Source organism: Lactuca saligna, chromosome 8 (genome assembly GCF_052625555.1).
Source record: "Lactuca saligna cultivar CGN05327 chromosome 8, ASM5262555v1, whole genome shotgun sequence".
NCBI lineage: Eukaryota > Viridiplantae > Streptophyta > Magnoliopsida > Asterales > Asteraceae > Lactuca > Lactuca saligna.
In genome coordinates this window covers 188,487,668-188,559,756 of record NC_136424.1, presented here as the reverse complement: position 1 = coordinate 188,559,756, position 72,089 = coordinate 188,487,668, and positions in this window count along the sequence as shown.

Here is a 72,089-nt window from a genome sequence, read left to right as displayed (position 1 = left end):
AACATTCATCAAATGTGGAAAGTTGTGATGTCTTGGATAAGACAAAGACCAACTAGGACCAATTTATGAAGTGTTTTGATACAAGCTACACTAACTCTTGAAAATTTGTTTGTCAAGAAATGTTTATTGACAAAAGAATCTTATATGTCGAGGAGTCAGTGGGAGTCTTAATGGTCTCAAAAAGGTTCAAGAACAAATCAAATAAACCTTATCGATCATCACTAGCACACGAGTTGAGTTTTACAACCTATCGTGTTAACATTATTTTGTTTCTGTGTTGTTTCCAATTGAGTTAATTATGCATGCGAGTTCTTTGATTTCTCATTTTGAATGCGTAAAAGGCAAGGCACCTTGATCAATGAAAGGTACATTGATAGGAAAAGGTGAGTTGCTTAACTACTTGGAAGACGTGGTGGGCAGCTGTGCTACCATAAGGCAAGAAATCAAGATTAAAAGAGTTTGGTCCATATGACTGTGAATTTGTCGTAAACTCTGGTTTTAACAAATTCACATGGATAGGAACATATACACCATTAAAATCTAAGTGTCATAAGATTTCCTCCTTCATGAAAATGATTGTGAGGAAATGCTTTCACTAAGAAAGATTTTAAGAAGATAGTGATTGTTAAGTTGCATTCTCGAATTCAATCATGGTTACAGTATCCCTTTCCATAATTTGAATTGTGAGGTTTGGCAATTAGTCTTAATTGTTAAGACACACATATGCACTATCTAAGGCAAAAGTGTATAAGTTCAAGAAGCCTTGATAAAAGATTTTCAAAGCACTAAGTATTAGAAACATGGACTTAAGAAATTCAATAGGTATTGTCTTTCTGAAAGTTAAGATGTTTATGAATACATGTCAAAGCTAGTGGGAGCATAAGTGTTATGTTTTATAGTAATCATCATAATAGTGGGAGCATAAAAGTTATGATTGTATGATTATTATGGAAAGTATTGCAAGTTGGCAATATTAATTATAGAAAAACAAGAGTTATACCTTGCAAAGTCGTAAGGGTTGTAAAGTTGTTTTGCTATAATTAAGGGAGAGAATATTATGCTTCATTTCAAATCTAAAGGCTTAGGTTGAGAAATGTTAATAAATTTAGTCAAAGGTACATAGTGTGTTCTTAAAATTTCGATTATGATTACGGCATTCCTTTTCACAATTCGAATTTTAAGAACATAGCAAATAAAACATTGTGCATCGTGTCCCATACGCTTCGGGTATAGGATCGATTGCAAATGCTTTAATGTTTGACCATTCTAAAATTTTCCAAATGTCTAGCGCATTTAGAGGGAAAAGGGACTAGAATCGGTTTTGACTAAAATAATTAAACAACTATCAAAGGACAATCCAAAGTTCGGCGAGGATTGGTCGCTTGTGAGTAGTTTGAAGTATAGTATTGGAAAATATGGAAATGTTTCCATATTAGATGGACCATATCGACATTATTGTGAATAGATAAGATTCTATTAAGAAATGAGTCGTCATATGAAACATATGGAAGCGTGTCCATACTGGGAAGTAAATATTGAAAAATTTATGACTAGATTAGAAACCTTTATGCAAAAGGATGTTCAAAGGAATGTACTTTGAGTGAGAGACATCGTATCTAAGGAATTGTCTTGTAACAATCTCCGATAGAGGACTTAGTAATATCATTGGCAATAGTCTTTGTGACTTTGGTGCAGTGACATTACGAAAGAATCATTGCATGGGATGTTAGAATCTAGCATATTCTATAAGTAGCAAGAATTTGATATTCTTTCACTTATGAAAAAGGATTTGGAGTTGTGAAATGAGAATGATTGTAAATGCATTCAATTTGGTCTATTTCACAAAGTAAGAACCATAGGTAAACATTGTGTGCATGCTAGGAGCATGGGACAAGTGTTGGAATTCAAGTAAGAAGTTGATTACCCGAAACGACAAATAATGAGTAATTGGTATGGTGATAAATAAAAGGAGTTTCATTTATACTCAAAGGTTTGAGGCCATATGGTATTAGTATTATTCTTGTGTTTCACCTTGCATGTTTTGACTTCCAGAATAATTGAGTTTATTAAGAATAATCGAATTATTCGAACGGGCCACAGTCGCTCATATGTTGGAAGTAGATATGAATGAAGACTATCATGAATTGGTGTGTGGATTGTCTAGAAAAGTATTAGACATAAGCAAATGTTTGCTGCAACGTTCATGAGTGCTTACGAATATGATTTGAGCATTGGATTAAACCCACGCTCACTTGGATCACTCCATGAATTGAATCACGAGTGATTAGTGAGACGATAACATCTTATATTCTTGAAACTGAGATGTGTGAGTTGTATCTTGCTAATCGTTTGCACATTGATAATATGTAAACGCACTAGTAACTTGGTGTTATAAAACATATTGTTGTGTGTGATTTGGTTAGTGAGTGCAAGCAAGCACTGTATCAAAGTTTATCCTTTCCTTTTATTCAAAGAATAAAAGTGATATCTTATGGGCCCCTCGATGGTTTAGTGATGACAAACGTAAATGCTCGGCCGGGTTAGGGCTAATTTGATTTGTTCAATTAGTCTGTCATCATAAATCGGAAATCCAGATATAGTACAAAGAGAATGGTTTGAAATCATATGTCATATGATATCTAGAATGGAGGAATATATGATCCCTTATTGTAACGCCCGTGTTTCTAGGCTTGCCATTTTTAACAATGTAATAGTCTAGGTTAACCTTTGTAACTAAATTTGAAATAATAAAAATGTATTATTTGTGAATTATATGAATTATGTGATTTATGTGTTTATTTTCTTGATTTTTATACTTTAATGAATTAAGAATAAAATAAGCGTCAAAATTAAAGTGTGAGATAAGCCCGATATCTTTGCATAAAGTTGTAGTGGTCGAAACAAGCATTCCGGAGATATAAGGAATGCCAAAATCCGAGTTATAACGAAGAAGTTATGACCTGTCGAAGTTTCACGATAGAACCGACACGACGCCGAGTGACGTAAAATATGAATTTAAGATAGAGAGATATTTAGCCTTAGCGATCTAAACGAAAGTCGTAGATTTCGTTAAACTGAGAGCGTGCATAAAAGGAACGCCCAAATCTGACTTCGTATGAGGAAGTTATGATTTTTCTAAGTTTCGATTTAGCAGTATGCAGCACGAATACTCGATTTAAGATCGAGCGGTTTTTAGCCGAAACAATCTAAATGAGAATCGAAGATCTTGTTGTTAGTAGCGAAACGATGAAAAGTTAGGCGAGAACGGACGTTAGACGAAGAAGTTATGAATTTATAACGAAGTTTTTCTGTCCCGGCCTTCTAAAAATAAATAATAAAAATGAAAGTCAAAATTAGCCGACGGAGTCTAAATGAAAGTTGTAGAGTATAGTCTGACCTTCGCGTAGATATAAAGAACGTCGAAAACGGAGCTCGTATGTGAAAGTTACGCAATTTAGAAGTTCGATGAGTCAATTACGCCCAGCATAATTTGAGTACGCCCAGCGTACTCAGTCGGATGCAACTTGTCTGACCAATACTCGAGTGCCACCAGTCGACGCACGTAGTGACGTCAAAGTACGCCCCTCGTAACTCGAGTACGCCCTGCGTAATTTTAGGTTACGCCCCGCGTAATCCCAGACCCTCAGCCTATAAATAGAACTCGAGATCAGCCATTTTCCTTGCGATTTTTCTTACTTTCTCTCTAAGTTTTGCCTCGTTTTGCGTGCCGTTTATACCCCGAACCCTCGGTAATATTCCTGACCCCCGAAGTAAGATCCGAAGCCCCGAGGATCCCGAAGAGCGTTATTCCCGAGCTGAAACGCTGCCCGCGAGGAGCCCGGTTTTGTGAAGATCTTCCAGATCTACGAAGAAACACCTCTTCTGCAAGCCGTAGTGATGCCCGATCATCTTCTGATCAAGTGAGTGTGTAGTTATTTTCATTCCAACGTAATATTATGAACTATTTCATATAAAATACGTGTTAGGTGTATATATTTGGTTGTTATACGTGTGAGTGTATATTCACTCTCTTCTATCTTATAGATCTGATGTATTCTCTATGAAATACGTGTTATGTGTGTATGTCTCATCTGTTATGTGGAATATGTATTGATTAAAGCATGTTATACAGGTTTTTAAACTATGTATAAAAATTTATATTTTTATCTACTAATATGTTGGGTAGAACATGGGTAGATAATTGGTGTGTAATAAACAGATGAGAGGCCTCGGTGTTATTGGTGTTATTCTAGTCATTCAGCAGAGTATGGATGATGACCACGAACTATTGTAGACTATCCTGTGGAACACTAGCAGGCTCATTACCTGTAGGTGTTGTGAACGACGTGTTCACCGGTGTACTCTATCCCCCACATGGTTGCCTTTAGGACACTTAATGTTGAGGAAGCCCCTCTGCAGTAATGTCCGTCCCGATGAAAAATCCTGAAATAGGTTCCTTATAATAGACGTTATTTTTAGGAACGTAAAGTGAGGATAACGGGAATGGGTAATCGGGTTTATTGTTGATTGTTGAATTAAATATAATTATTTATTGTGGGTTGAAAACCCTATATGCTCACTAGGCTCCCAAGCCTGACCCACTCAGTTTAATTGTATTACAGGAAGTGGCGCAAGAGCTTAAGATAGGCGAATCATCAAGTTGTTTTTGTTTACAAGTTTGTATATGTATATATTTGTTGAACGACTTGTAATGTTATCGTTTATGCTTTATGATCTGTATCGGAACATGACATCCCGACTTTTGATTATGAAATCATATTTCTTTATGAAATGTTTTGATAAATATCTATTTTATCATGTTCTGTTTTTGGGAACGAATTCCGCATCTCTTTTAAAATTAAAAGGATTTACTCTGAAAATGTTTAAAAAGCATAAATGAAATCGGTCTTTTCTGGCCATGAAATTGGGGATGTCACAGTTGGTATCAGAGCATTAGTTTAAGCGAACTAGGAATTTGTAGGATTTCTAGACTTAAACTTAGGATGCTAAGTGGAGATTATTAGATGTGTGTCTGATAAATTTTAGACACGAGCACTAGTTTATTTTAGGAAAGTTGCCTAAAATGCTTTTATGTGCTAAATGTTATATGTTGCCATATATGATATTATTTGTTCGGATCTACGGTTTGTTGCCAACCGGATCTGAAGGTTTATGTGTTTAGGATTCTAAGCGTATGTATACGATATTAGAACTAGCATGTAATCGTTCAGAGTAATAAGGTGAAATTATTCGGTGTGTAGATCAAAAATGGTGAGAACAAGAAGCGGAGTTGGAAATGTTGATGAAAACAGGAATCAACCGCCTGTAAATCAACAAGTACCTGTCGTAGCTGCTGCACCTGAGCCGATAACAATGGCTGGTGTACAATTGATGATTCAAATGATGTTGGATCGTCAAATGGAAGAAACAAGACGCCTGCTTAGGCAGAATCGTGAAGAACCATCAATTCAAGCGGAAGAGCCCGAGGAGAATGGAGGGCAGTCTGAAGGAGAAAACATTAGTGGGATCATTGGTCAAGACAAACAACCAGTGGTTAGACGCAATAACCAGTATGGAGGAAATGATGGTCGTGGGTGCAAGTATAAGGATTTCATGGCATCCAAACCACCATGCCTATCCGGAAGCTCAACGCCGGTACAAGTTATGGACTGGGTCTCCGAAATGGAGACTATGTTTGAAAGTTGCGAATGCAGCAACATGCAGAAGACCGCTCTTGCGATCCCTCTGCTAAAATCTGGCGTGTTGAGTTGGTGGAAGCTGTTAGCTGACTCTATGCCCAAGGGAGAAGCAAGCAAAATGTCTTGGGAAGACTTTGTGGAACAACTAAAGCTACAATACTGCTCCGAACAGGACCTTCTGGACATCAGTAATGAGTTTCAGAATTTGAAGAAAGGGAAATTGAGCGTTACTGAATACGCTACAATTTTCACGGAAAAGATGAAGTTTATCCCATATTTGGTGCCTACAAAACTCTCTAAGGTCAACAAGTTTGCCCTTGGACTACCAGCGGACTATGGTCCAATGGTTAAGCAAGCAACCACATTGAAAGCCGCCATCTGGGCTGCTAGAAATGTTGAGACCTAGATCAGGGAAAAAGGTCTAGAAAGGTCAGAGGTTGGTGAGAAAAGGAAAATCGATGGATTTTCAGGGTCCAGCAAGAAAAGTAAATTCTCGAAGTCTAGTTCGAGAGGAAGTGGAGGAAAGGTAGAGGAGAAATGGTGCAACAAGTGCAAGAAGAAGCATTATGGGAAGTGTGGCGGGGAAACCACATGCTTCAAATGTGGAAAGCCAGGGCATTATGCCAACGACTGCACTTTCACTAAAGAATGTTTGTTATGGTTGTGGTGAGGAGGGGCACATCTCAAGGGATTGTCCGAAAAAGAAGGAAGCATCAAGACCCAACATTCCGCCAAAGCCAAAGGCGAGAGCATTCCAGATGACACTGGAAGCTGCTAAAGATGAAGCTGATGTCGCTTCAGGTACCTTTCTCGTTAACAAATTGCCTACCCAAATTTTATTTGATTCTGGAGCCAACTACTCCTTTATATCGCATGAATTTGGTAGAAAACTAGCTTTGCCTATTGTGAGACTAGATAATGCTTTATTAGTTTAAGTTGCTAGTGGCAAGTTTGTACCTATTAGCCATCGTATGAAAAACATTTTAATTGATTTGAATGGGAATAAGTTCCACGAGGAATTATTACCTATAGAACTTAATGGTTCCGACATTGTTTTGGGAATGGATTGGCTTAGTGTCAATGATGCCGAAATTTTATGCAAGAAGAAAATAGTGAAAGTGAATCCGCCTGGAAAGGAATCGTTTAGGGTGTATGGAGATAAACGCATAGTAAATTCTGGAATCATTTCTCTAATGAAAGCCAGAAAATGTTTGACCAAGGGGTGTACATCATACTTAGCATTCGTGATCGATGCTAAGAAGGAAAAGAAGGTGATGCAAAATATTCTTGTTGTGTGTGATTATCCGGAAGTATTTCCCGAAGATCTTCCTGGATTACCGCCCAATCGACAAGTAGAATTTCGTATTGACTTGTTGCCCGGAACAACGCCAATTGCAAAAGCACTTTATCGATTAGCACCGAAGGAGATGAAGGAGCTAATGATGCAACTTCAGGAGTTATTGGACAAAGGTTTCATTAGACCTAGTTCATCACCCTAGGGAGCTCCGATGTTATTCGTAAAGAAGAAAGATGGAAGCATGAGGATGTGCATTGATTACCGAGAGCTGAATAAGGCAACAATAAAGAATAGATATCCGTTGCCAAGGATTGATGACCTATTCGATCAACTACAAGGTTCAAATTATTTCTCAAAGATCGACTTGAGGTCAGGATATCATCAGCTGAAAGTAAGGGAGCAGGATATAAAGAAGAACGCATTCAGAACGTGATATGGACACTATGAGTTTTTGGTTATGTCGTTTGGACTAACCAATGCTCCAGCAGCATTCATGGATTTAATGAACAGAGTTTGTAATCCGTTCCTTGATAAATCTATGATAGTGTTCATAGATGACATTTTTATTTATTCAAAAATCCTAGAGGAGCATGGCAGACACTTGCGAGAAGTGTTAGAAGTCTTGAAGAAGGAGAAGCTGTATGCAAAGTTCTCCAAATGTGATTTTTGGATTCGAGAAGTCCAATTCATGGGTCACGTGGTCAACCAAGAAGGTATAATGGTTGATCCAGCAAAGATTGAAGCTGTAGTGAAGTGGGAACAACCAAAAAGTCCCATGGAGATCCGAAGCTTTTTAGAATTAGCCGGATATTACTGAAGATTTATCCAAGGTTTTTCTTCGATCGCTAGTCCATTAACAGCTTTGACCCACAAAGGAGCTACTTATGCTTGGAGTGATAAGCATAATGAAGCATTCGAGAAGCTAAAGAAGAAACTATGGGAGGCACCGATACTTTCTTTACCCGATGGAGTTGAAGACTTTGCTGTTTATAGCGATGCATCTGGTGTTGGATTGGGTTGTTTCTTGACCCAAAGAGATAAGGTGATCGCATATGCATCTCGACAGCTGAAAGAGCATGAAAAGAACTACCCGACTCATGATTTGGAGTTGGCAGCGGTAGTTTTCGCTCTAAAAATATGGAGGCATTACCTCTATGGCATGAAGTGCAAACTTTTCACTGATCATAAGAGTCTCCAATATCTCTTTGGTCAGAAAGAATTGAATATGAGGCAACGATGCTGGCTAGAATTACTTAAAGACTACGACTGTGAGATACTTTACCACCCTGGTAAAGCCAATGTTGTCGCTGATGCTCTCAGTTGGAAAGTCAATCTTGAAAGGAGAAGGCCAAGAGCGTTGAGAATTGAAGTTGTCTCGACTATTTTGGAAAGTATAAAGAAAGCTCAAAGCGAAGCTTCTGAGAAGAATGACTGAAAGGAGGAACGTTTGGGAAAAACGTTGGTGTTCGGTGTAAACAGTCACGGACTGAAGGTGTTCCAAGATCGGATTTGGATACCTAAGACAGAAGGAGTCAGAGATCTTCTGATGGAAGAATCTCACAAGACCATGTACTCGATTCATCCCGGTAGCACTAAAATGTATAGGGACCTGAAACCCTACTACTGGTGGCCGACGATGAAGCTTGACATTGCGAAGTATGTGGCGGAGTGTGTGACTTGTGCGAGAGTCAAGACACAACATCAGAAACCGTACGGGAGTTTAGAACCATTGCATGTGCCTATGGGTAAGTGGGAAGACATTACTATGGATTTTGTCACTAAACTGCCCAGAACAAAGAATGGTCACGACATGATTTGGGTGGTCGTCGATCGATTCACTAAGAGTGCGCATTTCATAGCAGCCAGGGAGAAATGGTCTATGGAAAAGCTTGCGAATTCTTATGTGAAGGAAATTGTGAGACTTCACGGTGTTCCGCTAACAATTGTGTCGGATCGTGATAGTCGTTTCACCTCAAGATTTTGGAAAAGTCTACAAAAGGAATTGGGTACCAAGTTGTGTTTAAGTACAGCTTACCATCCGCAGACTGATGGTCAGAGCGAACGGACAATACAAACACTTGAAGATATGTTGAGAGCGTGTACCTTGGAATTCCTAGGTAATTGGGATGAACATTTACCTTTGGTAGAATTTTCCTATAATAATAGTTTTCACTCGAGCATAAAGATGGCACCTTATCAAGCTTTGTATGGACAGAAGTGTCGTACGCCGTCTTGTTGGCTTGAGGCTGGGGAAAAGCAGTTTATGGGGCCGGAGATAGTCCATCAAACTGCTGAAAAGTTGAAAATAATTAGGGAGAGAATGTTAGCAGCTCAGGACCGTCAAAAGAGCTATGCTGACAAAAAGCGAAGACCGATGACTTTTAAAGTTGGAGATACAGTTTTGCTTAAAGTCTCGCCGTGGAAGGGACTTATAAGATTTGGAAAAAGGGTAAAGTTAAGTCCAAGGTTTATTAGACCGTTTAAAGTTCTTCAGAGGATTGGGAACCAAGCTTACAAGCTCGAACTACCAGAAGAACTGAATGGAATTCATAACACTTTCCATGTGTGTTATTTGAGGAAGTTCACGGGAGAAGTTCCCGACATAATTCCACTTTCGGAGTTGAGGATCGATGAGAACAAAAGGTTGATTGAGGAACCGAAGGCAATTGTTGACCGAAAGACTAAGAAATTGCGACGTAAGATGGTGGAGTTAGTTCTTGTCTGATGGAAACACACGAATGGGCCAAATCTCACCTGGGACACGGAGAGTGACATGATGAGTCGCTATCCGCATTTGTTTGTTGATGTGTGATTCCGGGGACGGAATAATTCTAAGGTGGAGAGAATTGTACCGCCTGTGTTTCTAGGCTTTCCATTTTTAGCAATGTAATAGTCTAGGTTAACCTTTGTAACTAAATTTGAAATAATAAAAATGTATTATTTGTGAATTATGTGAATTATGTGATTTATGTGTTTATTTTCTTGATTTTTATAATTTAATGAATTAAGAATAAAATAAGCGTCAAAATTAAAGTGTGAGATAATCCCAATATCTTTGCATAAAGTTGTAGTGGTCGAAACAAGGATTCCGGAGATATAAGGAATGCCAAAATCCGAGTTATAACGAAGAAGTTATGACTTGTCGAAGTTTCGCGACAGAACCGACACGACGCCGAGTGACGTAAAATATGAATTTAAGATACAGCGATATTTAGCCTTAGCGATCTAAACGAAACTCGTAGATTTCGTTAAACCGAGAGCGTGCATAAAAGGAACGCCCAAATCTAACTTCGTATGAGGAAGTTATGATTTTTCTAAGTTTCGACATAGCAGTATGCAGCCCGAATACTCGATTTGAGATCGAGCGGTTTTTATCCGAAACAATCTAAATGAGAATCAAAGATCTTGTTGTTAGTATCGAAACGATGAAAAGTTAGGCGAGAATGGACGTCAGACGAAGAAGTTGTGAATTTATAACGAAGTTTTTCTGTCTCGGCCTTCTAAAAATAAATAATAAAAATAAAAGTCAAAATTAGCCGACGGAGTCTAAATGAAAGTTGTAGAGTATGGTCTGACCTTCGTGTGGATATAAAGAACATCGAAAACAGAGCTCGTATGTCAAAGTTACGCAATTTAGAAGTTCGATGAGTCAATTACGCCCAGCGTTATTTGAGTACGCCCAGCGTACTCAGTCGGATGCAACTTGTCTGACCAATACTCGAGTGCCACCAGTCGACGCACGCAGTGACGTCAAAGTACGCCCCGCGTAACTCGAGTACGCCCCGCGTACTGAGTACGCCTTGCGTAATTTTAGATTACGCCCCGCGTAATCCCAGACCCTCAGCCTATAAATAGAACTCGAGATCAGCTATTTTCCTTGTGATTTTTCTTACTTTCTCTGTAAGTTTTGCCTCGTTTTGCGTGCCGTTTATACCCCGAAGCCCCGGTAATATTCCCGAGCCCCGAAGTAAGATCCGAAGCCCCGAGGATCCCGAAGAGCATTATTCCCGAGCCGAAACGCTACCCGCGAGGAGCCCGATTTTGTGAAGATCTTCCAGATCTACGGAGAAACACCTCTTCTGCAAGCCGTAGTGCTGCCCGATCATCTTCTGATCAAGTGAGTGTGTAGTTATTTTCATTCCAACGTAATATTATGAACTATTTCATATAAAATACGTGTTAGGTGTATATATTTGGTTGTTATACGTGTGAGTGTATATTCACTCTCTTCTATCTTATAGATCTGATGTATTCTCTATGAAATACGTGTTATGTGTGTATGCCTCATCGGTTATGTGGAATATGTATTGATTAAAGCATGTTATACAGGTTTTTAAACTATGTATAAAAATGTATATTTTTATCTACTAATATGTTGGGTAGAACATGGGTAGATAATTGGTGTGTAATAAACAGATGAGATGCCTCGGTGTTATTGGTGTTATTCTAGTCATTCAGCAGAGTATGGATGACGACCACAGACTATTCTAGACTGTCCTGTGGAACACTAGCAGGCTCATTACTTGTAGGTGTTGTGAACGACGTGTTCACCGGTGTACTCTATCCCCCACATGGTTGCCTTTAGGACACTTAATGTTGAGGAAGCCCCTCTGCAGTAATGTCCGTCCCGATGAAAAATCCTGAAATAGGTTCCTTATAATAGACGTTATTTTTAGGAACGTAAAGTGAGGATAACGGGAATGGGTAATCGGGTTTATTGTTGATTGTTGAATTAAATATAATTATTTATTGTGGGTTGAAAACCCTATATGCTCACCAGGCTCCCAAGCCTGACCCACTCAGTTTATTTGTATTACAGGAAGTGGCGCAAGAGCTTAAGATGGGCGAATCATCAAGTTGTTTTTGTTTACAAGTCTGTATATGTATATATGTGTTGAACGACTTGTAATGTTATCGTTTATGCTTTATGATCTGTATCGGAACATGACATCCCGACTTTTGATTATGAAATCATATTTCTTTATGAAACGTTTTGATAAATATCTATTTTATCATGTTTTGTTTTTGGGAACGAATTCAGCATCTCTTTTAAAATTAAAAGGATTTACTCTGAAAATGTTTAAAAAGCATAAATGAAATCGGTCTTTTCTAGCCATGAAATTGGGGATGTCACACTTATCTAAGGACACGCGTATCTGATAGGATTAGAGTTGACAGCGGCTTTGGAAAGCTATGATTGCAGATCAGGATCTGAAGTCATACGCAGAATAGTTATTAGACTTATCCAAGTGGGAGACTGTTGGATTAGTGTCTAAGTCCATCACTATTTTGGTATGTACTTGACCCGATGGTGCATGGTCCTTTTGGATTGCCTTCACCAAAGCAACTTGATTGGAGAAATAAATAAAGAGAGAGAGGTTATTATGATTTATTAATATGTTATAAGAATAATATATTAAAGGAGAAATCATATTTGTTTAGTTAATATTGGTCAATAATTAATTAGGAATTAATTTTGTGATCAAGTGTAATTAATTAAACTAGAGGGGCTGATTTGTAATTATGTGATAGTTACAAAATAAGGTAAGGATTATCTTAAATATATGGTGAATGAATTTTGAGGTGATAAGGCCTTAGAATTCGACTATAATAAGGATTCAAAGGATTATCTTATGGGTTGCTTTGTGGATAAGCAACTAGATAAGGATAATGACTGAAACCCTATCTCTACACCTATATAAACACCCCTTGGCTCATGAATTCGTGTATCCCTTCCCAAGAAGTCCTAAGGAAGAATTCTAACCTCTCTCCTCTCTCTTTATACCTTCTCCATTTGCTCTTGGTGTTTGTAAACCATTAGAGGAGTGACACTTGTGACTCTAAGCATTCCAAAGTCAATTCAAGGAGGAATTAGGATTGTTATTACTCTATAACAATCAAGGTATGTTCTTAAACCCATTCATATGTTAATATCGATTCCATATGCTAGAATTAGGGTTTATAGTCTTGGATTCAAAGCATGTACAATAGAGAAACCTAGATCCAAGTATTAGGGTTTGTATGAGCACATAGGATGTCTTATGACCAAAACCCATCACTTTTTACCTCCAAACTGAAGCTATCAAAAAAAAAAAAAACACTTGATCCAAAAGCCTCTTTTCGTTCCAAGGCCTGATGCTCTTAAATCGCCTTCCAAAATGCACTAGAAAATACAAATCTTAGCCTCTTCTTCTCTCACAAGTGACTTCAAGTCGATTAGGGGTTCTCTCAGAAGGTTATGGTGACAAGGGTGGCGGAAATGAGGGCTTAAGGTCCTTTAAATTTGACACAAACCCTGGAAATTAGGGTTTTTCTTACTCAGCTCCTACTCGTCGAGTCAGGGTCCTCCGACTCGTCCAATAAACTCTAAAACTCACGCAGCCATAATATTCTCTACTTGGTGAGTTGGTGCTTCCAACTCATCGATTTGCCTCTCAAAATGAATAAAATAAATTAAATGACATACATGGGAGTCCGTATGTTACAAAGAGAGAGGCCACGAAGGATGGAAAGACGGAGAGGGAGAGAGAGAGAGAGAGAGTGAGTGAGAGAAAGAGAGAGAGAGAACCAAGCCAACCTTCTAGTTGCCAATCAAGTATATATAGAATGAGAAGAATGAAGCAGTTTCGAGAGCCTGACATCATGGGAGTGCATTTGCAGGGAAGCGGACAATTATCGACAATTGTTGAGAATGTGGGGAGGGACGAAGAATCGGAATGAAAATGGTAAATCACGAGTTTATGTGGTGAGGATGACATTAGAAAAACATAGTACGGTTGAAATTCGGAGGCGGTTATCCACTCCCGGTGTTAGTAATATATGTAATTTATTTATAAACTAAAAGTTCCACGTTGATGTCAAGTTTGCACTGCAAGGACATAGTGTGATCTAAATATGCCAAATGGACATCATTTAGGCATAACATGCGATTTTCATATTACAGTAGTCAAATGTATCAAGATGACAAATGGACAGGTATATAGGTTAGGGATCCAAAGAGCAAATTACCAAATACTTTTTAGTCATTCCATGACATCGACTTATTAGGCCTCCCGGAATACTGAGTGCAAGGCTCGTCGTGGTCAAGGACGGAGCTTCTATAGGGCCAGGAGGGGTTGTGGTTCCCCCCCCCCCCCCCCCCCCTCATTTTCTTCAATTTTTATACATATTCTATTTTTAGCCCAAACCAGCACTTCAAGCTCCGTCACTAATCGTGGTCGACGTGACTATGAACAACGACCGTGAACGCTATCTCCACCCTCCGTGGTTGCTCGTTGTCGTGAGGATTGTGGTCGGCACCATATTTGATCACGAACTCTTCCTCTTTGCATTCTTTCTCCTTCTTGTCTTCTTTCTCGATTTGACCACAATCTCCTCTCGTGCGCACTATCCCGGTTGCAAGGGGAAAAGTTGGTGTGGTGATGTGAAGGTGGAAGACGGTGGTGGTCGTGAAGACCATTACGGATTGCCTTACAAGAATGTACCTATAAGATTTTAAAAAAAAAATGATGTTTAGTAAAAATGGTTGGGTTTTTGGTACAAAATATCGATCTCACTAAATTGGCGTCATATAATCAATCTATTATTTATTATTTTGGGATATAAACATACTTAAAATTCAGTTGAATCTCTTGGTGATTAAACCATATGCTAAATTACATGTACGCTTTTCGACTTGAGAATTTTTTTTTTTTTAATAGATTGTAAAAAAATTGCAACGGTTTGTTGGTAACTTCTTTATTATTTTTATGCAGCTTTAATAAAATACTTTTATTAACTCCTATAGTTTATTTATAAACAATGTAAAATGTTTACTTTAAAACGAAAAAAGTATACATTTCTTTTATCATTAGCTGTTATTACGAAAAAGTATTTACCTTTCACAACTCTTCATTGATAAGCAAAGCATCCCCTTACCAATTCCTATACTAGTATGTTAATATCGTATTAGTTTTTTTTTCCACTAAACTAATAATTCTGTTTATAAAAAAATAAACTGGAGGTTGAAAATTTTCAAATTGTAATTAAAAACGGAACACGTAAAGTGGGTTGAATGAATATAAAGTGGTTCACAATGCATTCAGATGTTTAGAATCTTTAAAACCTTTTTTATTTAATATAAAATTAGATATTATTTTAATAAAATAATTTTCGTAACTCTAATAAATGCATTAGTTTAGTTACAAAAATTTGAAAGTGGATGAAAAATATTTACAGGTTATCTCGATCATGTTTGACCAATACTTTAAATAACAAGTTTTGATCCGTTAACTTACTCTAGTATTTTCATTTCTAAAATAAAAAAATAAAAATAAAAACTAAGTTATATATGTATATCGATTATTTTGCTTCATTGATTACATATGTACCAGAAAAGAAATTCAAAATTGATCCGGTTTTCCTTAAAGTGATGTTGGGTCAAAGTTCACTTTATGGTTGCATAATATAAATATAAACTTTCAAATGTCCTAAAATATAAGTTCAGACCGAGATATACTTTAAAGTATAGCTATAGAATTTTTATGTTATTTTGAATTCGGAAATCTCTTATAAATTCATAATGTTTTGGTTTGTTTTCGGTTTAATCATAATTTATTTTTTGAACAGAAACGTTTTAAGTATTTCATATTTGTCCAAATAACGAAACAACCGTAATTTTTTTTTCAAAAGAAAATAACAGATTATCGTATAAAGTTAAATAATCGTGACTTTTGTTCAAAAAATAAATGTGGAGATTAAATCCTAAACTGATATTAACACTTTATCGAAGATTTTTCTTTTGAATTTATCTAACAAATTTGAGGATTACAATTTAAATATGTATTGATTATCTTATATCTTATATATTTATCACCGCCAAGATGGATCACTGCCAGTGGCGGACCTTAGTTGTGCCCCAATGGTCCCGGGCCACTGCTCCGACGTCGGCACGTAGGGTAAAAAAAAATTAATGTTTTTTCTATTGGATGCACCGGTTTAAAACACGAGTGACACTACTAATATAGATTTATTTGGAAATTTGTTTTTAGTGTCACCCCTACGAAAATATTCTGCATCCACCACTGATCACTGCACTTCAAATATATTCAAATCAAATGGACATCAACTTTGAGTCCTCTTTGTTATAAGCAATTATCTTATATTTTTATTTTGTTTATCTAATTAACAAGGACATTAATTTTTTATATATTTCTTTTGTTTACCCAATTATCACAATTTTGTTTTAATTTTGATGCTATTTTAATCTTTTATATTGTACATAAATTTTTAACCATTTGTAATATATTTAACATATGTTCTAACAAAATGTATGTTAACATATGTGCTTGACATCAATAGCCAAGCCACGGTAGCAGTGGTGAATAGGGATTGAAGTTGAATAAACTTCATGCCAAAGTTAACCTAAATAATAAAGACATCGACTCCATGCTATGTAACAATTGCGGTATGGATGTTGAATCTTTGGATCATGCTTTTTTCACTTGTAAGTTGTAACATGACATTGGGATATGGAAAAAAACTTGCTTCTTGGTGGCGATTGAATATGGCATAGGTCACCAATTATGGTGAATTACAAATTTTTGTTACACAACAAAAGCTCAATGTTTTGAAAAAGAAAAAGTTAACATGCAGTTATTACGATTTATTAGGCGATAAGGAGATTTCATAATCATATGATTTATTAGGCTATGCAACTGGATTGCATTGTCATGCAATCTTTGTTTTGGTTATCTAATAGGACTATAAGAGTGATAAACTTAGCCAACTACTTATAAGAACAAAATATGATAACCTATTCTATTACTTCACTTGCTCTATCATGTTTGTTCATTTCAAATTTTTATGGTTACACTTTTACAGTATTATTTATGGCCGTATATTTCCTTAAATAAAAAGTTGTCCAAAAAAAAAGATTATAAAAAAGTCGATACTTTAAATGGTTTTCACCATCCCTTCTACGTGTGGCCTTAATGTAGCAATAAAGTGTTGCGAAGCTGTAGTCGTCAATGATCACAATATGATTAAATGACAAAATAAAACCTATTTTTTGTTCAAGTTACGTTATAATGCAAAATCCAAAAAGACATCATCTAAATCTAAAAATAAAAATAAATAAAAACCATTATCATATATTAATCAAATGGTAAGTATGATAATATATTTTTCATAGCCATATTTACCCGAAACTAAAAGCTCAATAGAGAAAACGATAAAAGAAAACCGAAGCTTTTAATGCTTTTCATTTTTCGCCATCTTTTCTACGCGTAACTCTAATGTAGCAATAAAGGGTGCCAAAAACCGCCGTGACAAGGCCACCGATTATCACATCTCCGCCGGCGACAGACTTGTCCGAGGAGTGATGGTGATGGTATTCCGAATGAACCTCCTGGCCACCACTCTCGCCGTTCTCCTCCACGTCCAGCGACGGTGCTGGTGCCGGAACCAAAGAAGATGAAGAGTCTACAGGAGCTGATAAAGCTGGATCGGAGTCATAAGACTTTATATCTGGTGTAACAGAAAGGTGAATGAATCTGGCCGTGGTTGGTCGGAAAAACAAGATTCCGGCGAACAAGAAGCAAAAAGGCAGAATTTTGATCGTACCCATGAGGGATTTCGAGATCAAAAAACTGAATAATTGTAGTGTTTCTCGTTTGGTGTTGAAGAGGGTTAGAAAGCTATAAATAGAGAGAATTTAAAGTACAAGTCAGAAGTATTATTGTATTTTCCATATGTAATATGTTTCCACTTTCCTATCACGCGTCTGAAACAAAGTGTATGCGCACGTACGTTTCTGTGTGTGTGGATTCATTTTAAAAAATGAGAAACAATTAGTTTTTTTTTATTTTATTTTATTTTATTTTATTTTATTTTTTAAACGGTTCGGTTTTATCGGTTTTTTTACATTTTAAATCTAACTATAACCAAACCAAATAAGGTTCGGTCTAACTGGTTTCGGTTTATTCGGTTATATGATTTATTTAGTTCGGTTTATCGGTTAAACCGAATAAAACTCAGCATGTAAAAATAACTATTAAACTAAAAGAAAAAAAACTTAGTAAACTATTACCAAACAAATAAACTACATTAATATATAAAATATTATATTCAAGTTATAGAAATAGGTTAATATAATTTTAATCATATATGAGAATAAAAGAAACGATTAAAAGTTATTTGGTTAATTTGTTTTCGCTTTTAATACAAAATATAAAAGAATTATAACTTTATAATGGTTAATAACTAAAAAATTCATGGAAATCTTAGTAACTAATCAATAAATTTACATGAATCACAATAGTTTTAAATATCTTATGGACTAGCCAAACTTACACATGAGACAATGCAGGTGCCCTTGACGTGGTCAAGGATTATGACTGCGAGATCCTTTATCATCCGAGTAAAGCGAATATGGTCACAAATGCTTTGAGTCGTGCTAGGTTAGATCTTCGGATGTGGGTATGTGAATAAGGATATCTATTGATTCTCTACTTTTAGATTTGATTAGAGGGGCACAAGCAGAAAGAGTCAATAAGGAGAACTAGAAACAGGAGAGGATCAGGGGCGAGATCGACAGTTTTGTCACCGATAGTCGGGGGCTGTTAACCCGGTGTAGTCAGGTATGGGTTCTGGTTTCTGGTGGGATCAGACATATAGTTTTGGAGGAAGCACATAAGTCTCACTTTTCGATACACCCAGGAGCCACCAAGTTGTATCAGGATTTGAGACTATGTTACTGGTAGCCGTGTATGAAGATGGAAATAGCTTGGTACGTTGAGATGTGCTTGACCTATAGGATGGTCAAGGTCGAGCATCAGAGGTCGGATGGCAAGCTACAACCTTTGGAAGTTCCCATGTGGAAGTGGGAATAGATCACCATGGATTTCATCACTTAGCTATCGAAGACTACCAAGGGTTTTAATGCTATTTAGGTCATCATGGATCAATTGACTAAGAGGTGCCTACTTTTTAGCCATCTGGGAGAGCTCCTCTGCTGATAAGTTGTCCGATGTTTATGTTCATGAGATTGTTTCTCATCATGGGGTTTTGTTCTCCATTATATTAGATCAAGATGTTCGGTTCACTTTCTAATTTTGGCAGAAGCTCCGCAAGGAACTGGGTATGAGGCTACATTGTAGCACTACTTATCATTCGCAGACCGATGGCCAGAGTGAGTGGATCACCCATACACTTGAGGATACGTTACGGGCTTGTGTCATAGATTTTGGTGGGAGTTGGGATTCCTACCTATCTATTGCGGAGCTTTCCTATAACAGCAGCTATAACTTCAACATTGGTGCACCGCCCTTGGAGCTTCTGTATGGTCGGAGATGTTGTACCTTAGTTGGTTGGGATAGGTTGGTCATAGAGTCATGAGGAGGACTGAGGTGGTCCCCCAAAATACAAAGCTCATCCAACAGATCAGGCAGAGATTGCAAACAACTCAGTGTCAGCAGAAGAGCTATGCCAACTGGCATCAACCGGAGTTGGAGTTCCAGGTCGTTGATATGATGCTACTGAAGGTCTCACCCTAGAAGGGTGTGATATGCTTTAGGAAGAGGGGGAGTTAGGTCCCCGATATATTAGATCGTTCTGTGTGATCGCCATGGTAGGAAGGGTGGCCTACCAGTTGGATTTGTCGAGTGAGCTCAGCCAGATCCACAACACGTTCCATGTTTCGTAGGTGTGAAAGTGCATGTTGGATGATGAGGCACTGGTCCCTTTGGATGATATCCAGGTCGATGAGCGCCTGATTTATATTGAGAGGCCAGTATCGGTGATGGAGAGAAAGCTGAAGGTCTTACGCAACAAGGAGATACCTTTGGTAAAGGTTCGGTGGCAATATCAGAGAGGCTGCGAGTGGACCTTGTAGCCGGAGATGGAGATGCGGGAGCATTATCCTGAGTTATTTGTAGCATTAGATTTCGAGGATGAAGTCTAGTTCAGGTGGGGGAGAATTTTAACATCCAGATGATGAGGTATTATCAATTTTAACCCTATGTATGAAAGAATATTTCATTTTGACCCTTGTGCATGAGAAAGATTGCAAAATGATTCATACTGGTAATTTGGTGATTTTGGCCAAAGACTTAGTACATTGGGCGTACATTGTGTATGTTGGGCGTACTTGGGCGGAGCCTAGTACATTTGGCATCCACTGCGTACGCAGGGCATACGTAAAAGATCCTCAAACCCTAATTTTTAGGGTTTGGTTTATATATAAACATCAGTAACTCCTCATGTCTCATTCACTCTTCAGCCTCCACTAGCCATTTCGTCCATCTAGAACCCTAATCCTCTTTGAGAGTGTTATTGAGCCTTTGTGGGTACTTTTGGTGATTTAGAAGGAAGGAGAAGAAGAGAGGACTACCATGGAAGAGTGAGGAACCTTAGATCTAGAATCTCATCACCATTTGGCATCATTTTACGGTAAAAAGCTCTAACCTTGATGAATATTGCTCTTAGTTCTTGTTAGGGTTAAGTTTTGTGCATTTTTGTCCTTTTTGCTTGGTGTTCTTGAGTATGGTCTACTCTAGACTACATGAGTCGTCGTTTCACAGGTCTTCGAGTAGCTTGAGTCATAAAAATGGGTTCTTGGTCGTTAGTATTCTTTCATGCATGAACTAGGAAGTCTTAATGGGTTAAAGAGTTAGGGTTTTTGGTGTTGGACACTTTATAGCCATGCAAAGTCATAAAGTTGGAAACTTTATGACTTATGACATCTTTTGGTCTTGGATCTGAGTTTTGGATGAAAGGGCTTAATGGAATAAACTCTTAATGAGCATGCAAGATATGAGCTTAATCGACATATTGCGTTAGGTTGATGTTCTACTACTTTGTGTGGTATCTAACAAACTCGTGAGCAAGCCAAATATGAGCTGAGGTCCCGATTAGCATGCGACACTCACAGTGGGGGCTCAAGGGTATTCTAGTCTTTCTAGTTGTGGACTCGGTATATGTTTTTATGTATGTCTGTGTGTATGTGCTGGTTCTTTGGGGAACTCACTATTCTTTGGCTTACAATTTTTAATTTATCATTTCAGGTACATCAGACGATCGTGGAAAGGCAAAGGCGTGATCATACATAGTTTCCTGTTTTATGTCACTAGATCTTGGGAAAACTCTGATTTGAAACAAGGCTTTTGAAATAATGACTATTTTTGTAAACAATGTTGATTAATGGTTGATTTTGAAATTTTAAAATTTACCGTGATTTTTGAGTGATATATATATATATATATATATATATATATATATATATATATATAGTGAGAGAGTGAGTGAGAGAGAGAGAGAAAAAAAATAGGTTCTGTTGAGATTCAAAATAAAATCGAGATCTTAAGATTCAACCTCATCCACTTAAATCACATATGTCGCTCTAACCCTCCGGTGTACCGACGCGGCGGGTTAGTTATAATCATAAATGATTATGTAGCATCGCTCATTCCTTTCACCTTCACTGCTTCCCCACCACTACAACCGCCATCGCCACCACCACTACTACCATCTGACACCTTCATTACCACATCCGTCACTTATACCACCGCCACTACCACTTATTTTGCCACCAACCGTTATAATCATATATGATTACACAATCTGTGAACAGACATATATGTATAATCATTTATGTTTCAGAATATACATATAAAGATATATGATTATACCTCTCTACCATATAATCATTTATGATTAGGCATACCTCGTTGTTGTCGGTATGCTGAAGCGTTAGACCGGCAAATGAAAAATATGTGGTTGAGATTGAGTCTCTGTTGGAAAATATTCTTTTATATCAGCTCAGATACCGATTGTTGGAAATATAAAATCTGATTACCACAACAAAATGCTCGGTTACCAGTTGTTGTGTGACAGATATATGAGTTAAAGGTATAAGATATATATATATATATATATATATATATATATATATATATATATATATATAAAGAATAATAATTGCAGAATAAGTATAAATATGAAAGCTATAAATGACTGAAAGCTATAATAATATAAATGACTATATTTAAATGACGTAAAGTTATAAATAATATAAATGACTGTATTTAAATGACATAAAGCTATAAATAATATAAATGACTATATTTAAATGACATAAAACTATAATAAAGTATATAAGTATATAAATATATATCAAGTAGGTTCATCAATAAATTGACTGAACTGGACTCATGGAACGACTGGTCGATATTTGTTCTTTGAATGGACTGGTCGATATTGGGACTCTTGGAGCGACTGGTCGATATTTGTTCGATGATCAATCCGGTATTTGATAAGTAGCAAAAAGTTCATTTTCATGTAAATGGGTTGTTTACAAAACAATGCAAAGTACACGAGTCATGTATTTGTATACGGGTATTGGGTGTTTTGAGGAGATTTGATGAGATTGGAGTGGGTATTTGGAGGGTGGTAGGAAGTGTAATAATGTTGTAGTTTTGGTGGTGTAAGGTAGCAAAGATGGTGATGTTGAAAGAGCTTTGGGTGGTGATGAATGTAGATTTTCGTAGTAAATCTCTCTGGATAGCCAATTCTCTCTCGCGTCTCTTTGAGGTTTCCCATGGTCAAAATCGTCCACGAAAATTTCTAGATGTAGGTAAGGTCCTGAAGCATTGATGGTAAAAATCTCCCTAGTCTTTTTGTGCTTGTACTGAGCCCAGTTTTCTTCATTTCTGACTTGAAGATTCTGATGTCGAAAAACAGCAAGGTGGTGATGGTTGTGGTTATTTGAAAGGGTTTTTGAAGGAGGTTTAAGGATGGTATTTGGAGGGTGTTAGGAGAGTATTTTGAGGTTGTTTGGAGGTTGGAATGAGGTTGATATAAGGTGGTGATGGTGGTGAAAGTTTATGAAGATGATGATGTTTGATGGGTTGAAGATGAACACCTTGAGTTTGAATGAAGAAGATGAAGATGGTTGATGATGTTCTTCATTTTTGGTTGTTGTTGATCTTGATGTTCTTGGTTATATCCAGGGATGAAGCTTGTTCTTGAAGAAGATGGTGATGTTCTTGGGAGGTATTTGTAGATGTTGTAGCAAGTATTACAAACAACAAAAAATGAACACTTACACTAACACTACAAAACTAATGTATACATATATGAGTAAGAAATATCTTCTAGTACACTTGAGTTTAAGTTGAAAGGAAGGGTTGATCATGCAAGTTGTAGTAGGAGCCAGGAAGTCCAAGTTGTAGTAGAGGTCTAGGAGAAAAAAACGTGTGATGGGGTTTTGCTTCTTCATCTTTAACTTGTTGACCATTCTTTGTAGACTTTTCAACATACAAAATATATATATATATATATATATATATATATATATATATATATATATATATATATATATATATTGTTGAAACTGTTTAGTCGCACAGCTAAATTTTCTCGTCTATGTGTTTTCTGTCATTCGCGTGTTTTCGTATTTTCCGTTTGATCACGAATTAATGTAACCTGAAATAACTGATAATATTTGTTAGATAATACAAAAATAGTTCGTCTTATTTCAGTGATGGTCACATACAAGGTCACATAAAAAAACATTTTTCAACATATATTTATTTTAATCTCAAGTGAACTGTCCTATATATATATATATATATATATATATATATATATATATAATACATGAAATTATTGAGTTAGACTGTGACAACCCGATATTTCGAGACAATGTAATGTAAAACCAATCAAATTTAGGTCAAAATATAACTTTCCTAAAATCTTATTTCGGTTAAATAAAGTATTAGGAATCGTATCAAGGTTTTCGTACATATAAAGAACCCTAAAATCCGAGTTATAACGAAGAAGTTATGACCAACCGAAGATTCTCGGCAAAACCGGCAACACCGATTAAACGAAAAACGCGAAGTTTCAATACAATAGTTTTTAGCCATAAGTATCTAAATTAAAGTTATAGATAACCTCAAACCATGAGCGTACATAAAAAGAACGTCCAAATCTGACTTCGTATGAGAAAGTTATGATTTTTCCAAGATTCGGGTATAGCAGTAGACAGCTAAAAAACTCGAAATAGAGCTCAAGATACTTTTGACCAAAACAACCTAAATGAGAATCTAAGGTCTCAACATTAGTAGTGCAACGATGAAAAGTCTGACGAAAACGGACATCGGATGAAGAAGTTATGGATTTCTAACGGAATTATCGCGTCCCGGCCCGTTAAAAATAAATAATTAAAAATAAAGTCAGAATTTGCCAATGAAGTCTAAACAAGAGTTGTAGATCATGTTTTTAGCTATGCGTGCATATAAAGAACGTCGAAAACGGAGCTCGTACGCGAAAGTTATGGATTTTATAGGTTCGAGGTCCGAAATCCGAGGCTGTCAGGCTTGCCACGACGTGGCACAAGCTTGCCGCGACCCGGCAAGTGACTGAGGGCGTCCAATCAATGGAAGAGGATAAGCTTAACTCCCCACGACGTGGCCATCACTTGCCACGACGTGGCACACCCCAGAAACACCCCTATAAGTAGATTTCAAGGGTTCCGAGCTCCATTGCTCAGTTCCTTTCTTTCTCGCGCCGAAACTCTGCGTTTAAGCCCCCGAGACCCTCCCGAAGCCCCGGTTTTCACCTTCAAGTCCCGAAGGAAGGTTTTGTGTTCCCGAGATTCCCGAGATTCCCGAGAATCTCGAGATTTCCCGCGTTTTCAACTCTTCCTGTCGAAGTTCTGCTCGATTCTTCTCTCGACTACTTCAAATCAACCACTTCAATCAAGTGAGTTCATACCCCTTTCAAACACACTTTAAATACATTTTAAATGATTTTATACTCTTTTAGAGGGGGAATACAAGTAAACATACGTTTATTATCGTGTATTTTATAAAGTTTCACTTCACTTGTTTTACCGAATAAATCACTTGGAACTCATTACTATTATGGAAAACTCCTGTCATACTTTGTGTGCATTAGACTTATGCAAAGTATATAATGATTTCAAAGTACCTTTCATTGTTAAGTCGTTTTATACATTCTAAAAACTTATGATTTTGGCTTTATCAAACATTGTGAAAAAGGATAAACTTTGCATACAAAACTATCACTTTAATATAGACTTAGTTAAGAATCCATGAGTCGTGTATATCTTCAAACGTTACTTTTCTTTATTAGAAAGTAATGCTGCAAGTCCTGTCTATAACCAGAGTCTCCCGTTCGGAGAACGTGTCAAATGTGTATAGATCTATACGGGAAGTCATGATCCCGCGCCCTGACTGTTAGCTACAGTCCGTCTTTTGGGGTGACAGTTTGTCATAACGCTGCGACGCCTGAAGAACGTCGTTACAGGCATATTATGTTTAGTATGGTTATAAAACTCATCGGATATACAATTATTATGGTATTATGCTTTTATGAACGAGTAGCTATTAAAACTATTCTTCATCTAACAAGTGCGATCTTCGTATAGTTTTATTATATAAAACTATGACACAACTTTTGAGAACGTCGGTTTCTTGCGATTTTCGGTCTTAGAGACTGCCATTTATGTTAGGAAAATAAGGGTTTTTCCTACATACAAACCAAACAACTAATAGGAAAATAAGGGATTTTCCTGGTGCAATTATTTACAACTTATAACACGAACATCATATGCATTTCATACTTTTATAAGAAAATAAGGGTTTTTCTTGGAAAACACAACAACTCGTATCTCAATCATTAGGGAAAATATGGGATTTTCTGGATCTAATACATTCACTTTCAACACAACAAATCACAACTCTTTACATTTGAAATGCTGCGTTTTCTGGAAAACATACACCCATTTTGGAATGACATCCAATTTTTCTAAACTACTTATGAACTCACCAACTTAATTGTTGACACTTTTTCTTTGAATTAACTTGTATTCTCAGGGAACCGCTAAGCAGGTTTGGGAATCAACTTTTGGGATTAACACGCTGACGTTAATTACTTCTTTTGAAAGATGTTTATGTATTTAACTTTTGAACATATAATGAATACAATTATGTAAACAATTTGGAAACTTTAATATATATGGTGGTGTGTACTTTCCTTTCTATGAACTGTTATGATACTGAATATGACGTCCTCCGCCCCCGAACGTTTCCGCCATTCTGGTTTGGGGTGTGACAGATTGGTATCAGAGCATTGTTTATAGTGAATTAAGTATATCAAAACCATTTTTGGTATACAACTATAAACACAACTGCGCAAAAACACTCTGAGTAAGAGTCATACTTTTAAAATTAAATTTATTTAGTTTTTGTAAAGTAGGCATGCATTCATTCCATATTAATAACATGGTCAGTATCATAATTAAAACAATATAGAAGTATTATAAATAAGTTGTGCAGTGCAGGTATGCCTTGGGACATGTAATCGGAACTGGGAAGAATATAGCCTGATCAACTATATTTGTCCAAGAGCTGACTAACGTATGCCAAGGAGTGTCTGCAATGGACAACAAATTTAAAACTTACCAAAAGCATATCGTTAAAGAATACTAAGGGAGTATTCGAGTGCCTTCAACCATTAAACTTAAGATTAAATTCCATGTGCTTTAGCTTATAGTCCATTCTTAACCCTATTCTCGTATAGACTCAAGTGGCTGGATTCCATCACCCCGGTGACCCCTACTACCCCAACCATGGTAATGGAGAAGGGATAGAGAATGATCCTGAAGAAGGAATGTAAGAAGAATCAGACTCAGATCCAGAGAACAATAACCTACCCTTAACGGCTCCAATTCAAAATCCTAATCCTCGACCGGAATTTCATGGCTCGACGCCCCTTTGGGAAACTAACCTGGATAGGTGGAGCCGCGAACAGGATCAACCCCTTCCATTCAACGGAGATCGAAGCTTCTACAACCTAAGCGAGGGAGGCTCAGCAGACAGAGCCCTTCCTATATTGGTTCGTCGGATTTCTCGTCTTGGTGAGCAAGGACAGACGACCATCCATCAAACTGAGGAAAATGATGCGAACACTGGAGTCAACACAGTTCGCATCCGATAGTTAGGATTATCTCACAGGAGAATCGTAAATCGAAATGAAGCGTTGCAGAGAGAGCTAACGGCAACTCAAACCGAAGTGATAGAACTTCAGGCACGCCAGGCAAGACATGAACTACGTATGCTCGAGATGGAGCGTCAGTTGGCATAATCTAAGACCCATGTAGCCACCTCACGTAACAAATAATACTTGTCTTACTTTCAAAATTTTGTCATAGCAAAAGACCTCGTATAAAGTCCTTACTTTTCTTAACCTCGTAATCGGAGACCTTTAGATAGGTCAAATTTCCCTAACTACAAAATGTAATGCACCATGTTTTATAATATGATGTATTTCCTTTATTAAACACTTTGCATACCTCTCCAATTCATGAGTTTATCTACTCTCCTTATAAGTCCAACTCAAAACCCTATTCAGGGGTAAACCAAACTTCTGATATAACAGAACACTAATGCGCGACTTTCGAATCATTAAAACTTATAGTTCTTCTTGTTATTTCCTTATTAGAATCATGTCGCCAAAGAAAAACGATCAACCCATCAACCAAACACCAACTCTTCAGATTGATGCAGTTACCTTTCAAGCTGCAGTCTCGGCTGCCGTATCAGTTATTCGACTACCTTTTCAACCTTAATTATATATGACTCGTATACATGAAAGGGTGATTGTGAAACTAGGTATGAATTCTAATATGAACTTCAGGACGGAGAACTGCCTAAGTACGAGTAATCACATCGTCAAGAGAACAAGCATAGAACCCAGTACGACTCCCGTAAACAGATCACCTTATAGTTTAAACACCCACGGAGATACAAGAACAGTTTGGACAACTTAGCAAACTACACATAAATAGAATTAGAAGAATAGGTTTCTCACCCTAGAGAACCTTGGTCATATTCTTCCAGAGATCGGCAGATCGCATTGCATGTACCTCGGTTATCGAAGACTCCGTCAAGATTTTCATAGAAATCGTTATCTCTGCCTCGCATAGATAAAATAGTTGAGCAAACGCAAGGAAAGAAACTACTTACAGGAATGGATCTGGAATCCGAATATCACCAGTTCGAGTGTTAGGGGAGGATGTCCGGAAGACTATCTCCTAAACTCGATGCGGACACTTTGAGTTCGTAGTGGTACCTTTCGGATAGGACCAATACGCCCATAGTTTTCATGAGCTAAATAAATAGAGTTACGTCTTTCTTACTGGGATCAGTCATCATTTCTCCATGTAATGACTTACTTATCTACCCTCGTAGTAAGAAGAAAGCCCATGGTAACATTCCTACAGAGGAACTCTTAGCAAAGTTCTCTAGGCGCAAGTTTTGAAATTGAAGAGTCAAATTTCTAAGACACACTGTTAGTAATGTGAGAAATTATGAGTACTCTTGCAATTTGTCAAAACCGTTGAGTATTTATCGACATCAGAGACGCCGACAGTCTTTCACCAGATTCTAGGTCTTACCGACCTACCGCCTTAGTTCATTCAGAACTCCTCGCAAGCTACAGAAACTCGTACGACTTTGACCCAGCAAGGGATGGCCTTTGACTGGGAGGTTACGCAAGAAAAGGAACCTTAGAGATTCCAAGTGAGTGACCAAGTTCTTTAGGATAACTCACTCTGGGAATGGCTTAATACGCTTCGTAAAGCGTGGAAAGCTAAATCCAAGGTAGATAGGACCTCCGAGATTCTTATCAGAATCAGTCCTGTGCCTCACACAAACTAGACCTACTCCGCGAACTCAGTAATGTACTTTCTACTCTTCGCATCTCGATCGTGAAACCATACCTTTCCGTTAGGACTCTTGCAAGTCCACTCGTTGAGATCCTTGCCTTTCTATTAGAACTGTAGTGACCCTCGACCGAGAGGTCAAGCAGACGAAGAAACGCCATCGCCAGTTAGTGAAGGTTCGTTGGAATGCCAACCGAGAACCCGTTATCACTTAGGTGCACTAGAATCAATCGATTAGGAAGTTTCCTCCTCACGACTCGATCATTCGTGCATACTTCCTTGCTTAAATTCTAATTTCGGGACGAAATTCCTTCTAACGGGGGGATAATGTGACAACCCGATATTTCGAGACAATGTAATGTAAAACCAATCAAATTTAGGTCAAAATATAACTTTCCTAAAATCTTATTTCGGTTAAATAAAGTATTAGGAATCGTATCAAGGTTTTCGTACATATAAAGAACCCTAAAATCCGAGTTATAACGAAGAAGTTATGACCAACCGAAGATTCTCGGCAAAACCGGCAACACCGATTAAACGAAAAACGCGAAGTTTCAATACAATAGTTTTTAGCCATAAGTATCTAAATTAAAGTTATAGATAACCTCAAACCATGAGCGTACATAAAAAGAACGTCCAAATCTGACTTCGTATGAGAAAGTTATGATTTTTCCAAGATTCGGGTATAGCAGTAGACAGCTAAAAAACTCGAAATAGAGCTCAAGATACTTTTGACCAAAACAACCTAAATGAGAATCTAAGGTCTCAACATTAGTAGTGCAACGATGAAAAGTCTGACGAAAACGGACATCGGATGAAGAAGTTATGGATTTCTAACGGAATTATCGCGTCCCGGCCCGTTAAAAATAAATAATTAAAAATAAAGTCAGAATTTGCCAATGAAGTCTAAACAAGAGTTGTAGATCATGTTTTTAGCTATGCGTGCATATAAAGAACGTCGAAAACGGAGCTCGTACGCGAAAGTTATGGATTTTATAGGTTCGAGGTCCGAAATCCGAGGCTGTCAGGCTTGCCACGACGTGGCACAAGCTTGCCGCGACCCGGCAAGTGACTGAGGGCGTCCAATCAATGGAAGAGGATAAGCTTAACTCCCCACGACGTGGCCATCACTTGCCACGACGTGGCACACCCCAGAAACACCCCTATAAGTAGATTTCAAGGGTTCCGAGCTCCATTGCTCAGTTCCTTTCTTTCTCACGCCGAAACTCTGCGTTTAAGCCCCCGAGACCCTCCCGAAGCCCCGGTTTTCACCTTCAAGTCCCGAAGGAAGGTTTTGTGTTCCCGAGATTCCCGAGATTCCCGAGAATCTCGAGATTTCCCGCGTTTTCAACTCTTCCTGTCGAAGTTCTGCTCGATTCTTCTCTCGACTACTTCAAATCAACCACTTCAATCAAGTGAGTTCATACCCCTTTCAAACACACTTTAAATACATTTTAAATGATTTTATACTCTTTTAGAGGGGGAATACAAGTAAACATACGGTTATTATCGTGTATTTTATAAAGTTTCACTTCACTTGTTTTACCGAATAAATCACTTGGAACTCATTACTATTATGGAAAACTCCTGTCATACTTTGTGTGCATTAGACTTATGCAAAGTATATAATGATTTCAAAGTACCTTTCATTGTTAAGTCGTTTTATACATTCTAAAAACTTATGATTTTGGCTTTATCAAACATTGTGAAAAAGGATAAGCTTTGCATACAAAACTATCACTTTAATATAGACTTAGTTGAGAATCCATGAGTCGTGTATATCTTCAAACGTTACTTTTCTTTATTAGAAAGTAATGCTGCAAGTCCTGTCTATAACCAGAGTCTCCCGTTCGGAGAACGTGTCAAATGTGTATAGATCTATACGGGAAGACATGATCCCGCGCCATGACTGTTAGCTACAGTCCGTCTTTTGGGGTGACAGTTTGTCATAACGCTGCGACACCTGAAGAACGTCGTTACAGGCATATTATGTTTAGTATGGTTATAAAACTCATCGGATATACAATTATTATGGTATTATGCTTTTATGAACGAGTAGCTATTAAAACTATTCTTCATCTAACAAGTGCGATCTTCGTATAGTTTTATTATATAAAACTATGACACAACTTTTGAGAACGTCAGTTTCTTGCGATTTTCGGTCTTAGAGACTGCCATTTATGTTAGGAAAATAAGGGTTTTTCCTGCATACAAACCAAACAACTAATAGGAAAATAAGGGATTTTCCTGGTGCAATTATTTACAACTTATAACACGAACATCATATGCATTTCATACTTTTATAAGAAAATAAGGGTTTTTCTTGGAAAACACAACAACTCGTATCTCAATCATTTGGGAAAATATGGGATTTTCTGGATCTAATACATTCACTTTCAACACAACAAATCACAACTCTTTACATTTGAAATGCTGCGTTTTCTGGAAAACATACACCCATTTTGGAATGATATCCAATTTTTCTAAACTAGTTATGAACTCACCAACTTAATTGTTGACACTTTTTCTTTGAATTAACTTGTATTCTCAGGGAACCGCTAAGCAGGTTTGGGAATCAACTTTTGGGATTAACGCGCTGACGTTAATTACTTCTTTTGAAAGATGTTTATGTATTTAACTTTTGAACATATAATGAATACAATTATGTAAACAATTTGGAAACTTTAATATATATGGTGGTGTGTACTTTCCTTTCTATGAACTGTTATGATACTGAATATGACGTCCTCCGCCCCCGAACGTTTCCGCCATTCTGGTTTGGGGGTGTGACATAGACAATGCATGTGGATGAAAAAATTTCACCCCTTGAATAATTTCCTTTACCTATTGAACTACTATTTTGATGATGTATGAATAGGATGTTATGTAGTATAAATAACCATCAAATTTAAAGAGAAAAACACACTTTATTGAATATAATCTTCTAAGTGTTCAAGAATCCCTCAAATATCCTTCTTCTATTTTATTATGATTTAGTTTAGTTTTGTTAGTTTTAGTTTTACTAATGTCGAATTTATAACACGGTATCATCACAAAAGCTCTAATTAAGTCGAAATCACATCTATCCGAATCAAGTTACAATATGTCCAACATTGCAAAGCTCGAGTTTGCAATACTTGAAGTTAGTGAGAAAATCTATGTGCCATCGATGATAGATGTAAAAATACATCTTGACTCCATGGCAATCTAAAATGGTATATATGAATTCAATAATTGCTTGGCCCAAGACAAGGCAAAAGCACAAGTTTTCCTTCGTAGGCATATTAATGAAATGTTGAGATTTGAATATCTTGAAATTACTGATCCAAGTATTCTCTGGAATATCTTGAAAGAAAGATTTGATCATCAAAAGGAAGTTATACCTCAAAATGCTAAAGATGAATGAAGAGCACTGAGGTTTCAATACTTCTAGAAACTAAATGAATACAACTTAACTTTGTTTAGAATATGTTCACAACTCAAGTATTGTGGACAAGAAGTTACTGAGTAAGATATGTTGGCGAAAACTTACTCCACGTTTCATGCAAAAACAGTACCTTGATGCAACAATATCGGTTGCAAAAGTTCACAAAATATTTTGAACTGAATGCATATATACTTATTGTAGAGCAAAACAATGAGCTCTTGATGAAAAACCATGAATCTCATCCAACGAGATCCGCAGAACTTCCCAAATCAAATGCTACAAACACTGATGATCATCGAAATAATACACATGGATGAGGTTGTGGTCATGGTTGATGACGAGGTCGTGGCTATTTTAATCAAAACTAAAGCCATAATCAGAACCATAATTCTGGTCGTGGACAAGGTAATAATCGTGGTTGTGGCTAGGAAAGGAATAATTACCAATCTTCACAATGAAACAATGTTCTTATAGAAGACAAGGCCAAAGTAGAAAGGCATGATCATAGGACATCACAAAAATCTTATGGTTCATGTTATAGAGGTGGTAGCACAGATCATTGGTCAAGAACCTGTCGCACACCTGCACATCTTTGTCAACTTTATCAAGATTCCATTAAAGGAAAAGGAAAATAAGCAAACCTCATTGATAATGTTGAATGCACTCCGCTATCTATTGCTGATTTCTGCAATAAAATGGAAGATATAAACTAAATATTTCGATTATTGCTCTAGTAAACCTGTTTTTTCCTTTCTTTGTTTTTCATGTAATGTATTTCCTACAATAAATGAACTTTCATTATAATAATTATTGTAATTATGTTTATTGTCTTATTATTTCTTTCATATGTGAAGTTTAATATGAGTCCAACTTGAGCACAACACCAAGAAAAGGTTGGAGATCTTTGTATAGCAGATAATGGTAGTACACATACTAATTTGAAACCAAAGAAATATTTTTTAAAATTAGTACCAACAAAAGCAATCATACATACTATATTAGGTCTTGTAGGACTTGATAGAGGGAACTAGGAAAGCTCATTTTATATTACTAAATGGTACAAGCTTTTGTATAGAAAATGCCTTATTTTCTCCAAAGTCTAATAGAAACTTACTAAGTTTCAATGACATGTTTCAAAGGATATGACACAAAAACTCTAACTATTGAAAATAAGAAATATATGTATATTATAGAGAAAAACCATGTGCTAGAAAAAATACCAACACTTGATTTTGGTTTGCATTATACATATATACATATGATTGAATAAAATTTGACAGTCAAAGAAAAACATTGTGATCCTCAGACATTCAGTTTATGGCATGATAGGTTGGGCCACCCAGGATTAACAATAATGCGAATGCTAATTGAGAATACGCATGTGCACCTATTTAAGGACCAAAAGTTCCCTCAATCTAGTAGCATAAGACCATGTACATATTTTTCACTTAGAAAGTTAATTATAGAACATTCTCTAATGAAAGTTAAAAAGGAGTCACCTAGATTTATAAAAAGAATTCAAGGTGATATACGTGGACCAATTCATCCACCATCCTGGACTATTTAGATACTTTATGGCCCTAATAGATGCATCCAACAAATGGTCTCGTGTTTGCCTATTATCAACTCATAATATAGCATTTGCAAAGTTTCTTTCTCAAATTATTAAACTAAGAGGACATTTCCCGGATTATACTATGAAAAGGTTTAGACTTGATAATGCTGGTGAATTTACTTCACAATCATTTTATAACTATCGTATGTCTGTAGGAATTGTTGTTGAAGATCCAGTTGCTCATGTATACACACAAAATGGTTTAGCTGAATCACTTATTAAACCTCTCCAACTAATAGTTAGACCATTGATAATGAGGACCAAACTTCTTGTTTCTATTTGGGGCCATGCAATCTTACATGCTGGATCATTGATATGCATGATGCCAAGTTCATATCATGTATAATCTCCCCTACAACTTGCTTTTGGTCAAGAGCCAAATATATCCCATTTGAAATTTTTTGGGTGTGTAGTATATGTCCCTATTGCACCACTACAACGGATAAAAATGTGTCCTCAAAGAAGTTTGGGAATATATGTTGGTTATGATCCGCTCTATTATAAAATATCTTGAACATTTAACAGGTGATGTTTTCACAGCACGCGTAGCTGATTACCAATTTGATGAGGCAAATTTCCCATCATCAGGAGGAGAAAAGAAGATTATAGAAAATGATGTTTCATGGCATGAGACTTCATTATCATATCTAGACCCTCGCACAAAACAATATGAAATGGAAGGTCAAAAGATAATGCCTTTCCAAGAAAAGGCAAATCAATTGCTTGATGCATTTACGGACACGAAAAGGCTACTAAATATATATACCAACTGTCAATTTTCAAGCTCGGATTAAAAATACATATGAACAATCTGATAATAAAGTCACTCAAGAGTTTAAAACACACCTAAAGCCTGGAAGACCATTTGGTTCTAAGGATAAGAACCCACGAAAACGAAAAGGAGTAGAAAATGCACTAAATTATATGGAAAGTTTTCCCAGAGAAACTTGAAATATCAAAATTCCCCAGGGAAAGGAAGTGCACTAAATTATAGTCAAACAAATAGAATATGTGACCAAAATGAAAATAATAATATAAGTGCAATATTTTCTTATTCAGTTTCATGTGATATTATGAATGATGATCCCAAATCACAATTTGTCATTGAATGTCAACGAAGGAATGATTGGGCTAAATGGAACGAGGCTATGCAAGTTGAAATAAATTCTCTTAACAAGATAAAAGTTTTTGGGGCCATTATCCTCACACCTGGAGTTATGAAACCATTAGGCTATAGATGGATCTTTGTACGAAAAGTAATGAGAAAGACGAAATTGTAAAAATACAAGGCTAGGCTTATGGCTCAAGGTTTCTCTCAAATACCTGTAATTTATTATGAGAAAACTTATTCACTGGTAATTGATGCAACCACTTTTAGGTATTTAATCAGCTTGCCAGTCTCTAAAAATTTAGAGATGTGTCTTATAGATGTTGTTACAGCTTACTTGTATGGATCACTTGATATTGACATCTATATGAAAATCCTTAAAGGATTAAAAATGTATGAAGCATTAAGTGCAAAACCCAAAGAAATGTATTCTATAAAATTGCATTGTGTGGGTTAAAGCAATTTGGACGCATGTGGTATAATTGTTTAAACGATTATTTGACAAGTAAAGCTTATAAAATAACACTATTTGTCCATGAGTATTCATTAAGAAAACAACATTTGGGTATGTGATTGTAACGGCCTATGTTGATGATCTAAATATTATTGGAACGAATAAAGAAATCCTTGATGTGATTGAACATTTAAAGAAATAATTTGAAATGAAAGATCTTGGAAAAACCAAATATTGTCCTCGTTTGCAGATTGAGCATATGCCTAACGGAATACTTGTGCATCAATCAAATTATACAGAAAGAGTCTTGAAATGTTTCAGTATGGCTAATGCCAATCCTTTAAGCACCCCAATGGTTGTTAGATCATTGAATATTAACAAAGATCCATTTCATCCCCGCAAAGAAAATGAAGAAGTTCTTGGTCCAAAAGTACCATATCTAAATGTAACTGGTGCTCTTGTGTATCTTACCAATTATACTAGACCCGACATTTCCTTCGTTGTAAACTTGCTAGCAAGGTTCAGTTCATCCCTAACAAAAAGACATTGGAATTGGATTAAGCATATTTTGTGATATCTTCGAGGAACTACTGATTTAGGGTTATTTTATCCTAATGATTCAAAACAAGGTTTGATTGATTACACAGATGTAGTCTATTTATCTAATCCTTATAAAGCTAGATCTCAAACTGGATACGTATTCATGAAAGGAGACACTGTAATTTCCTGGCGCTCTCAAAAGCAAACACTTTTCTCCACGTCCTCAAATCATGCCGAAGTAATTACATTAAATAAAGTTAGTAGAGAATGTGCATGGTTAAGATCGATGAGACAACTCATTTCGTCTTTATGTGGACTAGATAAAGATAAAGTTACAACTTTAATTTGTGGAGATAACTCAGCATGTGTCACTCAAATGAAAGAATGATATATCAAGAGTGACAGAACAAACCATATACCTCCAACATATTTTTATTACATTTAAAAGATTATAAAAGACCAAAAGGTTAAGATAGAATATGTTCAATCCACCAACAATGTATTAGGCCTCTTCACGAAAGCACTTCCTGCTGTAATCTTCAAAAAACATGTACATGCCATCGGAATACGACATGTGCATAAAACGTAACATAACATATGTTTAAATGAGGGGGAGTCAACTATATATTGCACTATTTTTCCCTTCGTTAAATTTTTTCCCACTGGGTTTTCTTTAGTAATGTTTTTAATAAGGCAATACTTCAAGGTTGAACTCAGATTAGAAAAATTGTTATCCAAGGGAGAGTGTTATAAAAATTACATCAAATTATTGAGTTACACAATGTATGTTGATGAACAATTTTCACATTTTGAATAATTTTATTTACCTATAGAATTACTATTTTGATGATTTATGAATATGATATTATATAGTATAAATATCATTCAAATGAAAAGAGAAAATCACACCATTTTGAATACAATCTTCTATGTGGTCAAAAATCCTCTTTATTTTATAATGTTTTAGTTCAAATTTGCTATTTTTAGTTTTAATTATATCGAATTATTATATATATATATATATATATATATATATATATATATATATATATATATATATATATATATATATATATATAGGTTCAGGTTTATTTGAGACCATTTTATTTTTTTGTGAACCGTGAGACCAAATCTAAAAATAATTTTAAAATACAAAATAAATGGAAAAATCCAAAAATTATTTTTTTAAATATTATTTTCGGAACTTGAATTAACTAAAAAAAATAAAAAATAAATAAATAAATCTCGTTTTTTTTTGAAAAATACGTGAAAATATTCTAATAGAATATTATACTGTACATATTCTAAAAAATAATTTTAAAATGCAAAATAAAAGGAAAAATCCATAAAAAAAATTTTAAATATTATTTTCGGAACTTGAATAAATAAAAAAAATATCTTACGGTCTCACAAAATTAGACCGTTTCACATGAACATAACTATATATATATATATATATATATATATATATATATATATATATATATATATATATATATATATATATATATATATATATATAGGTTCACGTTCATTTGAGACCATTCTAATTTTGTGACACCGTGAGATCAAATCTATAAATAATTTTAAAATGCAAAATAAATGGAAAAATCCAAAAATTCTTTTTCTAAATATTATTTTCGGAACTTGAATTAATTAAAAAAAATAAAAAAAAATCCCGTTTTTTTTTTTTTTTTTTTTGAAAAATACGTGAAATATTCTAAATAGAATACTACACTGACATATTCTAAAAAATAATTTTAAAATGCAAAATAAATGGAAAAATCTATAAATTCTTTTTTTAAATATTATTTTCGGAACTTGAATTAACTAAAAAAAATAAAAATAAATAAAAAAAAACTATTTTTTTTTTGAAAAATATGTGAAATATTCTAAATAGAATATTACATTGTGAATATTCTAAAAATAATTTTAAAATATAAAATAAATGGAAAAATCAAAAAATTCTTTTTTCAAATATTATTTTCGGAACTTGAATTAACTAAAAAAAATTAAAAAAAAAATTAAAAAAAAATAAAAATATAAAAATAAATAAAAATAAATGCGTCTCACGGTCTCATAAAATTAAACCGTCTCACATAAATTAACTAACTATATATATATATATATATATATATACACCCCGTTGGTAAATAAGCAGAACTGAGAAGGGACTTTTTCAAACAGGATGTGTACTGTGTACAGTCTGGCTTTTGAAACCTACTAAACCGGTTTACCAAACTCTGTTATACCATTTAATGCTCAGCCCCGGTCTATCACAGTTTGGCTTCATCACATGAAAAACACCTCAATAGGGGATTAAACTAAAAAAATAAAGTTAATAGTTTGTGGGTCTTCTGTTGTAAATACTTCAAATTGCGGGGAATAATATGGATAATAGAGAAAGAAGTCTCGAGAAGGTGTTGAAATTAATCAGCTTAAAATCTGAACAAACTAAAATTTAAAAATAAAAACATGGTCATGACGTTACTAACTAACTCATAATTCGAGAGAACCAAAGTTATCAAAGGGATGAAAAAAATGAACATGAAATTTGGAAAGTTTTGTTGCATACTCTTTCTATTTGTGTTGGATTATAAAAAAAAAAAAAAAAAAATCAATGAAAATAAGTGAAACGTGACATGAAGTGTTTCCAAAATATGCCATACTGATATTTTCTTAATTAGTTATACATTTTGCACAATTATCTTAATATTTACAATTTTATTTATATAATTTAATATAAAAGATAATTAAAATGCTTTTAATTGAAAAATTATAGGTAAAATTATGGCTATATGCAAAATAAACAAGTTGGAGTTGAAAATGATTGAAAATGGAAAAACGCTAGAAAATAGCATGTGACATTTTGGGCCCTACAAAATTCTGAAAATTTAGATAACAACGATTTACATATTGAGACTGGCACGAGGTGCAAATTAGTCTTAGCGTTGTGAAACCTTACCCTTCACACTGCTACAATGATGAGTCTATAAATATGCGATTTTATAATCCCAATTTGGTGTGTAGTCAAAGGAAACCTTTAGTACGAACTTAGAAGTCATCGAAAACCTTTTTTGGTCGATTTTAAGGCTGAAGAACATGATTGGAGTATCTATTTGAAGATCAAAGCTTGGAAGTATTATTTAATCACTCAGTTTGTCTAAGATTTAACAATAATTCAATGATTGTTTTATGTTTTAAAGTAGAGATTATTAGTTAAAACTCTTTTACTCATGCTTAGATGTATATGACTCCCATATTCTATGATTTGATTTGTTAGATGAATTTGTAAAGTTTGATTATTTATTATTTATGATTTGATCGTTTACCAAATATAATAAAATTTCGATTTTTATTATCTAAATCTAAGTTTATTGCAGTTTAGAAGATCAATTTGACTATATGAACTTGTATCTTAATAGTATTTGACAATAAATTGTTAAGGTTAGAGATTGACCAAGACTTTGGGTTATATAATATAATTGTTAACTTCAATATATAAGAAAGTATTATATATCCATGCCAATTGATAAGAAACAAGAAATCCATAGATCAATTCATTCATAATTTGAGTATTTAATTAGTTATTTCGTTAGCTATTCGCATGATCATTGTATTAGTTGTTTTATAATTAATTGTATTAGTTCATCAGATCAAGATAACTAGTCATTAAAGTAATTGGCAATCAACTTGTTAAATGCATTGCACTATAATAAATCAATCATAGAAAAATAGGAGGATTTGGAATTTAAGTGGAAGTGCTTTAAATTGATTGTATAAATCAAGTTCTTTGTGTTTGTTCGTTTTTAGTATGGTTATAAAATAAAGTAGAATCTAATTGAAGCAAAACACCCCTTTACTTATTCGTTTCTAGTTTAATTAATTGCTTATTTATCTAAATTAAATCATACATGTTCTTTAAGAGTTCGACACCCTTACTTATCAAAACTATATTATACACAATCAAATCCATAACTTATTAGTGTGTTACTGTGTGGTTAGGTTAAATAAGGCTTTATAAATTTAAAACCTGATTATATATATATATATATATATATATATATATATATATATATATATATATATATACACACACACATAACACATCACATATCGAAGTGTGTAACATTCGGATCCTCGAGGTACTACATTCTAAGTATTTGCATGTTTGAGTGGGTCACAACGTGAGGTATGCACCACCATGTCGTGACATGGCCATTAATCGCGGGTTGGTCATTTTGGTGTCATGCCATGACTATATATTGGCCATGACGTGACAACAACCTAGAGACCAAAAACCCTAATTTTCGGGTATATAAAGGAATGAGGGGGCTATAGTTACCCATCCTTAGCCTCCCTCACTCTCTAATATGAGAAAACCCTAATCATAACCCTCTTGGTGCATCTTGACCCTTTTTTGTGTACTTGGTATCCTTAAGAAGAAGAAGAAGAAAAAGGAGAAGGAGGAGAAGAAGAAGGTGTTCTAGTAGTGAAGCTTTCAAGGAAAAATCATCATTATCATTTCATACTCTTTCTGGACCTTTGTAAATGTCCAAGGGTCAAACTTTATTACCTTATGTTGCTAGATCTAGGTTATTGTCCCATTTTCTTCATGACTGAACAAGCTGCAACGGAAAGGATCCATAAAGTTAGAAACTTTATGGATTCTAAGGTTCCCTTGAGTACTATAATGTTCAGATCTAGAAGTTGGTGGAGTATTGGATCCATGCATATGTGTTTTGGTATTATATCTTTACTTTTGACCTAGAATGGATGGTGGACATGCATGGAGCATGCATGTCCATAAAGTAAACATTTTAATGGACCTTTGGAGTTCCCTTAAGCTTCTAGAAAAGTTGGGGTTGGAGACTTATTGGTTTGAGGATTCAAATCATTAAGGGGATGTTTCAGGCTAAACTTACGATGTAACACTAACGGTGTCACGGTGTGGCCTAGGAAGGATCTCATGTATGGGTCATTATGTTATGCTCACGACGTAACCAAGGAGGGCTCACGCTATAATGCATGTTGTGTGGGTTATTTGTGACCGAATTGGCTGAGTATGAGCGAGTTGAGTGGAATCAGGCTAAGTGAGTTCTCACGATAGGACCAAGGGCTAGTCACGAAGTGAGGTTGAATGTTTGATGTTATTGGTTGTTGACTTTGACCTTGAATGTTGACTTGATTCGACTTTTTGTCATACTCCTAGTTTTGGATGGTGGACTAAGGGTTTACCTTATATTGATATATAGGTGGTGTGCATCATCGGTATTTACGGTAGTAAGAGTAGTAGTAGTTGATTATTGTTTGAAAGGTGAGTCTTGTCATTGTACTTATGGCTCGATAGCATCAATGTCGGCCCACTGGATTGTATTATGTAGGATGATAGTTGTCTTTGCAATACTTATATGAAATACCTTGGGAGTATGTTGTGGAATTTGTATGAAAGATCATGGGGAATCACATGGCACTTATGTGTAAGACCTTGGGGTAGCCAAGGCACTGCAAGGGAAGACCATGGGGCTAGCTCATGGAAATAACATAAAAGACCATGAGGTAGCCCTTGGAACTTGTATTCAAGAACATGAGGTAGCCCATGGAAATGTATGTATGGTATGTGGTATATTGGGGGAAATCACTAAGCTTTGCGCTTACGATTTTGTGGTTTAACATTTTCTGGTACTTCCAGTTCAAAAGGGAAAGGTCTGATGTGATCACATAGTATCCCCCTCATATTTTATGCATTGATGATTAATTTACTCTGACGATTATGATATAATGTATTGTGATTGATTTTGAGACACCTGATGTATGGATTTGAAGATTTTTAAAATGAAATTTTTGTCGCTATTTTTGGGATGTTACAAAGTGTGGGTACATTCCAGTCTTGCAGACTGAATCTTCTACATCCTGGATTGATATTTCAAACATATTAATTCAAAGGTTTATTGTGATCTTTATATGATATTAGGGTTTTATTCTTATTTTATATCTTAATAGACCATTCTATTATTTAATATGAATTCATGCTATCAATTTTTAGAGGCTTTGTTTCCAGTGGATGGTGATATAGGGTATTAGATTACATAGGTTATGGTGTGCTTTTAACATATGGTATCAAATTTTGTGGATTGGTTAACTAGGTGACTTCAAAATTAATGTTACAAATTTTGTGGATTGGTTAACTAGGTGACTTCAAACCTAATGTTACAGACTAATCATGTTTATGTCTTTTCAATGTCTTGGATTGAATGTTTTCATGCAAATAACTGATGAAAATAATGTTCTATATATTGTTAACATTGTTTTTAACATGCCTATGAATACAATATAGTTGTTTCTTGTGAATCAGGCTGTCAAAAATGGTGTCAACCAATTAGATACATACTAATCTACAACTCTATTACAAATAGATTTCCTAGGAAAAATGTTCCGATGGATATGGGTCATCCAACACCGGAAGTAATGAAGTATGTAATTTATTATGTATACAGCTGAGTTATATGGATATAAAGTACACAACACAACTTGATTAAAATGGATGTGTACATGAGGTTGATGTTAAACGTAAACACAAAAAAACTTTCTTATGGTGTTTCTATATTCTATTAATGAATCCATAAACGATAATGCCAAATTGCTGATGTTGATTGATGATTCAAACATACGTCCACACAGGCTACCGATGAAAAACTTTAAGGGTATACGAGATTGTAATGAAATTCAATATGATGATAAGAATATTGAACCACATCAAGCTGTAAGGATAACTTCATGTTTTATTTTTATGATTATGAAGAAACTAAAACTACTAACTATAAATTGCCTAATCCATTGTCATTTCCCAAATTATCAACCCACAAACATAAACCATTATTAGCCCACACTCCCTCATCACATATAAAACAATTTCAACTATTCAAAAAACAAAGAATATATTATCCTAGTGTAACATACACGTTTAGTTATCGTGTTATGTAAGTTTAAAAGTGAATAATATTATGTGATATTGAGTATTGAGTTGTAATGAATAGTTTTTACTAGAATTGAAGTAAAACTATGTTTAGAATCAATCATAAAATATTGGAAGACTTATTAGATTTCGATTAAAAGTCAAATATCGAAATTTAACGAAAATATAAAATTTGAAATAAGTAAAATTTTATTATTGAAATTTGTAAAGAATCTCGTTAGAAACATTTAGGCGAAAACCTCATCGAAATCCGAGTTATAACGAAGAAGTTATAACCAATCGAAGATCAGCGACAAAACCGGCACGACACCGAATGACGTAAAAAGTGAGTTTTGATAAACTACGTTTTAGCCATAGTGATCTAAATGAAAGTCTTAGTATTTGTTAAATCAAGAATTTTCATAAAAATAACGTCCAAATATGACTTCGTATTAGGAAGTTATGATTTTTCAAATCGCAAGGATAAGGTTAGATTTCGGACACGTCACCCGGATTCTCGCAGCTTGCCTCGTGTCGCACCCTCCTCACACCGAAGGCGCGGCCAAATCCGAGACTGCCACATGTCCGAAATGTGTTCCGTCTGAGATTCCAATGCGTGTAGCCTGCGAGCATCCGACACCTGGACCTTCCTTCCCTCGCATGCGAGCCACATGCTCGCTTCTCCTTGCTTTAGATCCGAGGCTTGCACCTATATAAAGGGTGCAAGACCTCTCGGGTAATTTTGGAAAATTCACATATTTCACCCCTAAATTCATATTTTTACCATTCCAACTTCCCCCGAAGCCTCGGGATCATTCCCAACACCCAAAACACATCCCGAAGTGCCCGAAGAGCCCGAGAAATTTATCTTTTCGATTTGAAGCTCAACCCTCGTAGGGCCCGGTTTTCAAGAAAGCTCCCGGTTTTCATCGAAGAAAGTTATTTATTATAACGAAGTGCTACACAAATTACTATTTTAACCCCTGATTAATTCACGGTGAGTTCAATATATAGGAACAATTGTATGTTATGTGTTATATGTGTTATGTGCTTTTTTGTGTTATTATCTCATGTTATTATTTCATGCTATTATGGTAGCAAAAGCTGTACCTTTGATAATGTGATATGTGAAAGGACTTAGATTCACGATGGTACTTGTATGTAGCCTCTGGCCATGTAGCGCATGTCTCGTAAGAGAATGACTTATTCTATGGAATTGGAAGAAGGTTAGACAAGGTTGAAAGCCTGAGATCTACCGAAATGTTTAATCAGAAATTGTATATCTTTTGTGCCATCTGGGCCGAAGCTCTATTGATGTTTATCAATCATTGAAATTGCTATGTCTCATTGGTTGTATATCTTTGAATCAGATCATCGATTGATATGGAAAGCTTGTCACATGATTCACATATGTCTTTGTTGTTCCTTGTTCCCTTTTTGCTTTTGCCATATTGAAGTATATATATAGCATAACGTTATATTGTATCTATTATTGAACTCACTAAGCGTCACCTCTTACCCCTCTATATGTTTAACAAATTGCAGGAGATAAGTAACCAGTATAGTCATATACTGTTGGAAGGTTTAGAATATTTATAATATTACTTTTGTATTTATGGATCATGTATGTATAAAAGTATAGTATCCTGGGTAGTTGTGTAATATATAACACTTTGTAATAGTCGGTTTGTATCCATTCGTTTCTAATCACTTTATCAATGTAAAATATTGTTTTTATGAATATGCATGTAGCATGCTTTGGAGTAACAATTGTCAAATATGAAAGTGTGGGTCTTTTAATCATGGTATCAGAGCACTAGTTTAAGTGAAATAAATTCCACGGATTGGTATTTAAACTTAAACCGTCAGAAGTTCAATATATGAACGGATTCATTAGGAGTATATGGATACAAACCATCAAAAATAATTAAGGGGAGTATTAGATGAGGATAAATCTTAATATTTTAAAAGTACTAAGCTACTTCAAATTTTTTTAGAGCATTAGTTTAAGCGAACTAGAAATGGTAAGGATTTTTAAGCTTAAAATTAAATTGCTAAGTAATGATGATACGATGTGTATCTAGTATATTTTAGGTTTAATACCTAAATGGACACAAGAACTAGAATATTTTGGAGATATGCCTTATATTCTAATATGTGCTAAATGATAAATAAATATAGCATGCCTTAGGTTGTTTACCTATATTGCTATTATTTGAGAAATTTTAAGGTCTGTTACCGACCATGGTTTAGAAGAGGAAAATTTATGTATTCCAGATTTTAAGAGTTTCCGTATTAGAATTGACATGAAACCTTCGAAGTGATAAGGCGACTTACGATAGTTGACATCGATAAACAGCCAAAGGATATCATAAAATAAAATCTATCAGGTGATACCGTAAATAGTGTATTAATACCTGTAGAGTGGTATTGTACATTCAAACTATGTTTGATGAAATAATAACACCTATGGATCAATGTTGTGAGTTCAAAGAACATTCAAATGAGATGAATGTTTTGGTGTAATCCATGAAGTTGCTCCACCGCTGACCAGATTAAAGTAGTGATTTCTTATAGAGTTAGAAGAACTGAAGATGGTGATAAATACTTCGATGATATTGAGACTAATGTTGTGCAATATTTAGAAGAACTCAATGAAGATCAAAGGAAAGGCTAACAAAGTTTTCAGACTCAATAGGCCAAGATCTTGCCTAACATTGTGATGTAGTATGCAGTTCAAGTAGTATGATAAGAGTTTATATGTAAGCCTACGCATGATGCTTAGACTTAGTATTTAATAATACTGAGTGGCAATTTACTTCTATCACATCCTTATGAAATTTCCATTGTGTGTTAAGTCGACTTTAACATACATGATTAGGATGGTGAATTAAGTCATTCAATGGTAAAAGGCTAAGTAACTTACTTTTCTAAGTAAGGTAGAGTACTTAGTTGAAGAAGATATGCACTCATAGTATTGTATGAGAAGAGATGTTAGGAATGACAGAAAACCAAGTTGAAACTAGTAGAACATGCTGAGATGCAGCTATAATGCAGACTTCCTTAGATAGATTCCTATGAAGAAGACTTAAAAGATACACCCATGAGAAGAAGACTTACTCATATAAAGGAATGACGATATCATTGAAGGATAATGAAATGAACAAATATGCATGATCACTTGCATGAGTTAGAAGATGATGCAGGTAGTTGGAAACAGTTTGTTTCCACACTACCCAAGAAAGAATTTATATGAAGAATTTGGAAGTGAAATTCCTATCGACCTAGGAAAAAGTGTTAGGATATGCTAGATTGATCATATGCTTGAAAAGGATTCTAGAAGGCGAGTATAAGAAATCCAAGATATGTTTGATAGAAATGCGAAATCCCTAGTTGAGTCTAGGAGGAATTTCCGTAAGTACTTGTTTGAATACATTCACGTGTGATAAGTCGTTTTGTGAAAACTTTTGGATGGTAACTTGGAAAACTGTGAGATAATACTTGGGACGAGTTTGAGTAGGTGTGAATAATAGTAGAGGCCTATACTACTAGAAGCACAAGACTCACACTTGGACAGGGAAAGTCACAAGGTTACCAAGAAGCTAGTAATTGATTCCGTTTTTGTTCAAGTATATCATTACCTTCGTTTTGGTGATGACTAAGAAGAGGATTTCCGTTCGAACTTTAGTGGTCATAAAGAATTGAGTTCGATCCGCGAAGTGAGTTGATTGGTTCAGAGAACCATGTATTATGTAGTAACGAAACTTCAGTTAGAAGATTTAAGAAGGAGATGGTCGAGGTAGTCGATATAAGTATAACAACCTTCATTAAAAGATTAAGAAACCATTAGCTAGAAATGCTGATAGTTATGAAAATATTATATCACATTAGAACATGAAGGAAGATTTCCTCTGTAATAATGTTTGACTAAAAGAGACAAGAGTATGGTTCATTGTGTGTCTTTTGCGTTACAAAAATCAAAGGTCATTAGAATATGACCATTCGAGTTGTTGATGTAGCAAAAAAGAGTGAAGACCTTATTTTGGGTTAAGTCTATAAATCAAATTTAAGGAGCAAGAGTCTGCAATGAGAATTGAGTTTTTAACTCAGAGATTAGGACTGAAGGCCCAATAAAGAATGAAGAGTGGGTGCAGGTATGAGCACCACCATCAATTAAGAAGTTTGAAGAGTTTGACAATCATTTAGTTAAAGGCACGCAAGGACTCGAATGTTATGACTGATTCATTTCTCATCAAATCTAGACCTGCTTGTATCTTATTTAATTTTAATGCCTCAGATTCTTTTGTGTCTCATGAATTTGCACTTTCTTTTCAAATTGATTACTATGCTCTCGCACAACCATTCCACGTAGATACCATAGGAAGTGTATCATTACTTGCTGGTAAAGTCCATAGAGATTTTTTCATAAAAATTGAAGGTTATAGTTTTCTTGCTAACTTAATTCCTATCTTCTTGCCCAACTTTGATATTATTCTTGGCATAAATTGGTTATTATAGAACCACGCAAAAATCTGATGTTACGAAACGATGGTACGCATCCCTATCGAAGGGAAGAATCATATTTATGTCTATGGTGAACAATGATCTAAAAATCTTAAAGAAATCTTTTTCCTAAAATTCATAAATTGAAATCGAAAGAGGGTATTGTACTTATCTAGTCTATACAATTGATATCTCAAAAGAGGGGAAGGAAACTGTAAATGACGTTCCTGTTGATAATAAATATCCTGATATTTCCCCTGATATTCCCCCCCCCCCCCCCCCCCCCCCCCCGAGAATTAGCCTGTACTACCCCTGATAGGCAAATAGAATTCTGAATTGACCTTATGCCTGATGCTGCCCCAATTTCTAAAGAGTGCTATACATAATGATAGCATTTGGGTAATAGTTGACCGATTGACTAAATATGCACATTTTCTTGCCATACGTGAAACAGATCCAATAAAGAAATACGCACAAGAATACTTGGATGAAACTGTTGTGAGACATGGTGTGCCGCTAAAGATTATTTCCGATCGTGATACTCGCTTCACTTCTCATTTTTGGTCAATAATGCAATGCGAATTGAGATCTCGTGTTGCTCTCAGCACAACTTATCATCCCCAGGCAGATGGTCAGAAGAAGAGAACAATCCAAACAGAAGAAAATATACTGAAGGTATATGAAGCACTATATGGGCGTAAATGTCATACTCCATTATGTTGGCTTGGATGTAGGGCAGAAAGTCCTTAGTGGCCTTGAAATAATTCAAGACACCACTGATAAGATTCTAAATCGTATTGATTTCGGGGACAAAATTCCCAAAAGGAGGAGATATTTGTAACATACATGTTCAGTTATCGTGTTATGTAATTTTAAAAGTGAATAATATTATGAGATATTATGTGGTATTCAGTATTGAGTTCTAACGAATAGTTTTTACTAGAATTGAAGTAAAACTATCTTTAGAATCAATCGGAAAATATTGGAAGTCTTATGAGATTCCGATTAAAAGTCAAATTTAGAAATTTAACGAAAATATAAAATTTGAAATAAGTAAAATTTTATTATTAAAAGTTGTAAAGAATCTCGTTAGAAACATTTAGGCGAAAACCTCATCAAAATCCGAGTTATAACAAAGAAGTTATGACCAATCGAGGATCCGTGACAAAACCGACACGACATCGAATGGCATAAAAAGTGAGTTTTTGATAAACTACTTTTTAGCCTAACTAATCTAAATGAAAGTCGTAGTATTCGTTAAACCGAAAATTTTCATAAAAAGAACGTCCAAATCTGACTTCGTATCAGGAAGTTATGATTTTTCAAGATAGGGGCACAAAAACCGAGAAAAATCGCATGGATAAGGTCAGATTTTGGACATGTCACCCGGATTCTCGCAGCTTGCCCCGTGTCGCACCCTCCACGGACCGAACGCGCGACCAAATCCGAGTCCGCCACGTGTCTGACACGTGTTCCATCCGAGATTCCGATGCGTGTAGCCTGCGAGCATCCGACGCCTGGCCCTTCCCTCCCTCGCATGTGAGCCACATGCACGTTTCGGATCCGAGGCTCGCACCTATATAAAGGGTGTGAGACCTCCAAGGTAATTGGAAAATTCACGTCTTTCACCCCTAAATTCATATTTTTACCATTCCAACTTCCCCCGAAGCCTCGAGATCACTCCCAACACACGAAACATGTCCCAAAGTGCCCGGGAAATTTGTCTTTTTGGTTTGAAGCTCAACCCTCATAGGGCCCGATTTTCAAGAAAGCTCCCGGTTTTCATTGAAGTAAGCTATTTATTATAACAAAGTGCTACACAAATTAATATTTTCACCCCTGATTAATTCATGGTGAGTTCAATATATAGGAACAATTGTATGTTATGTGTTATATGTGCTATGTGCTTTTTTGTGTTATTATTTCATGTTATTATGGTAGCAAAAGTTGTACCTTTGACCATGTGATAAGTGAAACGAATTAGATTCACGATGGTACTGGTATGTAGCTTCTAGCCATGTAGAGCATGTCTCGTAAGAGAATGACTTCTATTCTATGGCATTGGCAGAAGGTTAGACAGGGATGAAAGCCTGAAATCTACCAAAATGTTTAATCAGAAATTGTATGTCTTCTGTGCCATTTGGGCCAAAGCACTATTGATGTTTATCAAGTATTGAAATTGTTATGTCTCATTGATTGTATATCTTTGAATCAGATCATCGATTGATATGGAAAGCTTGTTACATGATTCACATATGTATTTGTTGTTCCTTGTTCCCTTTTTTCTTTTGCCATATTGAAGTATATATGTGGCCTAACGTTATATTGTATCTATTACTGAACTCACTAAGCATCACCGCTTACCCCTCTTAATGTTTAACAAATTGCAGGAGATACGTAATCAGTATAGTCGTATATTGTCGGAAGGTTTAGAATAGTTATAATATTACTTTTGTATTTAGGGATCATGTATGTATAGAAGTATACTATCTTGGGTAGTTGTGTAATATATAACACTTTGTAATAGTTGGTTTGTATCCATTCGTTTGTAATCACTTTATCAATGTAAAGTATTGTTTTTACGAATACGCATGTAGCATGTTTTGGAGTAACAATTGTCAAATATGAAACTGTGGGTCTTTCACCTAGCAGTGAATCATCAGAGTTACAAAGGATTGTAAATGATGAACTAAAGTTACAAAGGATATGTAAACTACAGGTTTGAAGAAATTTTTTGTGCTGAAGATTGCAAATGATGAACTAGAGTAAGAAAGGATAAGAATACATGAATTCTTTAAGTCAAAAGTTAGTGGAAGAGCACACTTAAAGAAACATACATATATGTCCTCATCATCTAAAAAAGTGTTAGCTTAGTACGATTGGTCATGAAATGGGCAAGACAATATTGGACATGAAAATTTGGCAAAGGCATGCTTCCAAGGGTTTGTTATAATAAATTGACATATGGCAATGTTGAGTCTATTCATGGTTAATTAAGCGATGCACACATACTACTAATAAGAATGTTCATTGAGTTTTCATGTTGCACAATGCAACAATGGTTTTGTCAATGATGTAATGATTAGTGTAGTTAAATCTAACTTATGTAAAAATATAACTGTATTTTACCGTTGCATGACAATATCTTGTATTTTCCTTTGTACATGAATTTGAAAAGTCAATTACCTTGTACATTGAAAATGTTCTTGAAAAGAGGATTCATAGGTTTGCAACATGGAAGGTATACCAAATCAAAAACAAAAGTTATCAGGTGACTAACCACATAAATAATGGTACCCATAAACTACAAGAAAAGACATGTACATATCCGAATTAACAATGTACTAGGATAGCATGTGATCACACATTATTGACTTTCAAACACCTAAGCATTACACAACGTAATACATTGTTCAATCTTTTTTCTTAACAATGGTGTATCCAGCTACATACATACAAGTTGTGTGTCATGTGCCAACTTTCGGTGAATATAAACAACCAAGTTGTGGAAAATTTTCAATCTATGATGGAAAAAGATCAAGTTGTATATCCACAATATCATAAATGTATCCCATCTAAAGGAAGGGTTGATAATCAAAGCTACCATCGCTTCCAACAAATGGGACACACGCATCTTAATTTCCTATCTCTGTTCTTGGTCGATACTAATCAAATAGGAGTAAGTATAAGTCTAAGGTAAATGTTAGTCAACCACATATTCACCAATATACTAAATTTGATTTAAATAACCCAAAGAATTGTATGTTTACCAATTTCAATGTTATTTGGCAGCCAAAAACTTTACCCTAAATAGATTCACACACAAAATCCTTTAAGGGTATACGAGATTGTAATGAAACTCAATTTGATGACAATAATATTGAACAACATCAAGGTGTAAAGGACAACTTCATGTTTTATTTTTATGATTATGAAGAAACTAAAACTAATAACTATAGATTGCCTAATCCATTGTCATTGCCTGAATTATTAACCCACAAACATGAACCATCATTAGCCCACAATCCCTCATCACATATAAAACACTTTTAACTGTTCAAAAATCAAAGAATATATTATCCTATTATTAAATCGTCATAGTTACAAAGGATTGTAAATGATGAACTGAAGTTACAAAGGATATGTAAACTACAGGTTTTGAAGCAATTTTTTGTGCTAAGGAATGTAAATGATAAACTAGAATACGAAAGGATAAGAATACCTAAATTTTTTAAGCTCATAAGTTAGTGGAAGAGCACACTTAAAGTAACATACAATTATGTCCTCGTCATCTCAAAAAAAGTGTTAGCTTAGTATGATTAGTCATGAAATGGGCAAGACAATATTGGACATGAAAATTTGGAAAAGGCATGCTTCCAAGGGTTTGTTATAAGAATTGAACTATGACAATCTTGAGTCTATTCATGGTTTATTAAGAAATTCACACAAACTACTAATAAAAATGCTCATTGAGTTTTCATGTTGTACAATGCAACAATGGTTTTGTCAATGATGTAATGCTTGATGTATTTAAATCCAACGTATGTAAAAATATAACTATATTTTACCATTGCATGGAAATATCTTGTATTTTCCTTTGTACATGAATTTGAAAAGTCAATTACCTTGTATATTGAGAATGTTCTTGAAAAGAGGATTCTTAGGTTTGCAACATGGAAGGTATACCAAATCAAAAACAAAAGTTATCAGGTGATTAACCACATAAATAATGGTACCCATAACCTACAAGAAAATAAATGTACATATAAGAATTAACATTGTACTAGGATACCGTGTGATCACACATTATTGACTTTTAAACACCTAATCATTACACAACGTAATACATTGGTCAATCTTTTTTCTTAATAGTCGTGTATCGAGCTGCATACATACAAGTAGTCTGTCCTGTGCCAACTTTCGGTGAATATAAACAACCAAGTGACAGATTTTTTTCAATCTATGATGGAAAAACACCAAGTTGTATATCCACAAAATCATAAATATATCCCATCTAAAGGAAGGGTTGATAATCAAAACTACAGACGCTTCCAGTAGATGGGACACACACATCTTACTTTTCCGTTTTCGTTCTTGGTCGATAATAATCAAGTAGGAGTAAGTATTAGTCTAAGGTAAATGTTAGTCAACCACATAGTCACCAATATACTAAATTTGATTTAAACAACCCAAAGAATTGTATGTTTACCAATTTCAATGTTATTTGGCATCCAAAAACTTGACCCAAGTAGATTCACAAACAAAATCTAACTTGACCTGCACAAATTAAGAATAAAAATTGGTACACTTGTATACATACTCAACTATGTGACTCTCCCATACAACCCTAATGTGGATGTATAAGAAGCAAATTGGATATTTACACGAATCTCCTATATTATGATTCGTGTAATTGAAAAAATAGCAGATTGGAATTTTCAAGAATTATTTAAAAATTTTACCAGATCACAATTTCAAAAAAGCATCTTTACGGAGCAATCTATAAAAAATGTCAGCTCCATCCAACTTAGGAATGGAAATGGGCTACATGCTTATGAGAGAATAAACTATATATTATTACCAAGTTCCGGGTCAACACCTCATGTGATTTGGAGGTTCCTACATTTTGTTATGAATTTTACAAAATGCACCAAGTGATTTGTGGGTTTTTAGACCAATCTGCATTGGATTAAAATATTGTACATGCATCTATACCATTCCAAGAACATAGTGTTCATGCGATTTGGACAATCCAATGATTTTATATGATTTTTCAACGATAGATGACAAACTTAATAATTTCCTACATTGACATGTTTATGTCCCCTTTTTGTACCACATGTTAAGTACTTAACCAAATAAGCTCATATCTATCCATTATAATGAAATGACTAGTTCTACGCATACATATAGAGTAATAACATAAAAACATCTTAACAAATTAATATCTTATTAAAAAATCGTTATAGTTTATTCAAAAATAAATATACTAACCACTTTTTCACTTAAATCTCATAAGAAGGGGTTTATTACGTTGGTTTTCAAACCAAACCCATCTAGTGCTTAATAATGATACAATTGGCTTAAAAAACACCATTCAAGTCGATTTTAGAGTGTAATAAGCATATAGTAAAGAGTATACATTTTCAATAACCATACAATAGCTTTAATAATAACTCATATCAAAGGAAATATAAAGAGTGTACAGTTTCAGATATATCAAAGGTTTAGGGTGTTTCTATTGAAGAGGCTAAGGAGTTTTCTAGGCAACATAACATTCAATCCTCTAATTGAATGTAAGCCAGACATGTCACACCTCCGAACCGAAATGGTGGAAACGTTTGGGGTGGAGGACGTCATGTATAGTATCACACCAATTGCATCATAGTAATCAAAGTAAATATAACCATTACATTGAAAATATAGGTATTTACATTAGTTTGATTCATAGTTTGTATATACCAAAAGTATAACAAAATGTAAAAGACGTGAATCTATATGCTTCGTCTTCTCAGAAGCCTGCGGGAGTACCTGTCTACTGATTTCCTGAGAATACAAGCGGTTTTGAAAGAGTATCAGCATTAAATCTGGTGAGTTCATAAGCATATTTTTTTTTAATGAAAACATGTTGACAAATCTATGAAATGTTTGTATGTCTCCTAGAAAATCCAATATTTTCTAACATATGTGTTCGTTACAATGTTGCATAAAGTATTAGTTTGTATGTCTGGTTACGACCAGATGTATTGTATAAATTTTTTTCGAATAAGAACCCTTTGTATGAAAACCCTGGCTATCACCAATATGTATAGTAATTTCATTTCTTAAAATAAAACTATGTTTTGAAATCCATAGAATCCTCTAGTTGTAGTATGTAGTAGTTCTATTAATGAAAATAAAAAATGTTGAAGAATGAAATCCTGTAAACAAGAGGTTAGTTTATATTGTTGTGAGTTCGTATAACCATGCTTGATATGACATAGTGACCTCTACGATGTTCTTCGGGGGTCGAACGTTATGAAATTTGTCACCATAGGCATGCCTGCCTAACTGTAGCTAGCAGTTCAGGTGTGGGATAGTCAATCCCGAATAGTTCTATTCACAAATCTCACAACCCTGTATTAACTAGTTTACGTGTAATGTAATGTTCACTTGTACTTGAATCTTTACATATGTATCGTAGAGTAAAAGTAATTTTACTTAAATAATTATTTAATATGGTACTCTTGTATTCAGAAGGTAGTAAGGTATAGCATAAACAATATCTGTCATAGTTTATATGATTGTTAATGTATAATCCTGAGATGGTAAAACTGTGTATTGAAATCCCAAACTATACCTATTATAGTTTGTATGTTTGTTAAGTACCCGGTTAGTGTATTGTTATGAAAACTATGCAATTATAGTTGTGAATTGAAAACTCTCTTATGCTCAGCATATACAAAAAAAAGGATAAAATATCTAAATATTTTATAAAATGTAGTGATCTTTTGGTTGTATCAATTTCATAAGTTTCAACCCTTTTGAAATTCTGCATATAAAGTTCACAAGAACTATTTGTATTTATCTTGTATTCCCCTTCTGAAAATGTTAAAATAGTAAAAGCGTAGGGGTATGAAGTCACATTTGGTTGCGTGTATGTGCCGGACAAAGAGACTAGAATGAGAACCCTCGAGTTGATGTACGCGGCAAATAACAAAATCTTAATAATAATTGAATACATATTTGCATTTAAATTAGCGACCCGTTAATTTAAGTGTTAGGATTGTTACTGAGACTTGTTTGGATCGGAAAAAGCGGGTTTTCAGCTAGGTTTCACGACTTAGGGCTAATTACGGTCATGTACGGTTCTCGGTCGTGAACTAATTTCAACTCTTAAATGGTTTATGACCCTTGAAGGGTTTTCGGCCCTTGAATGGTTTGTGGCCGTGAACTGTTTTCAGCCTTTGAAGATTTCAATATTTGAAGGTTGATGACCGTGAACTTAAGAACGAAGGATGCTTGATTTAATGAAAGGATGAATGTTTGATGCTCCAAAACGAGCTCCAAGGTGGATTTGGATGATTTTCTTGAGTTTTCGGTTGGCGGTTTTAGAGAGAGAAATTAGTGTTCTCGGCCAAAAGTTAGAAATGAGGTTAAGAACACATATATATAGGATAGGTTCACGGTCATAGGTGGGGTCCCTATGGTCGTGAGCGGTTTACGACCATACACACCGAGACTTGGCTGATTTTCGGAGAAAAACTTGATTTTTCACATGATTTTATACCCGAAACTTATATATATATATATATATATATATATATATATATATATATATATTCTAAGTTGTTTTTGACCCTTACGAGCTTGACAAAAATTGATAAAATAAATAAATTTCGAAATTTTTATTTAACAAGTTTTGACTTTTGTTGACTGAAAAAGGTCCGGGTTGTTACATCATCCCCATGATAGAGGGAACTTCATCCCGAAATTCTAATATTGAATATGATCACAAACTTAGAAAAAGAAGCGGGTAATTCTGTTGCATTTGATCTTCTCGCTCAATAGTGGATTTAGGTCCTAGCTTGGCATTCCAGCGAAACTTCACTATCGGTATGAGACTTTGTTTTGTTTGTTTGACTTCCTGATCCTTGATTTTGACTAGTTCTTCCATGAAATTAAGGTTCGCGTTGATCTCGATTTCATCAAGAAAGATCACAAGGGTTTCGTCGGATAGGCACTTTTTAAGGTTCGACACGTTGAAGATGGGATGAATGTTGCTAAGCTCTTGGGGTAAACGAAGTTTGTATGCTATGGGACAAATTCTAGCGAGGATCTCGAATGGTACAATGTATCTCAGATTAAGCATTCCACGCTTTCCAAAGCGTATCATGCCTTTCCAGGGTGAGATCTTCAACAAAACATGGTCACTAACCGGGAACTCTAAAGGTTTTCGTCTTTTATCGGCGTAGCTCTTTTGTCTATCTCTTGAAGCCTTTAGTGGCTCTCGGATTTTCACAATCTTTTCAGTGGTTTCTCAGATGATTAACGGGCATGTGAGAGTGTTATCTAAGACTTGTCCCTTAGCTAGCTGCATGTCACCCACCTCAGCCCAACATAGAGGGGATCTACACTTACGACCATAGAGGGCTTCAAACAGTGCAGCCTTGATACTGGTATGATAGCTATTGTTGTAGTAGAACTCGAACAAGGGAAAATGGGTGTCCCATGAATTGCCAAAGTCTATAACACATGCCCTCAACATGTCTTCCAATCTATGAATGGTCCTCTCACTCTGCCCATCGGTTTGCAGATGGTAAGCTGTGCTCATATCCAGCTTAGTTCCAACAACCTTCTGCAGTGATTGCCAAAATCTTGAGGTGAGTCTACTATCCCGATAAGAGATAATAGATATAGGTACCCCGTGCAGAAGGACTTTCTATTGGACGTAGATTCGTGTCAGTCTCTCCATCTTGAATGTTTCTTTGATTGGTAGAAAGTGGGCGGATTTAGTCAATCTGTCGATGATTACCCAAATAGTGTCATAACCACTCGGAGTCTAGGGCAATTTAGTGATGAAATCCATCACAATTCCTTCCCACTTCCACTTAGGTATTATGGGTTGTTGAAGTAGACCTGAGGGCTTTTGATATTCCACCTTCACCTTGGTGCAAGTCAGACACTTGCCCACGAAGGTAGCGATCTCTGTTTTCATGTTTGGCCACCAACAGAGCTTTTTGAGATCCATATACATCTTATCCGAACCTGGGTGAATGGAGTATCGAGTCCTGTGAGCTTCGCTCATGAAAACCTTTCTGTAACCACCGAACTTTGGGCTCCAGATCTGGTTCATGAAATAGTAGACTCCGCTCCCTTGATCACTAAGTTCTTTTCCATTCCCCTTAAATCTTCATCCAATATGTTCTCTGGTCTCAAGGCTTCCAACTGAGCCTCTCTGATTTGAGCGGATAGATGGTAATGGATGGTCATTGTCAGTGATGATAGCGTGCTCTTTCCGAGTGCTCTTTCCAGCTGAGGGCATCTACTACCACATTGGCCTTGCCTAGATGATAGCGTATTTCACACTCATAATCATTGAGTAGATCTACCCATCGCCGTTGCCTTATGTTCAACTCTTTCTTATTGAAAATGTGTTGTAGACTCTTATGGTCGGTGAAGACAGTACACTTGGTTCCATAGAGATAATGTCTCCAAATATTTAGTGCGAAGACCATTGCTCCCAAATCCAGATTGTGATTTGTATAATTGACTTCGTGTGCCTTCAACTGTCTTGAGGCATATGCAATAACCTTTCCTTGTTGCATGAGCACACAGCCTAGGCCCTGATTGGATGCATCGCAGTAGACAACGAAGTCTTCTCTCCCTTCTGGTAAAGACAAGATAGGTATGTAGCATAAGTCTTGTTTCAATGTTTGGAACGTAGTTTCTTGATTTTCTTCCCAACTAAAGGCTACACCTTTCTGCCTCAGGGTGGTTAGAGGCTTAGTAGTCCTAGAGAAATTCTGGATAAACCTGCGATAGTAGCTAGCCAGACCCAAGAAGATGGGTTTCTGTGGGCGTCTTCGGTGAAGATCAATTCTCGATTGCCGTGATTTTGGAAGGGTCCACGTGTATGCCTTCCTCGCTAACCACGTGACCGAGGAAAGTTACCTTTTTGATCTAGAATTCACACTTAGAGAACTTCGCATATAGCTTCTCCGCTCTTAAAGTTTCTAACACTAACATCAAGTGCTATCTATGATCTTCCTCACTTCGAGAATATACAAGTATATCATCAATGAATACTATCACGAACTTGTCTAGGAAGGGGTGGCAGACCCGATTCATCAGATCCATGAATACTGCTAGTGTGTTAGTTAGACCAAAGGGCATCTTTGAAAAGTAGCTAGCTCCTTGAAGTTGGTCGAAGAGATCGTCGATTCGGGGAAGAGGGTAACGGTTTTTTATGGTAAGTTTGTTTAGTTCGTGATAATCTATGAACATTCGAAAGGACCCATCCTTCTTTTGCACAAATAAGACCCGGGCTCCCCAAGGTGAGGAACTTGGTATTATAAATCCCTTGTTGAGTAGTTCATTGAGTTGGCTGGATAACTCTTGCATTTCTATCGGCGCTAGATGTTAAGGGGATTTAGCTACGGGGGTAACTCCGGGGATTAAGTCGATTCGGAACTCGACTTGGCATTCGGGAGGGATTCCGGGTAGATCTTCGGGAAAGACATCAGGAAAGTTGCAGACTTCGGGGATGCTCTCGATATCTTTAACTTCTTGTTTCTCGTTAACAACATGGGCTATGAAGGCATGAAACTCCTTTCGCAGATATTTCTAGGCTTTGATGCACGAAATGATACGAAGATTTGAGCTGAGTTTATCGCCATAAATGATGAGGGCTTCACCATTAGGTAGATTGAGGTGGATGGATTTCTCGAAACAAAGAATATTGGAATGATGAATACTTAAACAGTGCATGTCGATAATGATATCGAAGCTCTTAATGGAGACCGACATAAGATCAATGGGTAAGGAATAATCGTTAAGGGTAAGGGTACAGCCTATGAATACATCATCAGTGCTCTCTTTCTTACCGTTAGCCATCTTGACTGTAAATGTTTTGGTTAGAGGTTGGGAATCATGATTGAGTAGATGCTTAAATGCATGGCTAACAAAACTTCTCTTCGCACTAGAATCAAAAAGAGTGCATGCATAAGAGTTTTCAAGGAGGAACATACCCGTAACTACGGTGGGATTAGCGACTACTTCCTCTTGGACCATGGCTAGCACTCTCCCTGTGTTGCCAACTGTTTCTTTTGGGCAATTTCTCTTGAAGTGAAAAGTCTCACCACACCCATAACATGCTTTGCTCACTCCACCTCCAGGAGCTTGGTTGGTTGGTTGGACTTCTGTCTTGCAAAAACGAGTTGTGTGCCCCTTTTTGCGACAATTGTTGCACAACATTGCATGCTACTGCCCCTGATGATGGAAGTTACACTTTTCGCACCTTGGGAGGGTTCCAACATATTTACTGGTAGGTGCTTGAACTGTAAGGGAAACGATAGGAGAAGTAGCAGCATGAACTGCCATTATTTGTTGCTTATTGGAGGACTCCTGTGAAGATTTTCCCTTGCGCTTGTTCCATAACTTTTTCTTTCCACCGCTCTCGTTGGGTGGTTCGTGGGCAGCTGGTTTGGGATCCTGGCGATCCCCGTGATCAATTAAAGTTTGTGCCAACCGTTTGTCACTATCAAACGTCAGCGGTTTGGCAGCCAATACATTTCCCAAAGTTGGGGGCATCAATCCCCATATGAATCTTTCCACTTTCTTGCTCTCCGGGGTGACCATTCACGGACAGAGAAGAGTAAGATCACCGTATCTCTCAATGTAAGCAGTAATGTCGGAGCCTTTCATCTTCAAATTCCAGAGCTCTTGCTCTAGTTTTTGCATCTTGCCTCGTGGGCAGTACTCAGTGAGCATTAGTTCTTTCAGATCCTCCCAACTCATGGCATTAGCCACCCTAAGAGTTGGGGATTTGACTTGACCATTCCACCAAGTTAATGCTCTGTCGATGAAGGTGCACGCTACAAACTTCACCTTGCTAGATTCGGGGGAAGCACATATCTCAAAGATCGACTCCGTCTTCTCAAAACATCGGGTTAGGGAAATGACACCTCCAGTTCCATCGAAAGACTGCGAATTAGCATTCGAAACATCCTTGTATATACACTCCCTTATGTGACCATGACTATCACCAGGTTGGACACTGGGGCACCACTACCTGCGCCACTTATACCGCTGGCCTTGATCTGGGACATTGCAGCAGCCACGACGGCGGTCATAGCTGCTTGGAAGACAGTTGGGTCGTACTGATGAGGTGGCAGCGACGAATCTGTCGGGGGGTTGTTGTTCTTTCTGTTGGGTCTTTTCTTAGGAGGCATCTTTCTCTAAAAGATACAAGGGAAAATGACAATGAGCCTTCTATGATGATCATTAGTTAGATATTATCAAACAAGATATATCTTAATAATACTTTGACCCTATAGCATTAATAGAGATCTACAATAAAGGTTTACTAAAATAAAAAGGAATTGCAGGTCTTTCATTTGTGGGGATTTTTACTACTTGTAACAATTTTGTGCAGTCTTATAGAGTTATAAAAGACTCCTAGAGTATTTTAACTATATGCTTCATTAGTATTGGATTTGGTGAGTTTTAGACTTGTTGCAACACCACAATCACTCCCAAACAAATGTTGGTCATATCTCAGACAAATATAGTTGATCAGGTTATACTGGCCCCAAATATGATTACATAACTATTTAGGTTTAACCGTAGTGCCCAACTCGTCCTAAATAGTTTTATGTAGTTCTTATTATGATACAGCTTCTAGTATGTATGTATACTTGTATACCTTTTTTAAAATACTTAAATTTTTAAAATTATACTTTTAGTTTCAGAGCACTTCATCCCCCTTTAGTGTATATAGTTGTATACCATGTAAGGTTCGGTATACTTAGTTTACAATAAAGAATAACTCTGAAACCAATCTGTCACACCCCCAAACCGAAACGGCGGAAACGTTCGAGGGTGGAGGACATCATGTACAGTATCACTCCAATTGCATCATAGTAATCAAAGTAAAAACAACCATTACATTGAAATTATAGGTATTTACATTAGTTTGATTCATAGTTTGTATATACCAAAAGTATAACAAAATGTAAAAGACGTGACTCTATACGCTTTGTCTCCTCAAAAGCCCGTGGGAGTACCTGTCTACCGATTTCCTGAGAATACAAGTGGTTTTAAAAGAGTATCAGCATTAAAGCTGGTGAGTTCATAAGCATATTTTTGTAATGAAAACCTGTTGATAAATCTGTGAAATATTTGTACGTCTCCTAGAAAATCCAATATTTTCTAACATATGTGTTCGTTATAGTGTTCCATAAAGTATTAGTTTGTATCTTTGGTTACCACTAGATGTGTTGTATAATTTTTTTTGAATAAGAACCCTTTGTATGAAAACCCTGGCTATCACCAATATGTATAGTAGTTTTATTTCTTAAAATAAAACCATGTTTTGAAATCCATAGAATCCTCCAGTTGTAGTATATAGTAGTTCTATTAATTAAAATAAAAATGTTGAGGAATGAAATCCTGTAAACAAGAGGTTAGTTTATACTGTTGTGAGTTCGTATAACCATGCTTGATATAACCTAGTGACCTTTACAACGTTCTTCAGGTGTTGGACATTATGACATTTGTTAACCTAGGCATGTCTGCCTAACTGTAGCTAGCAGTTCAGGTGTGGGATAGTCAATCCCAAATAGATCTATTCAGAAATTTCCCGTTTTTCCTCCAGGAGACTCTGGTTATACTATGATAGGATTTAGCCCGCATCCCGAAGGGTAACAATTGAATTGATGTCTCACAACCCTGTATTAACTAGTTTACGTGTAATGTAATGTTCACTTGTACTTGAATCATTACGTATGTCTTGTGTAGTAAAAATAATTATACTTAAATAATTATTCAATATGGTACTCTTGTATTCAAAAAGTAGTAAGGTATACCATAAACTATATCTGTCATAGTTTATATGAGTGCTAATGTATAATCCGGAGATGGTAAAATTGTGTATTGAAATCCGAAACTATACCTATTATAGTTTGTATGTTTGTTAAGTACTCAGTTAGTGTATTGTTCTGAAAACTATGCAATTACAGGTTTGAGTTGAAAGCTTCCCTTATGCTCAACATGTACAAAAAAGGGATAAAATATCTATATATTTTATAAAATGTAGTGATCTTATGGTTGTATCAATTTCATAAGTTTTAACCCTATTGAAATTATGTGTATAAAGTTCACATAAATTATTTGTATTTGGTTTGCATTCCCCCTGAAAACGTTAAAATAGTAAAAGTGTAGGGGTATGAAGTCACAGTTGGTTGCGTGTATGTTCCGGGCAACGAGACTGGAATGAGAACCCTCGAGTTGATGTACGCGGTAATTAACGGAATACTAATAATAATAATTAAATACATATTTGCATTTAAATTAGTGAACCAGTTAATTTAAGTTTTATAAAAACACTTGCTTTTGGCTTTGGAATGTTACCGAGACTTGTTTGGATAAGAAAAAGCGGGTTTTCAGCTAGGTTCCACGACTTAGGGCTGATTATGGTCGTGAACGGTTCTCGGCCATGAACTGTTCTCGGTCATGAACTAATTTCAACTCTTAAATGGTTTATTGTCACACCCCAAAACCAAGAACGACGGAAATGTTTTGGGGCGGAGGACGTCATGTATGTATCACAACACAGTAAATGTAAATAAGCAAACAACATCATCCATTGCATTAAATATATAATTTTAATACAAGCGTGTTCTGTACAGCATAGACACCCTAAATAACGTATATCAAAATAATAAGATGAGTCTTGAATGCGCTCCATGTTCTCAAAAGCTGGCCTCGGTAGTTGTCTACTGATGACCTGAGAATACAAGTTATTTTGAAAGAGTTTATCAGCATTAAGCTGGTGAGTTCATAAGTATTTTAGTGTCGGTATTTGTCATTCAAAAATGTTTGAACATGTATCAAGTATAAGTTTGTAAAATGTATGTAAAGGTTTGCAATTGTTTGTAAAAGTTTGAATCTCTCAGAAAGACCTATATTTTCTATTAAAGTAGCCTTCTACCAAGGCTTAACTGTTTTGTATGCTCGTTTGATGTAAAAGTGTGTAATTTCCCAAGTGTAACTATCATTTAACAAAATATAGTTTGTACATAAACGTTTAAGTGAGGTTATCACTAAAAATATGTAATGGGTAAATCATTGTAGTACTGTAGCCTTGTATTATAAGAACTACTATTGTACTAACTACCTTAAACCGGATTTATATTAAGGCATTACGTGATAAATTGCACCATACTATCGACTAGTAACAACGACAAATGAATGGTCGTAATAACGGAATGACGTTTGGCACCCGCAGACCTGCAGGTCCGGTTGTAGCTAGCAGCAAGGTGTAGGATTGTCAATCCAGTATAGATCTATACGCAAACTCACGCTATCCCTTCAAGAGAATTCTGGCTACAACTCGAGCCATGACAGTTAAGTCATGCTCCGATTTAAATCACAATAATAAAGTATTCATGTATATGTACTGCTTCTCGTTCTAGTATAGTTGTATATGTATTGTTTCTAGCATCATTGTATATGTATTGTTTCTAGCATCATTGTATATGTATTGTTTCTAGCATCATTGTATATGTATTGTTTCTAGCATCATTGTATATGTATTGTTTCTAGTATCATTGTATACGTATTGTTTCTAGCATCATTGTATATGTATTGTTTCTAGCATCATTGTATATGTATTGTTTCTAGCATCATTGTATATGTATTGTTTCTAGTATAGTTGTATATGTATTGTTTCTAGTATCATTGTATATGTATTGTGTTACCCCGATGGTAACTAACTATTGATGTACTGATAAATATGAATATGGAAGTACCTTTTATGTCTATACATGTATATTGTATACGTATTGTTTCTAGCATCATTGTATATGTATTGTTTCTAGCATCATTGTATATGTATTGTTTCTAGCATCATTGTATATGTATTGTTTCTAGCATCATTGTATATGTATTGTTTCTAGTATAGTTGTATATGTATTCTTTCTAGTATCATTGTATATGTATTGTGTTACCCCGATGGTAACTAACTATTGATGTACTGATAAATATGAATATGGAAGTACCTTTTATGTCTATACATGTATATATTATATATAACTAATATGGAAACGACCCTCGGATGGTCACCCGAAATCCCACCAGACCACATCTCAGTGCGCGAAAAGGAAATAGGGCGGATGGCCTTCCTAAGTCCTTTAAACATTACTTATATATATATATATATATATATATATATATATATATATATATATATATATATATATATATATATATATATATATGGGCATGCAATTTATAAGAAGTAAAACAAAGTTTAATAAAAGCATTTGATAAGTAAAAAGAGTTTGTAAAACATTTGAAGTGAAACAGTTTGATAAACAGTTGAACAGTGATAAAATCATTGGTTTTCTAGTTATTAATCACATGTGATTAATGCAATCACATGTGATTGATGTAATAACTATAAGTTTTTGACTTGTATTCCCCTCCCATAAAGTATTTAAAATATTTAAAAGTATTTCAAAGGTTGATTAAAGGGGTATAAACTCACATGAGGTGAGTAGATTGAATTGATGTATCGGGTACCGTGCTAAGTGGCAAACGGAGACTTGTTCACACGTTCGAGCCTAGTTATCATACAATAAGCATATATATGACTAATTAGCCAAATAATAACTTAACAAAGTAATTTAAGACATTTAGGAACATGTATACACTTTATATAAGTGTTATAGGTCCTAATGGTTGCATCTAAGTTGATACGGAACAAGGCAAAAGGGGTTTAAAGCACAAATGACCTTGTATATGAGTTCACCACCCAACAATCCCTACCCATTGGAGTTTACGACCATGAACCCATGGGTTTATGGCCGTGAACTCCTCACATGGAGGTTTTGGGTGTTTTGAGGTCTTATCTTGGTCCTAGAATAAGCCTAGCCTTGTTGGAATAATACTTGAAGTAGTTTAAGGCCTTGGAATGCTCCTTTGGGGAGTTTACAGCCAAAGGACCATATCCCCTAGAGTTTACAGCCGTAAACTCCTATGGGGTGTTGTTTTAAATTCATTTGAGGCCCTTGCATGTGTAGGATAGCTTCCATGCTTTTATCTAAGGCTAATGGGGACAAGAGGCACACATTTGTGCCTTCACTTGGAGTTTACGGCCCAAGATATGTTCCTTGGCCGTAAACTCCTTTTAAGGAGTGATTTTGATGTCTTTTGATCCCCATTCAAGTCCCATGTGTTCAAGGGTAATAGTCTTAAGGCCTTAGGGGTGTTTGTGGCATCTTTAACACATGAAAAAGGGGTTTATGGACCAAGATCTTTCCTTGGCCGTAAACTCCTAAAACCCTAAGATTTGGAAGTGTTTTGGTGTCCAAAATATGCACAAGCATTAGTGGTTAAAGTCCTTAGGCTTTAAGGGTGAGTTAGGGCACACTTTGTCCCTTGGAAATGGGGTTTACGGCCCAAGAAACCCTTGGCCGTAAACTCCAAAAGCCTTATGATCTTGGATGATTTTGGACATGTAACAATGTTATAAAGCATTTAACAAACATTAAAACACATTTAGGAAAGTAGACTCACAATCTGGGATGAAAACCCAAAGATCCGTCAGAGAGAATTGGCTTTTCTCTAGTTGGAATTGTGAATAATGAATTCATTAAATTCAGAAGTCTATTTATAGTCTTGGAATATTTTGACAGAAAATATTTTTATTCCGGAAGTCGGACTATAACATTATGAAACTTACCATGTCCAAGTTTCATAATTACAGGAGCATCCACTCTCCTGATATGTCCAGAAATGTAAACCCTAATGTACCCAAACTTGTTCAGACAACTCTGAAAGTTTCAGAAACTGGACTAGCTTCTATTAAAAGATAATGTTCGTACAAAAAGAAATTTCGGGTTGTCACATCATCCCCCCGTTAAAAGGAATTTCGTCCCGAAATTAGAATTTAAGAAAATAAGAAGTTACAAATAACTAAGCGAAAAGATGAGGATATTTCAGTTTCATCTGATCCTCGCGTTCCCAAGTGAATTCCAGTCCTCGCTTGGCGTTCTAGCGAACCTTCACAATCGGGATACGGCTTTGCTTCGTCTGCTTGATCTCACGGTCCGTGATCTCTACAGGTTCTTCCACGAAGTTGAGGCTCTCGTTGATCTCGATCTCGTCGAGTGGGATTACGAGAGTCTCGTCGGACATACACTTTTTCAAGTTAGATACGTGGAATGTAGAATGTACGTTACGAAGTGTGTCGAGTAGATCAAGTTTGTAAGCTACGGGGCCGACTCTTGCAAGAATCTCGAAAGGCCCTATGTACCTAGGATTAAGCTTCCCACGCTTACCGAAGCGTATCAAGCCCTTCCAGGGTGAGACTTTGAGAAGGACTCGGTCTCCCACCTGAAATTCCAAAGGTTTCCTTCGTTTATCAGCGTAGGTCTTTTGTCGGTCTCTAGAGGCTTTCAATCGTTCACAGATCTGAACGATCTTCTCTGTTGTTGCCCGAATGATTTCCGGACCAGTGAGAGTACTGTCGGAAGCTTGTCCCCTAGCTAATTGGGTATCACCCACCTCAGCCCAACACAGAGGGGATCTGCACTTTCGGCCGTAGAGGGCTTCAAATGGTGCTGCCTTTATGCTCGTGTGATAACTGTTGTTGTAGGAAAATTCGACGAGGGGTAAATGGGTATCCCATGCTTTTCCGAAGTCAATTACACAAGCACGCAACATATCTTCTAAAGTCTGGATTGTCCTCTCACTCTGTCCGTCAGTCTGTGGATGGTAGGCTGTGCTCATGTCCAGCCTTGTTCCTAGGGAATGTTGCAGTGACTGCCAGAATCTGGAGGTGAACCTACTATCTCGATTAGAGATAATGGATATCGGCACACCATGCAGTCGTACGATTTCTCTAATGTATGTTCTCGTCAGTTTCTCCATCTTGTCGGTTTCTTTGATAGGCAGGAAGTGTGCAGACTTGGTCAATCTATCAACGATGACCCATATGGTATCAAGTCCACCCGTTGTCTTGGGCAACTTGGTTATGAAATCCATAGTGATCTGCTCCCACTTCCATTCTGGAATCTCTGGTTGTTGCAGTAAACCAGAGGGCTTCTGGTACTCGACCTTAACCTTTGCGCAAGTAAGGCATTTACTTACGAAGGTAGCAATCTCTGCTTTCATATTAGGCCACCAGTATAGCTTTTTAAGATCCAGATACATCTTATCTGAACCTGGGTGGACGGAATACTGAGTGTTGTGCGCCTTGATCATGACTAAGTCTCGGAAACCACCGTGTTTTGGTGTCCAGATCCGGTCCATGAAGTATAAGGCTCCGTCACCCTTGGCTTCTAAATTCTTGTCCATTCCTCTAAGGGATTCACTCGTCACATTTTCAGGTTTCATGGCTTCAAGTTGGGCCGCCTGAATTTGATTAGACAAGTGTGAATGGATGGTTATTGACAATGATTTGACTTTGCGACCAGAATATTCCTTCCGACTCAGGGCGTCTGCTACTACGTTGGCTTTACCCGGATGATAACGAATATCACATTCGTAATCACTGAGTACCTCGACCCACCGTCGTTGTCTCATGTTGAGCTCCTTCTGATCGAATATGTGTTGTAAACTCTTGTGGTCGGTAAAGATAGTGCTTTTCGTTCCATACAAGTAATGTCTCCAGATCTTCAGAGCAAACACCACTGCTCCCAGTTCAAGATCGTGTGTCGTATAGTTAACTTCGTGTGTCTTCAACTGTCTGGAGGCGTAGGCGATGACCTTACCTCTCTGCATCAGAACACACCCGAGCCCTTGGTTCGATGCATCGCAATAGACTACGAAGTCTTCTATCCCTTCGGGGAGAGATAGTATTGGCGTGGTGCACAAGGCTCGTTTGAGCGTTTGGAACGCTCTCTCTTGTTTCTCTTCCCAGTCAAAGGCCACGCCTTTCTGGGTCAGGGTTGTAAGAGGTTTCGCTATTTGGGAGAAGTTCTGAATGAATCTGCGGTAGTAGCCAGCAAGACCTAGAAATTGATGAATTTCTGTCGGCGTCTTGGGTGCTGACCAGTTCTCAATGGCTTTAATTTTGGATGGGTCCACGTGGATTCCCTCTTCGCTTACCACGTGTCCTAAGAATTCGACTCTTCGGATCCAAAATTCACATTTCAAGAACTTCGCATAAAGTTTCTCCGTTCGTAAAGTTCCTAAAACTAGTCGTAGGTGATCGCCATGCTCTTCCTTACATCGGGAGTAGATCAGGATGTCGTCAATGAAAACGATGATGAACTGATCCAAGTAAGGTCGGCATACTCTGTTCATCAGGTTCATGAAGACTGCTGGCGCATTGGTCAATCCGAATGGCATCACCACGAACTCGTAGTGTTCGTAACGAGTTCGGAAGGCTGTCTTTGGATCATCCTCCTCTAGCACTCGTAACTGGTGATATCCGGACCTTAGATCAATTTTGGAAAAATAGTTCGCTCCTTGCAGTTGGTCAAATAGATCGTCTATGCGAGGTAGAGGGTAAAGATTTTTGACCGTCAGTTTGTTGAGTTCTCTATAGTCGATACACATACGAAATGATTCGTCTTTCTTCTTAACGAACAAGACCGGTGCTCCCCAAGGTGAGAAGCTTGGTCTTATGAAGCCCTTGCTGAGTAGTTCGTTAAGTTGACCAGATAATTCCTGCATCTCTGCTGGTGCTAATCGGTATGGCGACTTGGCTACTGGGGTAGCTCCTGGGACTAATTCGATTCTGAACTCGACCTGTCGTTGCGGAGGTAATCCAGGTAGTTCTTCTGGGAAAATTTCGGGGAAGTCGCTCACTACTGGAATGTTCTTGAGTTCTTTCGTTTCGAGGTTCGTGTCGATGATGTGAGCAAGGAATGAGTGGTATTCTTTGCGCAGATATTTCTGTGCTTGAATACTTGATATAATGCGAAGACTTGCACCAGGTTTGTCGCCGTAGACTATAAGTGTTTCATTAGACGGAAGGTTTAGTCGGACTTCTTTCTCGAAGCACATGATGTCGGTGCAATGAAGACTCAACCAATCCATGCCGATGATGACGTCGAAACTTTTTATTGAGACCGGCATGAGGTCGATTGGGAATGAATGGTTATCTAAGGTTAGGATACATCCTAAGTATATGCTACTGGTGTTTTCTGTTTTTTTCCATTAGCCATTTCTACTGTGAATTGTTCTTTAAGTGCGTGTGGTTGTTGTTTAAGCATGCGAGCAAATTTGTGGCTTACGAAGCTTCACTCTGCTCCACTATCGAACAGAATGCATGCATAGGAGTTATCGAGGAGGAATGTACCAGTCACCACTGTCGGGTCAACGACTGCTTCCCCGTGGCCTATAGCTAGTACCCTCCCTGCTCCTCCAGTATTTCTCGCTTTGGGGTAGTCCCTCTTATAGTGGCCTGTTTCGCCACATCCATAGCAAGTTGGGCTCGCGCCAGAGCTAGGGACTTGCGTGATCGGTTGCGCCGGGAATTTACAGAAATGGACGGTATGTCCTTTCCTGTTGCAGTTAGAGCACTGCATTTCACAGCAGGGGCCGTTGTGGTGGAAGCTGCATTTGTTGCACTTCGGCAAACTTCCAGCATACTGCTTCGTCGGAGCAGCAGCAGCAGCAGTAGGGGTTACCGCGGCATGCACTGCCACAATTTGCTGCTTCTTGGCAGTTCGCTGCCTCTTCTTGTCATCCCAGAACTTCCGCTTGGTGTCAGCGGGTTTGGATGGTTCTGAGATGGCTAGGGTTGTTGTGGTTGCAGGGGTTTTGACACCATGGTCAATGAGTCGCTGTGCCAGTCACTTGGCACTGTCGAAGGTAGCAGGGTTTGATGATAGGACATTACCCTGATACGGAGGCACTAGCCCCCATATGTACCTTTCAATCTTCTTCCCTTCAGTGGGAACCATATTAGGGCAGAGGGCCACCAATTCGCTAAATCCGGCTGTGTTAGCAACAACGTTGGTGCCCTTCATGGTCAGGCTCCAACGCTCTTGCTCTAGTTTCTGGATCTCTCCCCTCGGGCAGTATTCCTCAATCATGAGGTCTTTCATCGTATCCCAGCCTATGTCGTTGGCCACGACAAGAGTTAGAGATTTAATGTGGCTGTTCCACCACGTCAGTGCCTTCCCTTCAAAGGTGCATGCGACATATTTGACTTTGCTCGCAGCAGGGCAAGAACAAATCTCGAAGACTGATTCAGTCTTCTCGAACCATTGCGAGAGAGCAATGACTCTGCCGGTCCCATTGAACGGTTTCGGCTTACAGTTGGTGAAATCCTTGTAAGAGCACTCTCTCGAGCGCACAGGAGTTTCAACCGGAATGGAGTTAACCGGGGTTCCACCTCTGCTGGCATCAGTAGAGTGATACTATGCCATGGCAGTTGCCACTGCTGCAGCTATGGCAGCATTTAGGGCTACTGTATCGATGACCGGAGGTGGTGGAGGTGTAGGGTTATTCCGGGTAGATTTGCGAGGAGGCATCTTTCAACTATAAGTTTATAAAGATGAGAAAAGTGGTAAGAATCAATTTGTAAGTAATGTGCGAATGACACATGGACTAACTAACCATAGCCCAACAATTGAATGAGTGTTTGTGTTCATAACCAGAAAGATGTGTAGGAAAACCCAAATGTAAAGATTCATCCCACAGAGTAAGTAGTTGTCAATAATACTGGTATTACTGATGTAACGAGTTCAATGAAAATTGACCTAACAGTAGGTCTTACATCATACCATACGGAAAGTTTGACAGTTCTTAGATTCCTAATTAGAGTACTGAAAGTTAGGAATATTTTACAGATAGTGCTACTTAGAGCACAGATGTTAAAGGCTAATCCTTAACCCAAAAGATAATGATGTACTAGACATCATCTAACAGCGATGAGTATTCCTTGGGAGAACCCTGAGGTCTCTCATTTGACGTACCACCTCTTGAAGGTGTCGTCGTGAACCCTTTGACGAGCTCGAAGTTCCATGACTTCTGCTTGAGATGCAACCAGACGTTGTTGTAGGGTTTCATTGGTTCTCCGGGTCCGTTCCATGTCTTCTTCGAGACGGCGAATGCGGACTATATTGACACCAGAGTTGGCATCAATCTCCACGACCCGGTCGATGGCTGCTCGACCTTGCTCGACATTACGAGCTATTCTGCGGATAATGACAGGTAGAGCTCGGTCAGCAGAGCCACCATTGTTGATGTTGTAAAAGGTTCGGTCCCCAAAGTATTGTTCGTCACTCCAGCGATTCAAGTTATCTACCCACAAGGGAGACGGACCTAGAAAAGCTGGTCGAGGGTTGTTGTTCGGGGCTTGACCTACTGGAGGTAGGTTGTTCACTTCGGGCTCAGAGTCTGATCCATCTGAGAAGCCTTCAGCTTGATGATCATCCAACGGAATTGGGTGTTCATCGTCAGACTCTGCTTCGAGCCATCCTGCGTTGCCTTCATTTGGAAAGTACGGGTCGCCGTGATGGAATCCAGCCATTTAAATCTACGCGAGAAGAGAGGTATAAAGATATAGTATGCAAGTAGTTGGTAGTACAAAATACACCTATAGTATTTTAAGTTTAGGTTCTATTGATCTTCTTGTGGTATTGTTGGTAAGTTTTTAGACTTGTTAACACATCACAACCATTCTAGGGCATATGCTAATCACTCCTTGGACCAACATAGTTGATCAGGCTATGTCATTCCCAGGACTGACCATATATCCCCGAGCTTACCTGTGATATTTAACAATCGTGATACTTTTGTTCTTGTCATTGTGACACTCGTTTTAGTATGAATGTAGACTAGTATACTTAATTAAATATTTTAGTATTTTAAGTATAGACTCTTGGTCAGAGTGTTTTAATCCCAAATGGGCTTATAGTTTAGTATATCTTTTATGGGTTGATATACTTGATTCACTATAAACAATGCTCTGATACCAATCTATCACACCCCAAAACCAAGAACGACGGAAACGTTCTAGGGCGAGGACGTCATGTAAGTATCACAACACAGTAAATGTAAATAAGCAAACAACATCATCCATTGCATTAAATATATAATTT